The sequence below is a fragment of the Macaca nemestrina genome, chromosome 17 (genome assembly GCF_043159975.1).
Source record: "Macaca nemestrina isolate mMacNem1 chromosome 17, mMacNem.hap1, whole genome shotgun sequence".
Lineage (NCBI taxonomy): Eukaryota > Metazoa > Chordata > Mammalia > Primates > Cercopithecidae > Macaca > Macaca nemestrina.
The window spans coordinates 66,929,153-67,000,600 of NC_092141.1; the positions used below are offsets into that span (position 1 = coordinate 66,929,153).

Below are 71,448 nucleotides of genomic sequence, written 5' to 3' on the forward strand. Positions count from 1 at the left end.
AGGGAAATCTTACACCCGTGCTTGGATCCGGCGTTCCCGGGCTTTCATTTCCAATTTGCATACCCCGCCCTTTCACGGAGGGCGCGGCCTCCGCGGTTGACTCCGCCCCCGGGGCGGGGCCGCCTCTGCCTCGGGGAGCCGGGGCTCCGCTGGGGGCGACTTCCTGGTTTGTACCCAGCCAGCGCGAAGACAGAACCGAAGGAGACTGGGGGCGAAGGCGAGAGGGGTCTGTGGAAGAGACCGCTCGGCGGAGAGCGGTCCACCTTTTCCTGGAGAAAGACGAGGTCCCAGGGCAGGAGCCCGGGCGGCGCCGGGCCTTTACTTCGTCACCAGCGGGCGGGGAGACCGGCCTCGTACCCGCCGGACGAGGGGCCCATTCCGAGTCAGGGAAGCCGAAGGCCTGGAGGCGCTTCCGGGAGCAGGGGCTGGAGTTCCTCTGCCGGGCGGGAGGCTGACACCAGACACCCGGCAGAGGGAGGCGGCGCGTGGATGGCGAGGGCCCGGCAAGGATTCTCCCCAGCCCCTGTGCCTGCGTCTCCTGTGGCTTCTGTGCACGGACCGTGTCCTGTGCTGTGCAGGGAAAGCTGCCTCTCTGCCCGGGACGTGGATTCCTTTCACCTCCTCCTCGCCTGGCTACTCCTGACGCAGGTTGTCAGGACTCCGCTTGGGTGTCACCCGTCCAGGAAGCCTCCCTTAATTAAGGGCCCTGGGCACTCACCCCATACGTGACTAGCAGCCCTCCTATGTATTTCGTCGCACCCCCGTTGTTTATATCAACTATTCCACTCACCACCCTTCTGGGCAATCCTTTATCTCCCCCTCTGAAATCCCATCACTGAGGGCTGGGACCCCTCCCCAGTACTTATCCCCGTTTGCCGGCGCTAGTCTGGTGCCTGGCGTGTGGAAGGCGCTCAGTAAACGTTTGTGGAGCGAAGAAACGACGCAAACGTGATGAGCACGACAGCCCGAAACAGAGAAGACGCAGTTAGGAGGTTACTGGCCCCGCGCGGGGGTAAAGGGGGAAGGTCGGGCTCGGGGTGGCAGGACACCAGAGGGCAGGGGTGACTGCCGGGGTGCTCTTGCGGGAGGATGGGCGTCAAGGCCCCCGGCAAGGTTGCGATAAAGTTTCTCTCCGAGGCACAGACTGCCGCCTGCGGGGTCAGCATTTACCTCTCCCTTCCTCCTTCCTAACCCAACTTCGGCGGAGAGCTGAGGGCTGAGGGCTTTAGGCGCATTATCTCGAATGTTGGTCAATTCTAATGGTTCTGTGTTGTAAGTTTAAAATACACATGGGATTTAGAAAACAATATAAAATGATTAAAACTCTCAAAAATAAATTTTATGTTGTTTACTATTGTTTTCCTTTTTGACAGCGACTCACCCGTTTGCCCAGGTTAGAGTGTAGTTGAGGGATTCCAGTTCACTGAAACCTTCCACTCCTGAGCTCAAGCAATTCTCCTCCCTCAGCCTCCCACCATGCCTGGCTAATTTTATCTTTATATGTGACATATATGTGTATATATTGTATGTATACATATATATACGTATATCATATATATATATATATATATATATATATTTGGTTTTTTCAAATGGATTGTTGCTCTGTCGCCCTGGCTGGAGTGCAATGGCGCAGTTTTGGCTCACTGCCATCTCTGCCTACCGGTTTCAAGTTATTCTCCTCCCTCAGCCTTCTTGGTAGCTAGGATAACAGGCGCCCACCACCACGCCCTGATAATGTTTTTGCATTCTTAATAGAGATGGGCTTTCACCATGTTGGTCAGGCTGGTCTCGAACTCCTGACCCTAGGTGATCCACTCGCCTCAGCCTCCCAAAGTGTTGGGATTATGGACCTGAGCCACTGTGCCCGGCCTTTTTGGTTTGTTTTCGTTTTGTTTTTTTGAGACAGTTTTGCTGTTGCTGCCCAGACTGGAGCGCAATGGAGCCATCTCAGCTCACCGCATCCTCCACCTTCTGGGTTTCCGTGATTCTCCTGCCTCAGCCTTCCCAGTAGCTGGGATTATAGGCATGGGCCACTATGCCCGGCTGATTTTGTATTTCTATGAGATATGGGGTTTCTATATGTTGGTCAGGCTGGTCTCAAACTCCCGACCTCAGGTGATCTGCCCGCCTCAGCCTCCCAAAGTGTTGAGATTACATGCGTGGGCCACTGCACCTGGCCTATTTTTTTTTTCTTTTTTTTTTTTAGATATAGCCATGCTCTGTGGCCCAGGGTGGAGTTCAGTGATGAGATCTCGGCTCATTGCAAATTCTGCCTCCCGGGTTCAAATGATTCTGGTGCCACAGCCTCTTTAATAGCTGGGGACGCAGGAACAGGTCACCACACCCATCCAATTCTTGTATTTTTAGTACAGATTGGGTTTCACCTTGTTGGCCAGGCTGGTCCGGAACTGCTGACCTCAAGTGATCCATCCACCTCGGCCTCCCAAAGTGCTGAGATGACAATCATGAGCCACTGTACCCATACTAAGATTTTTTTGCTTTTTGTTTTTTGAGACAGAGTCTCGCTCTGTCGCCCAGGCTGCAGTGCAGTGGCGCGATCTTGGCTCACTGCAAGCTCCGCCTCCTGGGCCCACGCCATTCTCCTGCCTCAGCCTCCCGAGTAGCTGGGACAACAGGCGCCCGCCACCACGCCCAGCTAATTTTTTTTTTATTTTTAGTAGAGACGGTGTTTCACTGTGTTAGCCAGGATGGTCTCGATCTCCTGACCTTGTGATCCGCCCGCCTCGGCCTCCCAAAGTGCTGGGATTACAGGCGTGAGCCTTTTTTTTTTTTTTTTTTGAGACGGAATTTCACTCTTGTTGCCCAGTCTGAAGTACGATGGGGCGATCTGGGCTCATTTCAACCTCCGCCTCCCAGTTTCAAGCGATTCTCTTGCCACAACCTCTCGAGTAGCTAGGATTATAGGTGCGGGTCACCAGACCCAGTTAATTCATGTATTTTTAGTACTGGTTGGCTTTCATCTTGTTGGTTAGGCTGGTCTTGAACTCCTGACCTCAAGTGATCCACCTGCCTCGGCCTGCCAACATGCTGGGATTACAGTCCTGAACCACTGTTCCCGAACTAAGTGTTTTATTTATTTATTTTTTTGTGAGACAGAGTCTTGCTGTGTCACGTAGGCTGGCATGTAGTGGTGTGATCTCGGCTCACTGCAACCTCTGCCTCCCGGGTTCACACAATTCTGCTGCCTCAGCCTCCCGAGTAGCTGGGATTACAGGCACGTGCCACCATGCATGGCTAATTTTTTCTATTTATAGTAGAGATGTGGTTTCACCATGTTGGCCAGGCTGGTCTCTAACTCCTGACCTCCTGCCTGGGCCTCCCAAAGTGCTGGGCTTACGGTCATGAGCCACTGCGCCTGACCCGTTTTTTAATTCTTATGGAGACACGGTCTTCCTATGTTGCCTAGTTTTGCCTGGAACTCTTGGCCTCAAGTGATACTCCTGCCCCGGCCTTCCAAAGCTGTTCGTTACCTGTCGAAGTGATATTTTGTATATGCTGAGTTGAATGAAATTAGACTTAATTTCCTTGTTTGTTCTTATTTTATTTCAAAAATACGGCTACTGCAACATTTAAAGTTACATGTGAGGTTCATATTTCTAGGGAACAGCACTGTGTAGAGTGACACTCAGAGAGGCTAAGCAACTTGCCTAAAAGGAAGCAAGGTCAGCATTTGAACCCAAGCCACCTGTTAACCATATGCAGTCTCATGGTTTGCAATCGTAGCGTGGGCATAAGGATCACACCTCTCTGATTTGGGTAGTTGGGAAGCTTCTTGTGGAAATGCCAGGCCTAGAGGAAGGAAAGCCTTATGTGTGCACTAGGGAAAATCACTTCTCATCTGTCAAATAGAGGTAATATCCTTTCTATAGTGCTGCAAAGGAGAGTCTCTGCTTTGCCCCTGTTATTAAAAGCTAAAGATGCCATATCCGAAAGCTGTTTCGTAGGAGTCTAGGGACACATAGCCACATAGTGGGTTTTTTTTTTCTTTTTTCCTTTTTTTTTTTTTTTTTTTTTGAGACAGAGTCTTGCTCTGTCTCCCAGGCTGGAGTACAATGGCGCAATCTGGGCTCACTGTAACCTCCACCTCATGGGTTCAAGCAATTCCCCTGCCTCAGCCTCCCAAGTAGCTGGGATTACAGGCACTTGTCACCACGCCCGGCTAATTTTTGTATTTTTAATAGAGACGGGGTTTCGCCATGTTGGCCAGGCTGGTCTTGAACTCCTGACCTCAAGTGATCCACCGCCTCAGCCTCCCAAAGTGCTGTGATTACAGGCTTCAGCCACCACACCGGCTCCCACAGCTGCTTTTTTTTTTTTTTTTTTTTTTTTTTTTTTGAGACAGAGTCTCGCTCTGTCACCCAGGCTGGAGTGCAGTGGCCGGATCTCAGCTCACTACAAGCTCTGCCTCCCAGGTTTACGCCATTCTCCTGCCTCAGCCTCCCAAATAGCTGGGACTACAGGCGCCCGCCACCTCGCCCGGCTAGTTTTTTGTATTTTTAGTAGAGACGGGGTTTCACCGTGTTAGCCAGGCTGGTCTCGATCTCCTGACCTCGTGATCCGCCCGTCTCGGCCTCCCAAAGTGCTGGGATTACAGGCTTGAGCCACCGTGCCCGGCCTCCACAGCTGCTTTTTGTAGTTTCCTGTGGATATCAGGGGCAGACTGGGTTATACAATATCCTCCCAAAAGGGTTTGTCCTTTCTTTGAGGCAGGATCAGTGATATACTTCCTAATTCCTTCAACTAAATGCCCTCGAAATAAAGCTGGATTCTCATCTTTATCCTGAGAATCTTCCTTAACCTGTTCATAGTTAATAGGCTTTTTCATCCATTTCTTCATCCCTTCCAACAAACAAGTGACCATATGATCTCTCCTCCCCAAGTCCTCACTGCCCCTTTGATAGTTCCACTCTGCATCTTGATCTAGAACTGCTATACTTCCTGCCTGATATATCATATGGTTCGGGTCGCGAGCCAATACCTCATCTGCATGGGTCCTAGCTGTCCCCAAAATGCATTGTTTCTCTTCCACTGTACAACACAGAGACAACAAAACATGCGGATCCTACCAAGTTAAACTATAGGTCAGAGTTGATTTCTCAAACCTATCTATAAATTGTCCTGGATCTTCAGAGAAATTACCAACCTTCTCTACATATAGAGGCAAATCAGACGTAGAAAAGGGAACATGTACTCTCACAGTGCCCTCTTCCCAGTTTGCCACTTCTCTAAGTGGACAAAGATTTCCCCTTGGAGGTTGATAGGATGATAGGAGGCCCCACTATGAGTAGTACTCGCTGGGTTGAGTTCCGTGGGGAGTGGTAGGTATAGAGTGGGACTAGCTGGGTAAGGAGAAGGGACGAAGGGTTCTCAGAAACTTTCAGGTGGACTAGAGGGAGAAAGAACTGATACATCTGAACCTTCGGAACTGACAGAAGGAGGTTCTGCTCCACCCAAAAATGCCCGCTGAACCACGGCGGGGCTTGCATTAAAGGATCACCTAGTATGTCTAGATCTTTTTCTTCTTTTCCTCTCATCAAACATGATTCACATTATCCAAATAACATAAGTGAGCTGAGCCATGAATCTTAGATAAACCACAACATGGACTTCGACAAAAATGTCAAATAAGGCACAATAAATGAAGAGGATTTAGATAAGAACAACCAGAGCAAGCAATAGCAGCAGTATGGATTGGAAAAGCAAAGCGAAGCCGGTTTGCCCGAACCCAGGAAAGGGAAGTTTTTTTTGTTTTTGTTTTGAGACAGTCTCGCTCGTTGTTAAGGCTGCTGGAGTGCAGTGGTGCAATCTCGGCTCACTGCAAACTCCGCCTCCCAGGTTCAAGCGATTCTCCTGCCTCGGCCTCCCAAGAAGCCGGGATTACAGACGTGCACCACCACACCCGAGTAGTGTTTGTATTTTTAGTAGAGACGGGGTTTCACCGTGTTAGACAGGACGGTCTTGAACTCCTGACTTCAGGTGATTGGCCCACCTCAGCCTCCCAAAGTGCTGGGATTACAGGCGTGAGACCCCGCACTTGGCCATGAAGGAGCTTTTTTAGTGTGCAAAATGAAACAAAACAGCAAGGAGAAAAGTCCCCTGATTTCCATCGTAATGCTTCTCAATCACACTTAGCATAGCAGCAACAAAACAGAACCATATCTATCTAATCTTATTGCTCATAGTTGTTAAATACCAAATCTCAATCAGCAATTTTAGAGACGGATCCTCCAATGCTTGTTGTTCTCAGTGTTTCACAAGCAAACGGAGAGAAATCGGGAAGGACACAGGAGAAGAATAAGGTAAAATCCCTAAGACCAGTTAAATGAAGTCTCCTGCAAATGACAGTGAAACGGAGACAGCAACCAAGACAAGGAGGACGAGGCAGATTAATACCAAGAGCATAGCTTGCGGTGTGAAACCTATTTTTTAGCCGAGAGGGACTTCACTGAGGGGCCTCTAACCCCCTAAATCTTAGAAGGGACTCTAACCCTCCTAGGTTGGGCCTCTAACCCGAGGTCAAGCATCCTTGCCTTTTATTAAGAGGGGCCTCTAACCCACTCTCTTTTAGGAAAGACTCTAACTCCACTAAGTTGGGTCTCTAACCCAATCCCATTCTTTACCCGGGCACTCCACCCCTTACCCAAAGTCGTCCAATCAGTGCTGCAATCTACTTCCTTTGGGTTGGGTGAGTTTCTTCAGTATCCTCCCTTCCGTCGTTCGCCAGAAATATGTTATAGGGCCCCAACACTTACCCAAAGCACTACCGTCCCATCTGTGGTCGCCAGAAATATGTCACAGGAAAAGGGCCCCGATCCAGACCCCAAGAGAGGGTTCTTGGATCTCGCGCAAGAAATAATTCAGGGCAAGTCCGCGGTGCAAAATAAAAGCAAGTTTATTAAGAAAGTAAAGTGAAACAACAGCTACTCCAAAGACAGAGTAGGACGTTCCCGAAACTAAGAGACGGAACGTATCCACCCTAGGTACAATGCGTGTACACATGGGGAGAGGTGCTCTGCTACAAGGGTTTGTGATAAAGGATTAATTTTAATTATTATATTGTGCAAGAATCCCTATTACTATCTTTAAAGCAAAATTAGGAACGTCTTTGTTCTCCAGATATCCAGCTATCTGGACACTCGGGTCTCCTTAGTAAACATTAATTTGTTCCCTTAACCGTAAACATCTGACAGCTAGGAATATCCTTCAGAGAATGCACGCCCGTAAATCCCGGCCTCATTTTTCTAGCCCTCACTCAAAATGGGGTCGCTTCGGGTTCCAACGCCTCTGACAGTCATACTACATATGACTCAGCCACGTTGATGGAAAAAGTAGACTGGATAGTGACGTACCCGCAGAAAACGAGTGCAACATCTGTCATACAGATCTGACTGCAGTCAGATTCTGCACAGTTAAGTGGAGGCGGCAAACTTGAATGCAACCATCTTCCTACCGCATCCCACAAAGCCACGTAAATCGAAAAGCAGTCCGGCTCTGGATAGTGAAACACATGCGGCAAACTTGAATAGAAAAATGTTTAGACTGCCTTGGATGGAGACACGTAAATGAAAAAGCAGTCCCACTCGGGATAGTGAAGTACGGGCGCTGAACTTAAATGGAACAATCTGCATACTGTATGTGAGTAAACCAAGTAATAGCAAAGAGCAGTCAGATTACGGAGAATGATGGAGACCGATGTGAGTGCAGTAATCTTTAGCTCAATGATCGTCACGCCGCAACCAAGTGAAACCGAAAGCAACTAAGCTCTCCAAAGCACAGGCGGCCAATGTAAAAACAGAGGCGGCGTTGTGAGCCTTATGGCGTAAAGGGCGTGAAGCAGGTTCGGAGACTGTCGATGTGAGCCTTAATAGTGTAAATGGCGTAAAGCAGGCTCTGGGACTGTCGATGCGAGCCTTATGGCGTAAACGGCGTTGGGACTGTCCAGGCGAGCCTTAGGGCGTAAACGGCGTTGTGAGCTTTACGGCACAAACGGTGTAAAACAGGCTCGAAGACTGTTGATGTGAGCCTTACGGCGTAAATGGCGTAAAACAGGCTCGAAGACTGTCGACGTGAGCCTTACGGCGTTTATCGCGTAGAGGGCGTTGGGAGGATGATGGCCTTTATGGCGTAAAGGGCGTTGGGAGCCTTAGAGCGTAAATGGCGTAAAGCAGGCTCTGGGACTGTCGATGCGAGCCTATGGCCTACGCGGCGTTGTGAGCCTTACGGCACAAACGGCGTAAAACAGGCTCGAAGACAGTCGACGTGAGCCTTACGGCGTTTATGGCGCAGGAGGCGTTGGGGGGATGATGGCGTTTATGGCGTAAAGGGCGTTGGGAGCCTTAGAGCGTAAATGGCATAAAGCAGGCTCTGGGACCGTCGATGCGAGCCTATGGCGTACGCGGCGTTGTGAGCCTTACGGCACAAACGGCGTGAAACAGGCTCGAAGACTGTCCACGAGAGCCTTACGGCGTTTATGGCGCAGAAGGCGTTCGGGGGCGAGGAAGATGATGGCGTTTATGGGGTAAAGGGCGTTGGGAACCTTACAGCGTAAATGGCGTCAGAGCAGGCTCCGTAGAATTGAACCTATCGTCCACTGCACTCCTTCTCCACACATCCTCAGCTCAGGGTGACAGATATCACCCTCAATAACTCTCTCTCCTACGTTGAAACTGTGTATCTTTATCCAAATTTTAAAACTTGCCTGAGTAATATTGTTACTATTTCGGAGGACATTCACTTTCCTTTTTTGCTCCCATAACTCCCGAGAGAAACAGCCATTTAAAATTTGCACGCCCCGCCCCAGACGCGCCGTGCCCTGCCTGCCAACTGCTGAACAGAAAAGAGCCTGTAAATCACTGGGATCTTGGGAACGCTCCTTCGGCTTCATTGCCCTTCAGGAGGAAAAACCCAGAACGAAAAAGACACGAAGAACTCTATGGGGCTATTCTTTCCTCCCCCTCCCTCCTCCCCTCCCCTCTCCCTCCCTCCTTCTTCCCTTCGCCTCCCTCTCCCTCCTCCTCCCCCTCTCGTCCTCACCTAGCCGGCATCCGACATTTCTTTAAACTTTTATTCACACATACGTTGAGAGAATTGTTTGGTGAACACCCGTATGCCCATCACCTAAAGTCATCTTGCTGTACTTGCTTTATTATGTGTTACAGACACGTAATTGCATATTTTCTATAGCTGCACACATGGAGACAGGTACTCAGGTCTCGTCCCTCTAGCCCTTTCTCAACTGTCTGGTCCGGCAAGTTTTCGAAGAGGCCAGGGTGCAGCCCCCGGGGGAGCACATGCTCTGACTGGTTCCAGGGCTGGGCGGAGCCTTGGGAAAGGGGCCCCTGGAAGAGTTAAAGAAACAGGAAATACACACGAAAAGAGTTTTTGCTCTTGTTGGCCCAGGCTGGAGTGCAATGGAGCGATCTCGGCTCATCACAACTTCCGCCTGCCGGGTTCAAGTAATTCTCCTGCCTCAGTCTCCCGAGTAGCTGGGATTACAGGAGCGCGCCACCACGCCTGGCTAATTTTTGTTTTTGTTTTTGTTTTTGTTTGTTTGTTTTTAGTAGAGACAGGGTTTCAACATGTTGGCCAGGCTGGTCTCCAACTCCTGACCTCAGGTGATCTACCCACCTCGGCCTCCCAAAGTGCTGGGATTACAAGCCTGAGGCACGGCACCCAGTCCCATATTACTATCTTTAAAGCAAACTTGAATGCAACGATCTTCATACCGCATCCCACACAGCCACGTAAATCGAAAAGCAGTCCGACTCTGGATGGTGAAACACATGCGGTAAACTCGAATGGAAAGATGTTTATACTGCCTCGGATAGAGACACGTAAATGAAAAAAAAAAACCATCCCGCTTCGTAAAGTAGGGGCGCTAAACTTAAACATAACGATCCGAATATCGCATCTGAGTGTGCCAAGTAATAGCAGAGACCAGTCAGAACACGGATACTGATGTAGGTGCGGTAACCTTTAATCCAACGATCGTCACACCGCATGTGACTAAACCAAGTGAAATCTAAAGCAGCCACACTCTCCAAAGTACACGCTGCTGACTTATATACACACAAGTGTGCTAACAGGCCCCGACGATCCAATGCAAACGCGTGGAGGTAACGAAAGAACCTCCCATTCCACCTTGTCAGCAGACAGCGTTTAGAGATCTCCTTTGCTGATGTAATGCGAAATAACGGTAACTGACAGTGCAAGTCCCGCACTTAACCTCAGCCTAAATGACCAAGGCGCTGTAGGCATTAGCGTTCCTTCACAGCCCTCCTCCTCTTAGAGCCAAGTGTATTAATAGGTCCCGACAATCTCAGTGGAGATGACAAGAGGCTCCCATTCTATGAGTGGGGATAACAAGCTGACGACAAAACTCGGGTGCTCCCCCCACTGGCACCCAGCAGGCAGCACCAGCCCCCGCTCCCAGAGCCCTCCATCCTGCCCCTTCCCAAACCCCCATCAAAACACCAACCCAGTCTCCTCGCTCTCAAGTCGTTTTCCGACCTGCCTGGGAGCCACTCTGATCTCCCAGAACACCTCATTTTGTGAGTTATAAGCCTTTCACGCCTTCTCGGTCCCTGTGTGGTGTCACCAGTCTCAATTTCCAAAATAAATTTTCGGTCAGTAGTGGCGGTGGGGTCCATCTAGTTCTGCAGAGTGGGAACAGCACAGAAGCTGTCGGACTTGCTGTGCACATATTCCAATTTGGGTGGAAAAGCCTCCTCACTGGACTGGGTGGCCTCTTGTCAGTGACAAAACCAAGGGATTTGCTACTCTCTCATTTACACACACTGGTTACTGAGTGCCTCCTGTTGAACACTTTCACTTCCGGGGAAAATTCGTTGTTCCAGACCAAGCTCACTACTGTCTTCACTGGACATTTCTAAGAGGTGCTTTTGGTCCCAGGGAAATACCCCGGAAGCTGTGAAGTACAACAGCCTTAGGCCCTGTCCCAAAGATTCTAATTTAATGGCTGTAGGGTGGGGCTAGGACCTCAGGATGATTCACTCCACGGAGCTATCGAGCTATTGTCCTCAACTATAGCCAAGGGGTGATAAGCACTGTTAGACACAGAAGGAATTTACACTCCCCTTCAGGAAAGACCTTTGTAGTTACGACCTCCAAGCACGGGTGTGAGGTATGACCTCACACCCGTGCTTGGATCCGGCGTTCCCGGGCTTTCATTTCGAATTTACATGCCCCGCCCTTTCAGGGAGGGCGCGGCCTCCGCGGTTGACTCCGCCCCCGGGGGCCGCCTCTGCGTGGGGGAGCCGGGGCTCCGCTGGGGGCGACTTCCTGGTTTCTATCCAGCCGGCGCGAAGACAGAACCGAAGGAGACTGGGGGCGAAGGCGAGAGGGGTCTGTGGAAGAGACCGCTCGGCGGAGAGCCGTCCACGTTTTCCTGGAGAAAGACGAGGTCCCAGGGCAGGAGCCCGGGCGGCGCCGGGCCTTTACTTCGGCACCAGCGGGCGGGGAGACCGGCCTCGTACCCGCCGGACGTGGGGCCCATTCAGGGAGTCGGGGAAGCCGAAGGCCTGGAGGGGCTTCCGGGAGCAGGGGCTGGAGTTCCTCTGCCGGGCGGGAGGCTGACACCAGACACCCGGCAGAGGGAGGCGGCGCGTGGATGGCGAGGGCCCGGCAAGGATTCTCCCCAGCCCCTGTGCCTGCGTCTCCTGTGGCTTCTGTGCACGGACCGTGTCCTGTGCTGTGCAGGGAAAGCTGCCTCTCTGCCCGGGACGTGGATTCCTTTCACCTCCTCCTCGCCTGGCTACTCCTGACGCAGGTTGTCAGGACTCCGCTTGGGTGTCACCCGTCCAGGAAGCCTCCCTTAATTAAGGGCCCTGGGCACCCACCCCATACGTGACGAGCAGCCCTCCTTTGTATTTCGTCGCACCCCCGTTGTTTATATCAACTATTCCACTCACCACCCTTCTGGGCAATCCTTTATCTCCCCCTCTGAAATCCCATCACTGAGGGCTGGGACCCCTCCTCAGAACTTATCCCCGTTTCCCGGCGGCGATAGTCTGGTGCCTGGCGTGTGGAAGGCGCTCAGTAAACGTTTGTGGAGCGAAGAAACGACGCAAACGTGATGAGCACGACAGCCCGAAACAGAGAAGACGCAGTTAGGAGGTTACTGGCCCCGCGCGGGGGTAAAGGGGGAAGGTCGGGCTCGGGGTGGCAGGACACCAGAGGGCAGGGGTGACTGCCGGGGTGCTCTTGCGGGAGGATGGGCGTCAAGGCCCCCGGCAAGGTTGCGATAAAGTTTCTCTCCGAGGCACAGACTGCCGCCTGCGGGGTCAGCATTTACCTCTCCCTTCCTCCTTCCTAACCCAACTTCGGCGGAGAGCTGAGGGCTGAGGGCTTTAGGCGCATTACCTCCAACATTTATTTCACTCGACGGCCGAAGGCCGTAAGAGGTGGGCCTTATCATTAGCCACGGCCGGGGTTAGGGTGAGGCCACTCCTCCAGGGCGGAATTTCAGGGGGTGCCCCCCCCCGCCCCAAACCCTTCGGCAATCAACACAAACTATGGTTCAATGCAATGTATCTTACCTTGTGGGCGGGAAGCCACCCAGGGGCCGAGGCAAGAGACTGAAGGCACAAGCTGTTACAGTATAATAAAGAAAATAATCAGAATAAGAAAGGTTATACCAGAAATAGGATACAGATATGATTATATATGACTATTACTAATCATTAGTTTGCAGCATTACTCTTTGTTCTATTACTGTAAGAATCTCTGTTCTGTTGTTTTAACCTAGGGAAAACCGGGCCATAGAGAGTTAGCAGCTGGAGGGACACGGTGAGAGGTGACCAGAAGACAAGCGTGTGAGCCCTCGGTCACGCCCGGATAAGGGCCGCTCGAGGGCTCCTTGGTCTAGCGGTAACGCCAGTGCCTGGGAAGGCCCTCGTTACTTAACAGACCTTGGTCTAGCGGTAAAACGCCAGTGCCCGGGAGGGCACCCGTTACTTAGCACACCGGGAAAGGGAATCTCCCTTTCTCCAGGGGAGATGGAGAACACTCTGCTCCGGCACCTCTTGTGGGAGGCCTGACATTAGCCAGGCCCGCCCTCAGTCGTCCGGAGGCTGGACCGTCTCCCTGTGATGCTGTGCTTCATTCAGTGGTCACGCTCCTTGTTCACTTTCACGTTCCGCCTGTACACCTGGCTCCTCCTTTTAAGTTCTTAGAAGATAGCAGTAGCAGAATTAGTAAAAGTACTAAAGTCTTTGATCCTTCTGATAAGTGCGTAGAAGAAATGCTGACCTATGCCGTCCTCCCTCTCCGCCTCGGCTATCACAAAGGGAAAGACCCCCTGTCCAGTGGACACGTGACTCGCGTGACCTCTCAATCATTTGAGATGACTCACACCCCTTACCCTGCCCCCTTGCCTCGAATACAATAAATAGCAGCCCGTCCAGGCATTCGGGGCCACTACCGGTCTCCGCGCTTGGTGGCAGTGGTCCCCCGGGCCCAGCTGTCTTTCATCCTGTCTCTGTGTCTTGTGTCTTTATTTCTACGATCTCTCGTCTCCGCACACGAAGAGAAAACCCACAGGCCCCGTAGGGCTGGACCCTACATCTGGCACCCAACGAGGATTTCTCTCTCGCTGTGTGAAGGTGCACTTTGAGCGCGGAACTCAGCGGAGGACTACCGACGACAGATTCCTGAGGCTTGCGGTCAATAGGCTGGGCGGTAAGCTTGGGCACTCAGAGTATCCCGGGGACACCATGGGACAGGCCGGTACCAAGTACTCGGCTTATTTAAATGTTATAAAGACTCTGCTTAAAGACGGAGGTGTAAAAGTTTCTACTAATAAGTGAATTAAACCAGTTCGAGGTCGTAGATCTCCTTTCCCCTTGGTTTGCTACTGAGGGAACTTTAGAACTCAAACATTGGGATGAAATTGGCCGACAATTTAAAATTGCTCATAAAGGGGGACACGTTATTCCGCCCACTATTTGGCCAGTCTGGGCTTCGGTTCGCTCTGTCCTAGACTCCTTGCAGACTCGGGTGGACAACGTGGAGGCTGATCCCTCTTTCCTCTCCTCTGAGGAGGTTGAGGAAATTCTCAGTTCTCTTTCCCCTGAGGATACTGCACAGATTGAGGCCGTGATTCTACAGACGGACCTCCATTCTGACATTCCTTGGGCCCCGCCGCCCACACCAGAGCCTGCCGTGCCCCCATCATCACTTTACGATGAACTTTCAAATGATGTCCTCGCCCCCAACCAGCAGAATCCAACCGAAATATACTATCCACAGCCGTCGTCGTGGCCGGACCCTCCTATCTTTCCTCAGCCCTGCTACAGGGCCCCCCACCTTCCATCTACACAGCCCGGAAATGAGGCTATACAGCCTGAAAAAGAGGCTCTAAACTACGTTTCTATGCAGCCTGGTACGGAGGCTCTCAATTCTCAGCCCGCGAATGAGGCTCTCAACACTGTCTCTGTTCAGCCCTGCCGCAGGGCCCTCCACCTTCCGCCTGTTCAGCCCGCCAGTGAGGCTCTCAACACTGTCTCTGTTCAGCCCTGCCGCAGGCCTCTCCACCTTCCGCCCGTTCGGCCCGGTAACGAGGCCCTCAACCCTATCCCTACTCAACCCGGTTATCCATCTCTCACTTCTGCTTCTCCTTCGGAGTATCAGGCTCGCTTGAAGCCTGTCCTGCAGTTACCGCCGGCAGCCTGGACTTCAGGCCCCTGAAAGACCTGCTCAGCAGGTACTCGCGCCTCCACCTGGCTTACAGGTTCTCAATTCTTCCTCTATTCAAAACCCTCATTTCTTTTCTGCTTCTGGTCCGGTCACCACTGCGGTTGCCGCCACCACCATGGCCGCTCACGAGCAACAAATCACATACATTCCTTAAAATGATACTCCTCTTATGAGGGCCATCTCTCAGGCAAGGGAATACGGGGATCCCGAAGCCTGGCAATTTCCTGTAATTTTACAACCTCCGATGCCTGCCGCCCCCGTCCCTGAGGCACAGGATCAGCCACAGCCCGCTGATCCTGCCCAGCAGGTGGCTGAGCCCGCGGCTCCTCAGGCTCCTCAAGCTCCGCAGCCTGACAGTCAGGCTCCTCAGGCAAATCAGCAGGCTCCACAACTGCCTGCGGCGCAGCCAGTTCCAGGTATACCTGCAGTCCGGGCAGTAGTCCAACCAGATCCTCTTCATCCAGGCCAGGTCCAGCTACGCCCTGCTTCTTGGGAAAGTTTTTCTTCTAAATTCCTCAAAGATTTCAAAGAATCAGTGAAGCAATACGGCACCAACTCCCCTTTTGTCCGGTCCACATTAAAAGCCCTCGCAGAAGATAAACAGCAGTTTGGTGCCTTATGATTGGTAAATTCTAGCAAAATCGGTATTATCTAAATCCCAATATTTACAATTCGGGACTTGGTGGGTCGATGCTGTCCAGGATCGAGTTCAGCTTAATCAAGGCTCTAATCCTCCTGTTAATGTTGCAGCTGACCAGTTATTGGGAAGGGGGCAATGGCCTGCAACTACAAATCAAACTATACTAAATGATGAGGTCATTCCACAGCTTCGCAAATGCTGCCTGTATACTAGTAATAGCGCACTTATACCAGTCCCTAACGATGACAGGTTTCCCGCTCAACCAGAGGAAAAGGGTATGCAGTTTAATTTGTCAATTGGATATAAATTCCCGCCATTGTGCATAGCAATGTCACCTGGCTGCTTGGCTTGCTCTAATCAAAATTGGATGTGGACCGTACCATCCTCTAGTAATGATTCTTATGAAGTACATAATGCGTTCAGTAGTAATTCTTTTCAGATCATGGCTGTTGAACTTAATCCTCATGAGGAATGGAGAGTTCCCGTCACCACCAAAAATAATACAACAAAAGGACTGCCAGACTGTTCAAGAGAGCCTACCAAGGGAACTTGTTTAGGGAACTCAATCATATGGAATGACTGTAATGCTCCAAAAGCCGTACGTAGTGTTACGGAGCCTAGTTACAGGAGCTGTTATGGACTGGGCTCCAAGAGGGTATTATTGGCGGAACTACTCCGGCCAAAATACCCACTGCTCTGAGTTCAATTATTTGATACATCGCGTACGAGACGGATGGCAGTCCTGCAGGTTGAGGGAATGGGTGTCTCCTTACCCATTCAAATGGATGGACTCAGGAATCGTTCCTCCTAGACCAAAAACGATTCATCCTATTGTTACCCCAGAACATCCTCGATTACGGAAATTAGCTGCGGCCACGACCGGAATCAGACTATGGGACGCTACCTACCAAATCTCTCCCACCAATACCAAAACACCCATATTTAAAGTCACTGTAATGTCAGAACAGGTAATACCTATCAGGAGCCTATAAGGGATAACCCCCTTATATGCTGTTAGTTGGAATTATAAATGTCACTCCCAATAGACAAACTATAGAATGTGATGATTGCAAACTCTTCACATGTATTGATGCCCCTTTTGATCCCAGAACAAGTATTCTCCTGGTGAGGGCTAGGGAGGGGGTATGGATACCAGTTTCCTTACACCGTCCATGGGAGTCTTCTCCCTCTATTCACATAGTCAATGAAGTTCTTAGACGTACCCTTCAGACAACTAAGAGGTTCATCTTTACTCTTACTGCAGTCATCAGTCATTGCGGGATTAATTGCGGTTACTGCCACGGCAGCGGCCGCTGGACTTGCTATCCACAATTCTGTCCAGACCGCTCAATATGTGGAAGCATGGCAGAAAAACTCCACTAGACTCCGGAATTCTCAGGCTCAGGCTGATCAAAAATTGGCTAATCAAATTAACGATCTCCGCCAGAGTATGATATGGCTGGGAGATAGAGTTATGAATTTGGAACACCGTATGCAATTACAATGTGATTGGAATACTTCTGATTATTACATAAGGCCTTATGCTTATAATAAAGATCAGCATAGCTGGAAAAAGTCGTGAGACTTAAATTTAAAAGCCTGGGATGATAACCTAACGTTAGGTATCTCAAAACTTTTTTTTTTTTTTTTTTTTTGAGACGGAGTCTCGCTTTGTCGCCCAGGCTGGAGTGCAGTGGCCGGATCTCAGCTCACTGTAAGCTCCGCCTCCCGGGCTTACGCCATTCTCCTGCCTCAGCCTCCCTAGTAGCTGGGACTACAGGCGCCCACCACCTCGCCCGGCTAGTTTTTTGTATTTTTAGTAGAGACGGGGTTTCACCATATTAGCCAGGATGGTCTCGATCTCCTGACCTCGTGATCCGCCGGTCTCGGCCTCCCAAAGTGCTGGGATTACAGGCTTGGGCCACCGCGCCCGGCCTCTCAAAACTTAGAGAACAAATTTTTGAGGACTCGCAGGCTCACTTAACTACCATTCCTGGATCAGACATCTTTGAAGGAATAACCAAAGGGTTATCTGATCCAAATCCCTTTAAATGGATCAAACCCCTCAGAAGACCACTGTTGTCTTTGCCATTATTAACGTCGGTACGTTTATGTTGGCCGCTTTTAGTCTGCAGATGTCTCCGAGGGGTCCGAGGACAAGTCTGAAGTCAAGGACAAGCAATGATGGCAGTGACGATCCTGGTCAATAAAAAGGGGGGCGATGGGGGCGGTAAGACAGCCAGGTGCCGAGGCAAGAGGCTGAAGCCACAAGCTGTTCCAGTATAATAAAGAAAATAATTAGAATAAGAAAAGTGATACTAGAAATAGGATACAGATATGATTATATGTGAACAGTGTTAATCATTAGTTTGTAGTATGACTCTCTGTTCTGTGATTACAATAATCTCCGTTCTCTTATTATAACCTAGGAAAAACCAGGCCATACAGAGTTAGGAGCGGAAGGGACACAGTGAGAGGTGACCAGAAGACAAGAGTGTGAGCCCTCGGTCACGCCCAGATAAAAGCCGCTTGAGGGCTCCTTGGTGTAGCGGTAGCGCCAGTGCCTGGGAAGGCACCCGTTACTTAGCACGCCGGGAAAGGGAATCTCCGTTTCTCCAGGGGAGTTAGAGAACACTCTGCTCCACCACCTCTTGTGGGAGGGCCTGACATTAGCCAGGCGTGCCCGCAGTCGTCCGGAGGCTTAAACGTCTCCCTGTGATGCTGTGCTTCAGTGGTCACGCTCCGTGTTCACTTTCACGTTCCGCCTGTACACCTGGCTCCTCCTTTTGAGTTCTTAGAAGAGAGCAGTGGCAGAATTAGTAAAAGGACTAAAGTCTTTGATCTTTCTGATAAGTGCATAGAAGAAATGCTGACGTTTGCTGTCCTCCCTCTCCACCTCGGCTACCACAAAGGGAAAGGCCCCCCTGTCCCGTGGACACGTGACTCGCGTGACCTATCAATCAATCATCTGAGATGACTCACACTCCTTACCCTGCCCCCTTGCCTTGAATACAATAAATAGCAGCGCCGTCCAGGCATTGGGGGCCACTACGGTCTCCGCGCTTTGGTGGCAGTGGTCTCCCGGGCCCAGCTGTCTTTCTTCCTATCTCTTTGTCTTGCGTCTTTATTTCTACGATCTCTCGTCTCCGCACACGAAGAGAAAACCCACAGACCCGGTAGAGCTGGACCCCACATTATCTCGATTATAAGATAATCAAGATATTCACGTGGACTACTGAATCTTTCGGTGCCCCCTTACTATTTTGCTTTCTCCCACCGGCGAGTGTTTCCCTCATTTCACGCCATCCCAATCTCCGCCGCCCTGTCTTGTCATCCCCCATTCTACTGCCCAGCGCAGTGCACTATGGCAGCCGCTAGCCACAGGTATCTAGGGAGCCCTGGAAATGTGGTCAGTTCTAACGGAGCTGTGCCGTAAGTGTCAAATACACATGGGATTTTGAAGACAGGATGAGTACAACTCTCACAATTTTTTTTTTCCTTTTTTTTTTCTTTTTTCTGACGGAGGTTCCGCTCTTGTTACCCAGGCTGGAGTCCAATGGCGCGATCTGGGCTCACCGCACCCTCCGCCTCCCGGGTTCAGGCGATTCTCCTGCCTCAGCCTCCCGAGTAGCTGGGACTACAGGCATGCGCCACCACGCCCGGCTAAGTTTGTACTTTTAGTACAGACGGGCTTTCTCCATGTTGGTCAGGCTGGTCTCCAACTCCCTACCTCTGGTGATCTGCCCAGCTGCCGCCTCCCAAAGTGTTGGGATTACAGGCGTGAGCCACCGCGCCCGGGTTTTTTGTTGCTGTTTGTTTGTTTTTGTTTTGTTTTGTTTTGTTTTGTTTTGTCTTGTGTTTTCTTGAGACAAAGTCTTGCTCTGTCACTCAGCCTGGAGTGCAGTGGCACGATCTCAGCTCAGTGCAGCCTCTACCTCCCGGGTTCCAGCGATTCTCCTGCGTCAGCCTCCCGGGTAACTGGGATTACAGGTGTAGGCCACCACGCCTGGCTGATTTTTGTATTTTTTCCGGGGCTTTCGCCACGTTGGCCAGGCTGGTCTCGAGCTCCTGACCTCAGGCGATCCGCCCGCCTGGGCCTCCCAAAGCGCTGGGATCACAGATGTAAGCCACCGCACCGGGCTCTTTAATTCTGTCTTTATTTTCTGAGATAAGAGTCTCGCTCGAATGCTCAGGTTGGACTGGAATGGCGTGATCTAGGCTCGCTGAAACTTCCGCCGCCCGGGTTCAAGCGATTCTCCTGTCTCAGCCTCCCGAGTAGCTGGGATTATGGACGCACAGCACCACGCCCGGCTAATTTTTGTGGTCTTTGTGTCTTCTGTCTTCTGCTCTTCAGTACTGCATAGAGCCGCAGAAGACTAGTGAGTCGAACAAACGGCCCCTCTTGCAGCAGTTGTTGATCACAGGGCTGCCCCTGCTACTCATCCTGTGTCTCTCCTCCAAATCCCCCCTCCTCCTCAGCTATCACCTCTGCCGATGCTGGTGGTTTCCCTGGGTACCGTGAACCAAACTCTCATCCCTGAGGGGCCGAGGCTCGCCGTGGCCACGCCCTTCTCAAGTCAGGGTTCCCGCACATTCACAGTTACAGGTGGCCCTGGGAGCAACACCTGGCACCCAAACAGATCACCAGAGTCCACACGTAGTCCACCTGCCCTCCCTGCATGAGATCAGCTCTTCCTCCTCCCGATGATAGATCAGGGTCAATGATCCCTGCCAAGATGGCCACTGCTCCAGCCTGCTGCTCCAACCTGTCCAGCCGCAGCTGTAGCCTGAAGGCTTCAAGTTCAATGGGACCCTCTCCCGCTTTCTACAAACTGGTTCCTTTATTTTTATGTTTATTGATTTGGGATGGGGTCTGGCTCTGTCACCCAGGCTGGAGTGCAGCGGTGCAGTCACTGCTCAGTGCAGCACCCACCTCCCAGCCTCCATCCATCCTCCTGCCTCAGCCTCTGGAATAGCTGGGGTGCAGATACGCCCCAGCCCGAACAGGGTTTCACTAGGTTGCCTGGGCTCTTTCTTTTTGTGTGTTTGTTTGTTTGTTTGTTTCGAGACGGGGCTCCGGCTCTGCAGCCGGGGCTGCAGTGCAATGGTGTGATCTCACCTCACCTCGCTGCGGCCTTCCGGGCTCCGGCGATCCTCCCAGTGTGCCCGGCCTGAAGACCGCCTTCAGAGAAAGAAGCAGGGGGAGTTTTGCGGAGGACAGACAAGATTTCTGGAGTTTGGAAAGGGTGAGAGATTGGGCCAGCAAAAGGAACATTCCGATCTTTATGTTGGGATGCAATTTATAGATACAGGGATGAGACCCAAAAGAGCCGGCAGAGATTTGTCATCACGGTTGCAAGGCAACTGCCGGTGGCTGATCCCGTAAACGATGTGCATACCTAGAACGGAGCCTACAGATGCATCAAGCATGAACGGCGGAGCCACGATGCTTGGACTCGAGTTCTGCTCCTGTGCGTTCCCCGATACATGGCTTATATTACCTGCACCGCAGTTTTTCCTGGGCAAACACGGAAGCGTGTCGCCGGTGCGTTGGCACCTGCCTTCAAGTGCCAGCTACTCAGCGGGCCGAAGAGGAAGAAGTTCCTACTAGAAGGACACATGGACACGTATGTTGATTTACAGTAGCAAAGACTTGGAACCAACTCGAATGCCCATCAACGATAGGCTGGATAAGGAAAACGTGGCACGTATACACCATGGAATTACTAGGCAGCCATAAAAAAGGATGAGTTCATGTCCTTCATTCTCAGCAGACCGACACAGGAACCGAAACCCAAACACCGCACGTTCTCACTCCTAAGTGGGAGTTGAACGGTGAGAACACATGGACACAGGAAGGGGAACATCACACACCGGGCCCTGGCGGGGCGTGGGGTGCAAGGGGAGAGAGAGCATTCGAACAAATACCCAACGCATGCAGGGCTTCAAACCTAGATGACTGGTTGATAGGTGCAGCAGAGCACCGTGGCACACGTACACCTATGTTCCAAACGTGCACGTCCTGCACATGTACCCCAGAACTTGTGGGGGGGCGGAGGGGGGATACCAAAAAGGAGGGGGGGAGACAGAGAGAGAGAGAGAGACAGAGAGACACAGAGAGAGAGAGAGAGAGAGAGAGAGAGAGAGAGAGAGAGAGAGAGAGAGAGAGAGGAAGGAAGGGAGTGAGTTCAATTCCGGGTGGATCCCATTCCCTTAAAAGGTCACCACCACTCGACTGCCAAGCTGAGATCTAACGACCTCCAAGGGAGTAGTCAGTCGGCTGCGGGGGGGTCGTAGCCTTCCCAAAGCGCTGCAGTCACAGCGTAAATGGAAGCGTGCCGCAAGGCCTACCGTCTGCCGCCCGCAGGTCAGAAACCCCACGGTACTCCAACGAGCAGTTGAGCCGAGCCGGCAAGACGGCGTATCGCAGACGCTTGGCGTGCAAGCCGCCCCGCCCATGCTCTCTTTCTCTCTCTCGCCCCTTCTACTTTTAGCAAACTCGTTGTATCCCCGGAGGGGGTGCACCGTTCCTGGAGGTACTGCAATACCAGGTCGATGCGTGGAGTGGACGGAGCAAGCTCCTATTCCATCTCCCTGCTCCAAAAATCCATTTAATATATTGTCCTCGGATAGAGGACGTATCAGATATTAAACTGATAAGAACAGATACTACACTTGATCTTAGCCAAAAGGCCGAGAAGCGATGCCGTCGCCTTCGCGCCCGCCGTCACCGTCCCACTCTCATCCACATTCAAGTCGCGGTGAGAGCCCCACCCGCGCTCCTTGCCCCATCCCCTCTGTCTCGTCCACCCCACTATGGACGCCGTTACACACTCGGGCTCATTTCTTATTCTCCACCTTTGAAAAGGGAAATCTTACACCCGTGCTTGGATCCGGCGTTCCCGGGCTTTCATTTCCAATTTGCATACCCCGCCCTTTCACGGAGGGCGCGGCCTCCGCGGTTGACTCCGCCCCCGGGGCGGGGCCGCCTCTGCCTCGGGGAGCCGGGGCTCCGCTGGGGGCGACTTCCTGGTTTGTACCCAGCCAGCGCGAAGACAGAACCGAAGGAGACTGGGGGCGAAGGCGAGAGGGGTCTGTGGAAGAGACCGCTCGGCGGAGAGCGGTCCACCTTTTCCTGGAGAAAGACGAGGTCCCAGGGCAGGAGCCCGGGCGGCGCCGGGCCTTTACTTCGTCACCAGCGGGCGGGGAGACCGGCCTCGTACCCGCCGGACGAGGGGCCCATTCCGAGTCAGGGAAGCCGAAGGCCTGGAGGCGCTTCCGGGAGCAGGGGCTGGAGTTCCTCTGCCGGGCGGGAGGCTGACACCAGACACCCGGCAGAGGGAGGCGGCGCGTGGATGGCGAGGGCCCGGCAAGGATTCTCCCCAGCCCCTGTGCCTGCGTCTCCTGTGGCTTCTGTGCACGGACCGTGTCCTGTGCTGTGCAGGGAAAGCTGCCTCTCTGCCCGGGACGTGGATTCCTTTCACCTCCTCCTCGCCTGGCTACTCCTGACGCAGGTTGTCAGGACTCCGCTTGGGTGTCACCCGTCCAGGAAGCCTCCCTTAATTAAGGGCCCTGGGCACCCACCCCATACGTGACGAGCAGCCCTCCTTTGTATTTCGTCGCACCCCCGTTGTTTATATCAACTATTCCACTCACCACCCTTCTGGGCAATCCTTTATCTCCCCCTCTGAAATCCCATCACTGAGGGCTGGGACCCCTCCTCAGTACTTATCCCCGTTTCCCGGCGGCGATAGTCTGGTGCCTGGCGTGTGGAAGGCGCTCAGTAAACGTTTGTGGAGCGAAGAAACGACGCAAACGTGATGAGCACGACAGCCCGAAACAGAGAAGACGCAGTTAGGAGGTTACTGGCCCCGCGCGGGGGTAAAGGGGGAAGGTCGGGCTCGGGGTGGCAGGACACCAGAGGGCAGGGGTGACTGCCGGGGTGCTCTTGCGGGAGGATGGGCGTCAAGGCCCCCGGCAAGGTTGCGATAAAGTTTCTCTCCGAGGCACAGACTGCCGCCTGCGGGGTCAGCATTTACCTCTCCCTTCCTCCTTCCTAACCCAACTTCGGCGGAGAGCTGAGGGCTGAGGGCTTTAGGCGCATTATCTCGAATGTTGGTCAATTCTAATGGTTCTGTGTTGTAAGTTTAAAATACACATGGGATTTAGAAAACAATATAAAATGATTAAAACTCTCAAAAATAAATTTTATGTTGTTTACTATTGTTTTCCTTTTTGACAGCGACTCACCCGTTTGCCCAGGTTAGAGTGTAGTTGAGGGATTCCAGTTCACTGAAACCTTCCACTCCTGAGCTCAAGCAATTCTCCTCCCTCAGCCTCCCACCATGCCTGGCTAATTTTATCTTTATATGTGACATATATGTATATATATTGTATGTATACATATATATACGTATATCATATATATATATATACACATATATATATATATATATTTGGTTTTTTCAAATGGATTGTTGCTCTGTCGCCCTGGCTGGAGTGCAATGGCGCAGTTTTGGCTCACTGCCATCTCTGCCTACCGGTTTCAAGTTATTCTCCTCCCTCAGCCTTCTTGGTAGCTAGGATAACAGGCGCCCACCATCACGCCCTGATAATGTTTTTGTATTCTTAATAGAGATGGGCTTTCACTATGTTGGTCAGGCTGGTCTCGAACTCCTGACCCTAGGTGATCCACTTGCCTCAGCCTCCCAAAGTGTTGGGATTATGGACCTGAGCCACTGTGCCCGGCCTTTTTTGTTTTTGTTTTGTTTGTTTTTTTGAGACCGTTTTGCTGCTGTTGCCCAGACTGGAGCGCAATGGAGCCATCTCAGCTCACCGCATCCTCCACCTTCTGGGTTTCCGTGATTCTCCTGCCTCAGCCTTCCCAGTAGCTGGGATTATAGGCATGGGCCACTATGCCCGGCTGATTTTGTATTTCTATGAGATATGGGGTTTCTATATGTTGGTCAGGCTGGTCTCAAACTCCCGACCTCAGGTGATCTGCCCGCCTCAGCCTCCCAAAGTGTTGAGATTACATGCGTGGGCCACTGCACCTGGCCTATTTTTCTTTTTTTTTAGATATAGCCATGCTCTGTGGCCCAGGGTGGAGTTCAGTGATGAGATCTCGGCTCATTGCAAATTCTGCCTCCCGGGTTCAAATGATTCTGGTGCCACGCCTCTTTAATAGCTGGGAACGCAGGAACAGGTCACCACACCCATCCAATTCTTGTATTTTTAGTACAGATTGGGTTTCACCTTGTTGGCCAGGCTGGTCCGGAACTGCTGACCTCAAGTGATCCATCCACCTCGGCCTCCCAAAGTGCTGAGATTACAACCATGCGCCACTGTACCCATACTAAGATTTTTTTTTTTTTTTTTTTTTTTGAGACGGAGTCTCGCTGTGTCGCCCAGGCTGCAGTGCAGTGGTGTGATGTTGGTTCACTGCAAGCTCCGCCTCCTGGGCCCACGCCATTCTCCTGCCTCAGCCTCCCGAGTAGCTGGGACCACAGGAGCCCGCAACCACGCCCAGCTAATTTTTTGTATTTTTAGTAGAGACGGTGTTTCACCGTGTTAGCCAGGATGGTCTTGATCTCCTGACCATGTGATCCGCCCGCCTCGGCCTCCCAAAGTGCTGGGATTACAGGCGTGAGCCTTTTTTTTTTTTTTTCTGACATGGAATTTCACTCTTGTTGCCCAGTCTGAAGTACGATGGGGCGATCTGGGCTCATTTCAACCTCCGCCTCCCAGTTTCAAGCGATTCTCTTGCCACAACCTCTCGAGTAGCTAGGATTATAAGTGCGGGTCACCAGACCCAGTTAATTCATGTATTTTTAGTACAGGTTGGCTTTCATCTTGTTGGTTAGGCTGGTCTTGAACTCCTGACCTCAAGTGATCCACCTGCCTCGGCCTGCCAACATGCTAGGATTACGGTCCTGAGCCACTGTTCCTGAACTAAGTTTTTTATTTATTTATGTTTTTGTGAGACAGAGTCTTGCTGTGTCACATAGGCTGGCATTAGTGGTGTGATCTTGGCTCACTGCAACCTCTGCCTCCCGGGTTCAAATAATTCTGCTGCCTCAGCCTCCCGAGTAGCTGGGATTACAGGCACGTGCCACCATGCATGGCTAGTTTTTTGTATTTATAGTAGAGATGTGGTTTCACCATGTTGGCCAGGCTGGTCTCTAACTCCTGACCTCTTGCCTGGGCCTCCCAAAGTGCTGGGATTACGGTCATGAGCCACTGCGCCTGACCCGTTTTTTAATTCTTATGGAGACACGGTCTTCCTATGTTGCCTAGTTTTGCCTGGAACTCTTGGCCTCAAGTGATACTCCTGCCCCATCCTTCCAAAGTAGTTAGTTACGTGTTGAAGTGATATTTTGTATATGCTGAGTTAAATGAAATTAATTTCCTTGTTTGTTCTTATTTTATTTCAAAAATACGGCTACTGCAACATTTAAAGTTACATGTGACTACGTATTTCTAGGGAACAGCACTGTTGTAGAGTGACATTCAGAGAGGCTAAGCAACTTGCCTAAAAGGAAGCAAGGTCAGCATTTGAACCCACGCCACCTGTTAACCATATGCAGTCTCATGGTTTGCAATTGTAGCATGGGGATAAGGATGACAACTCTCTGATTTGGGTAGTTGGGAAGCTTCTTGTGGAAATGCCAGGCCTAGAGGAAGGAAAGCCTTATGTGTGCACTAGGGAAAATCACTTCTCATTTGTCAAATAGAGATAGTATGCTTTCTACAGCGCTGCAAAGAAGAGTCTTCCCCTACCCACCCTGGGCATTGCTGCTTCCTATCCTGCTTTCCTAACTTTGTGTCCATACCATTTTTCATCATCTGTCATATATACACATATACATAGATATCTAGCTATATTCACAAATATACATAATTGGTTGAGATTTTGTTTGATGCTCTATCAGATCACCAGCACCTAGGACGACACTTGGCATGTACATGACATTTAATAAGCATTTGCTGAATGAAATAAATGAGGGTCCAACGAGACAATGTGTATAATGTGCTTAGCCTGCGCCCGACGTGGCCCTTGATGCCTCCCCACTCCCATCATCTCTGCTCAGTTCTGTGTTTATCAGACCATATTCTGCCCACTAGTAAGGTTTCCCTGAGAAGAGGATGCTCTGGATGGTAGGCAAGAGGGTACTGGCCATTGGAAAGGAATTTTTCTCACTGCAAACTAAGACTCTGCTTTCTGGTTCACACGTCAGCTCTGAGAGTTAATGTGATTATCCCAAGCTGACTCCAATCGATGTGGACAGACCAAAGTGCTTGGAAAGGTGAGGTGGCGCCAGGACATGGCTGTGCGGCAGTCAGGACTCCTCTGGGTACCTGTGACATCACCATGGTGCTTCACCATCGTGCAAGGGGTTTGGGAATTTCTGACTGCTACAGGACAGTGGCTCTAAGGACACCACTAGAGCTATCAAGCTGTGCGCATGTCCCCAGGCTCGCCAGCACAGCATCGTATCACAGTTACGGAAATCACCAATCTCTTAATGGAAAAGTTGTATCTCAGTGGTTTATATTTTTCTGTTTGCCAAAGAACCACTTTTTCTTTTCTGGGAACCGTGCTTGACCTTTGATCATTGTTTTCTTCTGTAAGCTTGGTCTTTTATGTAATTATTTCTCTGAGCTCTTTATATATCAGCAAGATAAGTACTTCTCCTGGGGTTTGGGTTGCACATCTTCTCTTTTAGTTTGTTGCTTGTTTGGTGTTTTTATGTATGTGTGAGCATGGTATTTTTGTTTTTTTCCATGGAAGGTTGTTTTTTGTCTTCACATCATCAAATTAAATACTTGGCAGGGCGCAAAACAGGATGAGTTCATGTCCTTTGTAGGGACATAGATGAAGCTGGAAATCATTCTGAGCAAACTATTGCAAGGACAGAAAACCAAACACCGCATGTTCTCACTCATTGGCGGGAATTGAACAATGAAAACATTTGGACACACAGCGGGGAACATCACACACTGGGGCCTGTAGTGGGATGGGAGGAGAGGGGAGGGATACCATTAGGAGATATACCTAATGTAAATGACGAGTTAACGGGTGCAGCATACCAACATGGCACATGTATTCATATGTAACAAACCTGCACGATGTGCACATGTACCCTAGAACTTAAAGTATAATAAAAAAAGATATATTAATTATATATAACCCTATATATAACGCCTATAACCCTAGCATTTTAAGAGACCAAGGCAAGAGGATTACTTGAGCTCAGGAGTTTCAGACCAGCCTGGGCAGAGAGTGAGCTTCCTTCTCTAAACAACTTAAAGAATTTTCTGGACATGGTGGTCTGCACCTGTGGTTCCAGGTACTCAGGAGACTGAGGCAGGAGGATCTCTTGAGCTTAGGAGATTGAGGCTATAGCGAGCTGTGTTTGTGCCACTGCACTCCAGCCTGGGTAGAGTGAAACTCCATCTAAAAATAAAAATAAAAATAAAAAAGACATGAACACACAGCACTAAACCCCAAATTGGGCTCTTTTGAACTCATGGATTGCGTGTCCATGAAGCCTACCATGAATAGCCAGTTCTGTCTCCTCCCAGCAACTTGAGATGCCACCTTTACTACATAGTACAATTTATCTGTGAATTTGTGTATATTTATACTCTTCCCTACAAAGAAAAGTGACCAAGCCAGGCTCACTGGTGTACACCTGTGGTCCTGTCAGAGAATCGCTTGAGTCCAGGGAGATCAGCCTGGGCAACATGGCCCTACGGTATATCAATTGAAAAGAAAAAAAAATACCCTCCAAATATTGCCTGACCTTTGTTTGTTTCTTTTTTTAAAACACAGGGTCTCACTCTGTCACTCAGGCTGGAGTACAGGGGCCCTGTCATAGCTCACTGCAGCCTGGAACTCAGGGACTCCATAGTTTAAAAATTTTCCCGATATTCAGATGCAAGTGTGACTGAACTTTATCAGTGTTTCCCCAGAGGATGGTTACACTGTTGTCTCAGTACCATTTACGGAATAATTTGCCTTTTCCCACCTACTTGAGATGCCAACTTTACCATTTCATTTATTTTTTATTTTATTTTACTTTATTTTGGAGACGCAGTCTCACTCTGTTGCCCAGGCTGGAGTGCAGTGGCATGACCTTTGCTTGAACTCCTGAGCTCCGGCAGTCCACCCGCCTTGGCCTCCCAGAGTGCTGGGGTTATGGGTGTGCCACCATGCCTGGCCAATCCATGGTAAACTTCAATGCAGCAATCTTCATATCGCACCTGATTGAACTAAGTGAATGGAACAGTAGTCAGATGTTGGATAGTGATGTACACAGGGCGAACCTAAATGTAGTGATCTTCATATGGCATCGGAGTAAACCAAGTGATTGAAAAAGTAGTGAGACTCTGGATAGTGATGTACATACACAAGGTCAACTTGAGTGCAGCGGCCTTCATACCACATCTGACTAAGCCAAGTGAATGGAAAAGTCATCAGACTCTGTATAGTGACCTAAACACAGTAAACTTGAATGCAGCCAACTTCATACCGCATCTGACTCGTAGGGTCCAGCCCTACAGGGCCTGTGAGTTTTCTCTTCGTGTGTGGAGACAAGAGATCATAGAAAAATAAGACACAAGACAGAGAGAGTAAGAAAGACAGCTGGGCCCAGGGGGCCACTACCACCAATGTACAGAGTCTAGTAGTGGCTCAGAATGCCTGGAAGCATTGCTATTTATTGAATATAAGGCAAGGGGGCAGGGTAAGGAGAGTGAATCATTCCAAGTGATTGATAAGGTCAAGCAAGTCATGTGTCCACTAGACAGGGGGCCTTTCCCTTTGTGGTAGTTGAAGCAGAGGGGGAGGACAGCATATGTCAGCGTTTTTTTAAAGCACTTATCAGAGAGATCAAAGATTTTAATACTTTCACTAATTCTGCTACTGCTATCTTCTAGGAACTTAAAAGAGGCACCAGGTGTACAGGCGGAACATGAAAGTGAACAAGGAGCGTGACGACTGAAGCACAGCGCCACAGGGAGACATTTAAGCCTCCAGATGACTATGGGCACGCCTGGCTGATATCAGGCCTCCCACAAGAGCTGGTGGAGCAGAGTGTTCTCTAAGTCCCCCAAGGAAAGGGAAACTCCCTTTCCCGGTCTGCTAAGTAGCGGGTGCCTTCCCAGGTGCTGGCGCTACCGCTAGACCAAGGTCTGCTAAGTAACAGGTGCCTTCCCAGGAACTGGTGCTACCACTAGACCAAGGAGTCCTCAAGCGGCCTTTATCCGGGTGTGACGGAGGGCTCACACTCCTGTCTTCTGGTCATCTCTCACAATGTCCCTTCAGCTCTTGACTCTGTATGGCCTGGTTTTTCCTCTATTATAATAATAAAGATTAATACTAAAAACTAATAATTGATAATATCCATATATAATCATCTCTATATCCTATGTCTAACATAACTTTCTTTTACCCTATTTTCTTTATTATATTGGAACAGCTTGTGCCTTCAGTGCTTGCCTCGGCACCTGGGTGGCTTTCTGTAGGGTCCAGCCCTATAAGGCCTGTGAGTTTTTCTCTTCATGTGCGGAGACAACAGATTGTAGAAATAAAGAAACAAGACAGAGAGAAGAAAAGACAGCTGGGCCCGGGGAACCACTACCACCAAGATGCGGAGACTGGTAGTGGCCTCGAATGCCTGGCTGCACTGTTATTTATTGTATATACAAGGCAAGGCGGCAGGGTAAGTAGTGTGAGTCATCTCCAATGATAGGTAAGGTCACGCGAGTCACATGTCCACGGGACAGGGGGCCCTTCCCTATTTGGTAACCAAGGTGGAGAGAGAGAGAGGGGACAGCTTACGTCATTATTTCTTCTATGTATTTCTTGGAAAGATCAAAGACTTTAGTATTTTCACTAATTCTGCTACTGCTATCTAGAATGCGGGGCCAGGTGCGCAGAGCAGAACATGAAAGTACACCAGGAGTGTGACCGCTGAAGCATAGCATCACAGGGAGACGTTTAGGCCTTCAGATGGCTGTGGGCGGGCCTGACTCATGTCAGGCCTTGCACAAGAGGTAGTGGAGCAGAGTCTTCTCTCCCCAGGGGAAAGGGAGATTCCCTTTCCCGGTCCACTAAGTAATGGGTGCCTTCCCAGGCACTGGCGTTACCGCTAGACCAAGGAGCCATCTAGTAACCCTGTCTATGCATGACAGAGGGCTCACACTCTTGACTTCTGGTCACTTCTCACCGTGTCCCTTCAGCTCCTGTCTCTGTATGGCTGGTTTTTCCTAGGTTATAATTGTAGAACAGAGATGATTATAATATTGGAATAAAGAGTAATGCTACAAACTAATGATTAATATTAATATATAATCATATCTATATTTCTAGTATAACTATTCTTATTCTATATATTTTATTTATTATACTGGAACAGCTCATGCCTTCGGTCTCTTGCCTCGGCACCTGGGTGGCTTACCACCCACATCTTCCCCCTTTTTATTGACTAGGATCGTCACTGCCATCATTGCTTGTCGTTGATTTTGGACTTGTCCTCGGACTCTTTGGAGACATCTGCAGACTAAAAGTAGACAACGTAAACATACAGTATTAATAATGCCAATGACAACAATGATCCTCTGAGGGGTTTGATCCATTTAAAGGGATTAAGATCAGATAATCCTTTAGTTACTCCTTCAAAAATGTCCGAGCCAGGAACAGTAGTTAAATGAGCCTGTAAGGCCTCACAAATTTGTTCTTTAAGTTTTGAAATATCTAACATTAAGTTATCATCCCAGGCTTTTAAATGTTTTGAGACTTTTTCCCAGCTATGTTGATCTTTATTATAAGCATAAGCCGTTATGCAATAATCGGAAGTATTCCAATCGCACTGTAATTGCATACGGTGTTCCAGATTCATAACTCTCTCTCCCAGTCAGATTACACTCTGGCGGAAATAATTAACTTAATTAGCCAATTTTTGATCAACTTGAGTCTGAGAATTTCAGAGTTTGGTGGGGTTTTTTTTTTGCCATGCTTCCACATATTGAGCGGTTTGAACAGAGTTGTGGATAGCAACTCCAGCAGTTGCCGCTATTACAGCAACCGCAATTAGTCCTGGAATGACTGCAGTAAGAGTGAAAATGAATCTCTTGGTTCTTTTGAGGATATCCTTAAGAACTTCATTGACTATGTATATAGAGGGGGAAGACTCCCATGTATGATGTAAATAGACTGGTATCCATACTACCTCCTTAGCCCTTACCAAGAGAATACTTGTTCTGGGATTAAAAACAGCATCAATACACGTGGACAGCTTACAATCATCACATTACATACTTTGTGCATTGGGAGTGATAACTGTATTTCCAACTAACAGCATATAAGGGGGTTTGACACAGCTCCTGATAGGTATCACCTGTTCTGACATCAAGGTGATCTTGAATATGGGTGTCTCGGTATCAGTAGGAGAGAATTGATAGGTAGCATTCCATATCCTTATTCCTGTCATGGCTGCAGCTAATTTCCATAATTCAGGATGTTCTAGGGTAACAACTGGATGAATCATTTTTGGTCTAGGAGGAATGATTCCTGTGTCCATCCATTTAAATCGATAAGGAGGCACCCGTTCCTTCAACCTGTAGGACTGCCATCAGTCCTCCACATAATCTAATAATTAAACTCCGAGCATTTGGTATTTTGGCCAGAGCAATTCCTCCAATAATACCCTCTTGGATCCCAGTCAATAACAACACCCGTAGCTAGATTTTGGAACACTATGGCCTTTAGAGCATTATAATAATTCCATAAAATTGAATTTACTAGAAAATGTCCCTTTGTAGGTTCATTTGAGCAGTCTGGCAGTCCTTTTGTTTTACTGCTTTTAGTAGTGACAGGAACCCTCCATTCCTCATGTGGATTAAGTTTAACATTCATGAGTTGGAAAGAATTGCTACTGAACACATATGCACTTGATAAAAATCATTACTAGAGGACGGTATGGTCCACATCCAGTTCTTATAATAAGCTAAGCAGCCAGGCAAATTCCAATGCACAGTGGTGGATATTTGTAGCCAATTGACAAATTAAAGTGCATACCTTCTTCTTCTGGTTGGGCTGGAAACCTGTCATCATCGGGGACCGGTGTGAATGCACTATTATTAGTGTAAACTTCCACTGAGGAGTCTATCCAGGAGACAGACTGAATTAAAGAGGGAAAAGGAACATATGCCCAGTAGGTATAATTTTGAGTTGCCCCAACCTCTGGTATACTCACCACTGCACTGACCACCATAAAGGCAGCCAGAATTATATTACCCGTCATTTTTGGAATTCCTTCTTCTTGTAGTAATTTCTCTGTTTGATGTGATAAGACTTTTATCTGGCCCCATGTTGGTAGAGTAGAATGACTGGTGTTGTAGGTCACACGGCGATATTTTGTTGTAATGTCGAAGTCATGGAGTTTATGTGTCAGGTGACAAACCTTGCTCTTTGCTTTCTGACAGTTCTTTGCCTTTTGTTTCTGAGAGTTCTACCATCCTTGGAGTTATAATGCAATCTCAGTTGCTGGGAGGGAACCCACACGGGTTGTTGTCCTTCTCCTGGAGAAACACAAGCGAAACCCCTACCCCATGTTACCACAGTACCTAATTCCCATTTGTCAGTTTTTGCATCCTTCCACCATACCCGCTTTCCTTTTTGTGGATCAAATTTATTTCCAGTGAAATGTTGTTCTGCTGCTGTAAAAGGTTGACTTCTTGCTAGGTTTAAGAAATTTAGTGGAGAAAGCCAAATTTAACTGAGTATGAGGGGTAGCAGCATCCCTTTTCGGTTTAGTGTCCTGTTTTCAAAGTTGGTCTTTAAGCATTTTATTAGCTCGTTCTACCAATGTCTATCCTTGAGAGTTATACAGAATGCCAGTTGTGTGAGTAATTTCCCATTTCTGAGTGAACTTTTTAAAAGCATTGCTAACGTAACCAGGACCATTTTCAGTTTTTAGTTTCTCAGGACAGCCTATAACCAAGAAACGTGAAAGCATGTGCTGTTTAACATGAGCCGTACTTTCCCCTGTTTGACATGTGGCCCAGATAAAATGAGAAAAAGTGTCAATAGTTACATGTATAAGACAGAGTTTGCTGAAAGCTGGATAATGAGTCACAACCATCTGCTATAGAGCACTCTGTGAAAGTCCTCTAGGATTAACTCCTGAGGAAAGTGGCTGTAAAATTAACACTTGACAAGCAAGACAGTGACATACAACGGTTTTAGCTTGTTTCCATGTGAGGGAGGACTTTTTTCAGAGTCCTGCAGCATTGACATGAATTAAAGCATGAAAATTTTCTGCGTCTGTAAAAAACGGGAGCAACTAATGTATCAGCACTCGCATTTGCTGCTGAGAGGGGTCTGGGAGGGGCGTGTGAGCCGTAATGTGAGTAATGTAGAAGGGAGAAGACCTTGCTCTGAGTATGGACTGAAACCTGTGGAAAAGAAAAAGTAGGTTATCATCAGGCAGAAATATGTTTAAGGCAGTTTCAATGTTGCAAGCAACATGTACTACATACACCGAATCAGAAACAATGTTAACTGGTTCAGGGAAATATTCAAGAACAGCCATGATGATGATCATCTCAGCTCATTGTGCTGAAGCAGCTCCTGAGTTAAGGACACGTTCTTTTGGTCCTGTATATGCTGCTCAGCCATTACAGGAAGCATCAGTAAAAACGGTGACAGCTTCAGCTAATGGGGTATCCATAGTAATGTTAGGTAAGACCTAAGAAGTTTAAAGAACTGAAACAGTTTTACATTAGGATAATGATTGTCAAATACACCCGGGAAACATGCCAAATGTACTTGCCAAGAAATGCAGATTGCAAAAGCCTGTTGGACTTGTAATCGGGTGAGGGGAACAATGATTTTAGGAGATGAGAATGAGCTTGACCAATTAGGATGGAAATTTGATCTAGATAAATGATAAGCGTCTATAAAGAGCTGTGTGGAAGAAAGCATTATTCAGTTAAATTATGTCCCTGGATAATGAGTCTTGTTGCTGAATGAATGTTTAGTAGGAAAGATTAGTATTTCAAAAGGTAAATGTGGATTCGCCCTGGTTACCTGAGATTGTTGAATGCATTTTTCTGTAAGTTGTAATTCAGAATCTGCCTCAGGGGTCAAAGGCATTTTGTTGCATAAATCAGGAATGCCCCATAATGTTGCAGAGATTAGACACAGCATAGGTAGGAATGCTCAAGGAGGGGTGAATCCAATTAATATCTCCAAGCAATTTTTGGAAATCATTTAGAGTTTTTAGAGAGTCTCATCTGAGTTGAACCTTTTGGGGCTTAATAATCTTGTCTTCTAGCTGCATTCCTAAATATTGATAAGGAGAAGAAGTTTGGATTTTTTCTGGGGCAATAACCAAACCAGCTGTTACGACTGCTTGTTGTACTGCAGAGAAACAAGATATTAATACAGAACGTGAAGGTACTCCACAAATAATATCATCCATGTAATGAATGATATAATATTGGGGAAACTGATCTCTTACTGGTTTTCATATGCTCCCCACATAATATTGACAAATAGTAGGGCTATTAACCATTCCTTGAGGTAGGACTTTCCAATGGTAATGCGCTGTGGGAGTGATGTTGTTAAGGGTTCGAACTGTGAAAGTAAATTTTTCAAAGTCCTGAGGGGCCAGAGGAATGTTGAAGAAGCGGTCTTTAAGATCAACGATGATAAGTGGCCAGTACTTGGGAATCATAGTGGAGAAAGGCAAGCTGGGTTGTAATGTCCCCACAGGCTGAAGGACAGCATTTACTGCTCTAAGATCAGTAAGCATTCTCCACTCACCAGATTTCTTTTGGATAACAAAGACAAGTGAATTCCAGGGAGAAAAAGATTGTTCGATGTGTCCCAATTTTAACTGTTCAAGAATCAAAATATGGAGTGCCTCCAGCTTATTTTTAGGGAGCGCCCACTGATCTACCCAAAACAGTTTCTGAGTTTTCCAAGTCAAGGGGATGGGATCTGGAGGTTTGACAGTGACTCCTTCTAAAAAGAATAACCAAGTCCCATAGAATCTGATTTATGGGTAGGTATAATAGGCTCGGTGATGCCTTCTGCTGATTTTCCTAAGCCCATACATTTTGGTCATAATGTCTTTACTCTGCTGGCTATAATTGCCTTGTGGAAAAGAAATCTTTGCCCCTCATTGTTGTAAAAGATCTCTTCCCCACAGGTTAACAGGAACGAGTGTAATGAGGGGGCAGATAGTACCAATCTGTCCTTCTGGGCCCATACAGTATAAAATTATAGAACTTTCATAGACTTCTGAAGCCTGACCAACACCAACTAATGCTGTGGACGTGTGTTCCTTTGGCCAGTGTCAGGGCCACTGATGTAAAGTGATAATGGAGACATCAACGCCCATATAAATCATTCCCTCAAACTTCCTTCCTTGAATATGCACGGAGCACACAGGACGAGTGTCAGAAATTTTGCTGACTCAATAAGCTGCTTTGCCCTGATAGTCTGTGCTACCACAACCTCCGGTTCTTGTACAAGAACTGGATCCTAAAGGAATGTAAGGGAGTATAAGAAGTTGAGCAACGTGGTCTCCAGCTGCCACATACCAAGGGACTGCAGAGCTAATGACAATATGAATTTCACCTGAATAGTCAGAATCAATTACATCAGTATATACTTGAACACCTCTTAAATTTAGGCTTGAGCGACTAAATAGCAAACCAACACTGCCAGTCTGCAAGGGGTCAAAAACACCTGTGGGAACAGCAATAGGTGGCTCTCCAGGTAACAGAGAAATATCTCTTGTGCAACAAAGATCTACTGCTGCTGAGCCTGTGGTGGCGGGGGACAAGCACTGTACTGAGATTTGTGTTGGGGCAGAGCCATTAAATCCTGTGGCACAAATTGCTGAAGTGGGAATTGGGGTGTAGGTTGAATAGATTGGGCCGGAAAGGCACTCATCTGGCAGGAAGCTAGCTGGAAGTTGAGGAATGCCCCATTGTTTGGAAGGGCCTGGGGCCGGCCCTTCTTCCCAGTTCCCTGGTTGTTCAGTGACTGTAAGGGACTGCCATCAATATCAAATTTTCAGTGGCATTGAACCACCCAGTGATTTCCTTTTCGGCATCGTGGGCATACAGTAGAAGGTGGGGCTTGTTGTTGAAAAAATTTTGGTTGTCCATGTTGAAAAGGATGGCGGCCTGTACGACAAGGACAATCTCTTTTAGAATGTCCCGGTTGGCCGCATGGAAAGCATTTGCCAGGAAATTGTCCAGGCATTCGAATAGAGACCATGGCTTGTGCCATGACCATTGCTGCATGCAGAGTTTCCCCCACGCCTTCACAGGCTTTAATGTATGAGGTGAGTACATCACCCCCTAGTTGAATTTTGCCTTTAATGGGGCAAATAGCCGCCTGACAGTCTGGATTTACTTGTTCGTAAGCCAAAGTTCTACAACAAGGCTGTGGCTATCAGGGATAGCATGTTTTGCTGCGTCTTGAAGATGGGCAATCAAGTCTGGATAGGGTTCATGTTGTCCCTATCTGACAGCCATAAAAGATGGGCATACTTTGCCATCATCTTGAATTTTGTCCCAAACGTCCAGGTAACATTTTTGTAATTGTTCAATAACCTCATCATTTAGTATAGTTTGGTTTTGAATTGCAGCCCACTGGCCCATTGCCAGTAATTGGTTGGCCATAACATTAACAGGAGGATTAGAGTCCTAAGACGAATGCATTCCTGGACAGACAGCATCAACCCACCAAGTCCTGAACTGTAAATATTAGGATTTAGATAAGACTGACTTTGCTAAAATTTTCCATAGGGCACCAATGTGTTTATTTTCTGCTAGAGCTTTTAATTTAGAATGGACAAAAGGGGAGTTGGTGCCATACTGCTTCACTGGTGCTTTGAAATATTTAAAAGAAAAACTTGGCCGGGCGCGGTGGCTCACGCCTGTAATCCCAGCGCTTTGGGAGGCAGAGGTGGGTGGATCATAAGGTCAGGAGATCGAGACCATCCTGGCTAACACAGTGAAACCCTGTCTCTACTAAAAATACAAAAAAAATTAGCCGGGCATGGTGGCAGGCGCCTGTAGTCCCAGCTACTTGGGAGGCTGAGGCAGAAGAATGGTGTGAACCCAGGAGGTGGACGTTGCAGTGAGCTGAGATCGTGCCACTGCACTCCAGCCTGGGTGACAGAGCGAGACTCCGTCTCAAAAAAAAAAAAAAAAAAAAAAAAAGGAGAGAGAGAAAAAAGAAAAACTTTCCCAAGTAGCAGGGCATAGCTGAACCTGGCCTGAATGTATAGGGTCAGGTTGAACTACTGCCTGAACTGCTGGAATACCAGGAACTGTGCCCCAGTGGCAAGCAGTTGTGGAGCCTGATTGTTTTCCTGAGCAGCCTGATTGTCAAGACCAGGGACTTGGCCGGGCGCGGTGGCTCAAGCCTGTAATCCCAGCACTTTGGGAGGCCGAGACGGGCGGATCACGAGGTCAGGAGTTCGAGACCATCTTGGCTAACACGGTGAAACCCCGTCTCTACTAAAAAATACAAAAAACTAGCCGGGCGAGGTGGTGGGCACCTGTAGTCCCAGCTACTCAGGAGGCTGAGGCAGGAGAATGGCGTAAAAACCCGGGAGGCAGAGCTTGCAGTGAGCTGAGATCCGGCCACTGCACTCCACCCTGGGTGACACAGCGAGACTCCGTCTCAAAAAAAAAAAAAAAAAAAAAAGACCAGGGACTTGATTCTCAGGCTGTTGATCTTGAAGGACCATGGGATCAACCGCCTGCTGAGCAGGATCAGCAGGCTGTGGCTGATTTTGTGCCACTGGGATGGTGGGTATTGGAGGCTGTAAAATTACAGGAAATTGCCAGGCTTTGGGATCCCCATATTCTCCTGCCTGAGCTATAGCCCTCATAAGAGAAGTGTCATTTTCAGGGATGTATATAGCTTGTTGCTTATGAGCGGCAATGGTGGTACTGGCAACCGCAGTAGCGTCCGGACCGGAAGCAGAAAAAAGTTGGAATTTTGAATGCAGGAAGAGTTTAGAACCTGTAGGCCAGGATGAGACAAGATTACCTGCTGGGCAGGTCTTTCACTGGCCTGAAATCCAGGCTGCCACAGTAACTGTGGACCAGGCTTCAAGGGAGCCTGAGGTTTCAAGGGAGCCTGATTTGTTGGAAAAGACACAGGCTTCAAGGGTGTGTGATTTGCCGAAAGAGACTCAGGCTTCAAGGAGCCTGATTTGCCAAAAGGGACCCAGGCTTCAAGGGAGCCTGATTTCTGAAAGAGACCCAGGCTTCAAGGCAGTCTGATTTGCCAAGAGAGGTCCAGGCTTCGAGGGAGCCTGACTTGTCAAAACAGAACCAGAAGTGAGAGGTGGAAAAATCGGTTGAATATGGATAGGGTTGAGGGCCTCATAACTGGGCTGAACAGGTGGAAAGTTGAGAGGCCCACAGCAGGGCTGAACAGAGAGAGGGTTGAGGGCCTCATTACCAGGCTGAAAATGAAGAGCCTCTTCACCGGACTGTGTAGAAATTGGAGCCTTTGTACCAGGCTGCATGAAAACATAGTTATAGCCTCTTTTTCAGGCTGCATCATCTCATTTTCTATCTGCATAGCTGGAGAGTTGAGAGTTTAAGAAAGGTAGGAAGGTCCGGCTGCAATGGCTGTTGATAATATCTGTCAGCTGGATTTTGCTGGTTGGGGGAAATAAGCTCATGCAGATCAGTTAAAAGTTCGTCATAAAGTGATAACTGGGGCATGGTAGGCTCTGGTATAGGTGGTGGCACCAAAGGAATATCAGAGTGAGGTCCGTCTGTAGAATCACGGCCTCAATCCGCAGTATCCTCAGGGGAAAGAGAACTAAAAACTTCCTCAACCTCCTCAGAGGAGAGGAAAGAGGGATCAGCTTCCATGTTGTGCTCCTGAGTCTGTAAGGAGTCTAGGACAGAGCGAACCGAAGCCCAGATTGACCAAATTGTGGGCGGAATAATAAGTTCCCCTTTATGAGCAATTTTGAATTGTCTGCCAATCTCATCCCAATCTTTAAGTTCTAAAGTTCCCTCAGTAGGAAACCAAGGGCAAAGAAGATCTACAACCTCAAACAGTTCAATTAACTTATCAGTAGATATTTTTTACACCTCCTTCTTTAAGGAGAGTTTTTATAAAGTTTAAATAAGCCGAGTACTTGGTACTGGCCTGTCCCGTGGTGTCCCCAGGATACTCTGAGTGCCCAAGCTTACCACCAAGCTTATTGACTACAATCCTCAGGAATCTGTCATCAGTAGTCCTCCGCTGAGTTCCGCGCTCAAGGTGCACCTTCACACAGTGAGAGAGAAATCCTTGTTGGGAGCCAGGTGTAAGGTCCAGCCCTACAGGGCCTGTGGGTTTTCTCTTAGTGTGTGGAGATGAGAGATCATAGAAAAATAAGACACGAGACAAAGAGAGTAAGAAAGCCAGCTGGACCCAGGGGGCCACTACCACCAAAACGCGGAGACCAATAGTGGCCCAGAATGTCTGGATGCATTGCTATGTATTGTATTCAAGGCAAGGAGGCAGGGTAAGGAGAGTGAGTCATCCCAAGTAATTGACAAGGTCAAGCAAGTCACGTGTCCATGTGACGGGGGCCTTTCCCTTTGTGGTAGCCAAAGCAGAGGGGGAGGACAGCATACATCAGCGTTTTTTCTATGCACTTATCAGAAAGATCAAAGACTTTAATACTTGCACTAATTCTGCTACTGCTATCTTCTAGGAACTTAAAAGAGGCACCAGGTGTTGAGGCGGAACATGAAAGTGAACAAGGAGCGTGACCACTGAAGCACAGCACCACAGGGAGACATTTAAGCCTCCAGATGACTGCGGGCAGGCCTGGCTAATGTCAGGCCTTCCACAAGAGCTGGTGGAGCAGAGTGTTCTCTAACTCCCCCAAGGAAAGGGAAACTCCCTTTCCTGGTCTGCTAAGTAATGGGTGACTTCCCAGGCACTGGCGCTACCGCTAGACCAAGGAGCCCTCAAGTGGCCCTTATCTGGGTGTGACCGAGGGCTCACACTCTTGTCTTCTGGTCACCTCTCACAATGTCCCTTCAGCTCCTGATTCTGTATGGCCTGGTTTTTCCTCAGTTATAATAACAAAGATTAATACTAAAAACTAATAATAATATCCATATACATACTCTATATCATATGTCTAATATAACTTTCTTTTATCTTATTTTCTTTATTATATTGGAACAGCTTGTGCCTTCAGTCTCTTTCCTCGGCACCTGGGTGGCTTTTCGCCCACACTGACTGAGCCAAGTGAATGGAAAGTAAGTCAGACTCTGGTGATACACACGTGGTAAACGTGAACGCAGTGATCTGCATACCATATCTACTGAGCCAGGTGAATCAAAAAGTAGACTCAGCAGAGTGGTGTTCACGCGGTAACTCAAAGTCAGTCATCTTCATACTACATCTAACTGAGCCAAGTGAATCGAAAATTAGACTCTGGAGAGTGAAGTACATGCCATAAACTTAAATGACAGGCTCTTCATTGCCCTCTGACTGAGCCAGGTGAACTGAAATGTAGTTAGACTCTAGATAGTGACATACACGTGACGAACATGAATGCAGCGATATTCATACCACATCTGACTGAGCCAAGTGAATTGAAAAGTGGTCAGACTCCTAATAGTGACATACACACCATGACATTGAAGGCACGATCTTCATACTGCATGTGAGTGAGCCAAGTGAATCGAAAAGAAGTCAGACTCTGGATAGTAACATACACATAGAAAACTTGAATGCAGCAATCATGTTACAGGAAAGGTGCCCCAATCGAGACCCCAAAAGAGGGTTCTTGAATCTCACACAAGAAAGAATTCAGGGTGAGTTCGCAGTGGAAAGTAAAAGCAAGTTTTTTAAGAAGGCAAAGTGGTGAAAAAACAGCTACTCCAGTCGGGCGCAGTGGCTCACACCTGTAATCCCAGCACTTTGGGAGGCTGAGGCAGGCGGATCACAAGGTCAGGAGATCAAGACCATCGTGGCTAACACAGTGAAACCCCGTCTCTACTAAAAATACAAAAAATTAGCCGGGCGTGGTGGCGGGCGCCTGTAGTCCCAGTTACTCGGGAGGCTGAGGCAGGAGAATGGCGTGAACCCGGGAGGTAGAGGTTGCAGTGAGCCAAGATCGTGCCACTGCGCACTCCAGCCTGGGTGACAGAGCAAGACTCCGTCTCAAAAAAAAAACAACAAAAAAACAAAAAAACAAAACAAAAAAAAACACCTACTCCATAGACAGAGCAGGACGTTCCCAAAAGAGGAGGAACACATCTACCCTAGATACAATGCTTGTATATATGGGGATATGTGCTCTGCTACAAGGGTTTGTGATAAAAGATTAATGTTCTTAATTACTGTATTTTGCAAGAACCGATATTATCATCTTTGAAGCAAAATTAGGAATGCCTTTGTTCTCCAGATATCGAGATATCTGGACATTGCCATGTCTGGGTCTGTTTAGTAAACATTATTAATTCGTTCCCTTAACCATAAACATCTAGAGGCTAGGAATGCCTGACTTTCTCAGAATCCAGCCCAGAAAGTCCCAGCCTTATTTTCCTAGCCCTCACTCAAAATGGAGTCTCTTTGGTTCAAACACCTCTGACATATCTCCCCACTCCCTTTACAAGAGGACCCTTAATCCTAAGCTTTGCAGAGGGACGAAGATCTGTCTTGTGTAGCTTCTTCAGGTTGAATTGGGATAATGATATTGCTGCCTATTAGGGTTTCTTGCATTCGGGGTAGAGAAAAGCTCAGAGAGTGTTGGTATGGTGAAGGTCGTTCATAACTCTTGAGTTCTGATGAAAGGTGGTATCTGGAAAATTAGTAAGTGTCCAATTTAAGAAAGCATTGAGTGAGCTTGTCTTGCATTCCTACACAAAGAGCTCAACCACAATATTTTCCACAGCAGCAAAGCAAAATAAGTAAAATTATGCCAAGTAAACTAAACAGGAAGTCTTCCCAAGAACTGGGCAGTTGTTGAAACCAAGCCAATATAGGGTCAACTGACAGCACACCAATGGGAGAGATATGAGTGTCTAAAGCTTTCATAGACTGGGTAATAGTATGTGAATAGTCAAAAACATAAACGCAACATTTGATTTTGATCAAAGCACATGTTTCCCCTTGGGCTGCTGTTAAAATGTTCACATACCCAACAGTTTGTCTGATTACGTAGAGAGGCTAAAGTCTATGCCCACTCAATAAATAAGTTACTCTCTGCATGATTCCAACTTCTACCCAAAAGTAGAATCCCAATCCGTATCTTTATGTTACCCATCCCTTTCATTTCTTCTGAACAGGAGTCAGAGGTCACTGCTTGGCTTACAGGAATAAACGGGATCAGTCTCTTGTGTTCCACCAGATTGTGGGACTTCATAAGAGAGAGGTTTCATTCGAGATAAGTGGACCCAGCTGTTTATTCCCAGAAGTTTAACTATAGCTGGCGTACTGAGGAGAACTTGGTAGGGTCCCTTCCATTTTGGGGAAAGTTGATCTGCTGGGAATACTTCCTTCCAAGTTTCTAATAGGACTCAATCTCCTGGCTGGGTTGTAACAAGTCTCTTTCTTAGTGGGGGAAGGGAGTCTTTGGTTTCCATATTTAAGGAGTGCATTTTGCACTTGTTCTAAGTTGATCACATAATTCTGTAGCTTGAAAGTATCTATGTCTATTAGGAGGTCTGTAGTTAAGAAAGGCCTTCCATACATAATTTTAAAAGTGGTGAGCAGTATATTTCCCTTAGGGGCCACTCAAACCCATAATAAGGCTACAGGTAATAACGACAGACAGGTTTCTGATGTCTCCTGGCATAGTTTAGCAAGAGTCCTTTTTAGAGCTTGATTACCTCTTTCTACTTTCCCTGAAGACTGTGGCCTCCATGTCAAGTGAAGGCGGTACTGAATTCCTAGGGCTGAAGATACATTTTGGGTAACTGTCACTGTGAAAGATGGCCAATGATCGCTCTGTAAACTCAGGCAGCCCAAATCTAAGACGTATTTCCTTTAACAGGAGTTTAGAAACTTCAATTGCCTTTTCAGACCAGGTAGGAAAAGCCTGAACCAACCAGTAAAGGTATCAATGAATAATAATAAATATTTAAACTTTTTACGTAGGGGCATCTGGGTATAGTCTATTTGTCAGTCTTCAACAGTGTACACTCCCCTATGCTGAACAGGCCTTATTAGAGGAGGTAGTAAAGATTGGTTATTTGGGTTATTCCAGGCACATAGGTCACAGGCCTGAGTTACCTGCTTTACCGTTTTAAGTAAGTCTTTTCCTACAAAAAGCGTGGGCATTAATTGAAACAGGGAATCTCCTTCCAGATGAGTAGAGTCGTGCAAACACTTAGCTATTTTCCACTGATTAGCACCTGGTAGTAACAGCTTGTTGTCATTGATGAGCCAGCCAGAACGATCTTGAATTAAACCCTGACCTTTAGCCCATTCTTGTTCCTCTTCAGTATACCTAGGTTCTGTCATTATCATGGCTCAGAGCACTAACATGCCAACAGGTCCAACTGGCTCCTTTAATGCTGCTGCCTTAGCAGCTGCATCTGCAAAGGAGTTTCCCTTAGCCACACCAGAGTCTCCTTTTTGATGTCCTCTACAATGGATTACAGTTACTTCCTTGGGCAGCAAAACAGCATCCAATAGATTCCAAATTTATAAGTGATGTTTTATAGGGGAACCCTTAGCAGTTAGAAGGCCCCGTTCCTTCCAGATAGCAGCATGAGCATGAAGTGCCAGAAAGGCATACTTAGAACCAGTATAAATGTTAATTCTTAAGTCCTTTCCCAATTGCAGGGCTCTATTAAGAGCTGTTAATTCAGGCTGGGCACGATGGCTCAGGCCTGTAATCCCAGCACTTTGGGTGGCTGAGGTGGGCGGATCACTTGAGGTTGGGAGTTCAAGACCAGCCTGACCAACATGGAGAAACCCCATCTCTAATAAAAAATACAAAATTAGCCAGATGTGGTGGTGCATGCCTGTAATCCCAGCTGCTTGTGAGGCTGAGGCAGGAGAATTGCTTGAACCTGGGAGGTGGAGGTTGTGGTGAGCCAAGATTGTGCCACTGCACTCCAGCCTGGGCGACAAGAGCAAAACTCTGTCTCAAAAAAAAAAAAAAAAGCTGTTAATTCTCCCTTTTGAGGTGATGTAGAAGCTGGTAAGGCCTGAGAGTCAATTAACTTGTGTTGACTGGCCGGGCGCGGTGGCTCACGCCTGTAATCCCAGCACTTTGGGAGGCCGAGGCGGGCGGATCACAAGGTCAGGAGATCGAGACCACGGTGAAACCCCGTCTCTACTAAAAATACAAAAAAAAAATTAGCCGGGCGCGGTGGCGGGCGCCTGTAGTCCCAGCTACTCAGGAGGCTGAGGCAGGAGAATGGCGTAAACCCAGGAGGCGGAGCTTGCAGTGAGCAGAGATCGCGCCACTGCACTCCAGCCTGGGCGACAGAGCGAGACTCCGTCTCAAAAAAAAAAAAAAAAAAAAAAAAAAAAAACTTGTATTGACTGACAACAGCACACCCAGCTTTTCTGTTTCTCTGGTGCACAAAGTTATTTCCATCTGTAAACCATTCTCCTTTGGGATTATCCAGAGGCTCATTTTTTAAATGTGGACGGCTGGAGTAAACTTGCTCCATAACTTGTATCCAAGAACGATCTGGGGTGCCTGTGGGTTCTGGCAAGTAGGTAGCTGGATTAAAATCTGGCATACTTTTATCAGTGTTATATCAGGAGCATCTAGCAGCAAAGCCTGGTATTTATTCACAGGAAAGGAGAGGAAGCAATTTCTGTCTGCCTTGTGATTTCCAAAATATACTACTGTTTGCAGCTGAGTTCATAAATCCCTTCCCAACAAGGGTGGGGCATTCAGGAGAAAACCAAAGTCCCTGAAGAGAAGCTTAAAGGATAGGTAAAATGGCGTCTATGGGCTTGTCTATCTATCCCCTTGACCATACAGTTTTGGGGTGACAAAGCCCCATTATAATGGGTCAAAACAGAGTATGCATTCTAGAAGGAAGTTAATATATTCTTACCTGCCACGTCAAGGGTTATCTGAGGCTTTTCAGAAGATATGGCTAGTTGTCCGACGAGGGGTAGTAGAAGGTCTCAGGCCCTGTCACTCTTGGGCTTGCCTGGTTGTTTTGGCAATCTGGTTTGGGTGCAGATGGCTGCTGTAAGGTACATGGATGTGCTTTGGTCAAGGAATAGCCCGAGGCAGATTTCCAGGCCTGCCTGACTCAGTGAGACTGGTGCACAAGCGCTCACCTCCACTTGTTATATAACCTGTTTGTGTAAGCTCACACTTGGCTCTACACCAGTAAGAGGTGTAACTGCCCTGCTGACACTGTGCACGGGGGCTCAATGTGGCTCAACATGGCTCTTGTGCAGGCACAGGTACCCAGAAAGAGAGTGAAGCTACTGACCCCTGTAAGGGAGAATGACTGGCTGGCGGATGGACAGAGGGGAGCCAGGACATGACTTGGCTTGTGCCCAAAGAGAAAGGTTAAGCTACTAATCTTAGAGCTGGCCGGCCTTGCAGGCCAGTTGTGCAGCTGTGCATAGGAGCCAGATGCTGAGAGGAGCCAAAGAGTCAGAGCAGACAGCCGAGATAAAGGCGAACAATATAAAAGAGCTAGTGAGAGAACTGCTGATGAGAGAGCTGCTGAATAAAACTACATTTCACCTGCCTACACTCCCCCAAGTGTTCTTTCACCTATTCATCTATCCACCCATTCCTCTCAGACCTCAGCAAGGGGTGCACCCTAACTCTGGGCATGACATTTGTTGTAGTCATGGCCCTGGACCTAACAACTCCCTTTGGAGGAAGACTGGGCAATCCCTCTTCCAATGACCAGTTTCCTTAGTGTGCACACTGATTCATGCCCAAAGCACGCTGACTTGGACAACCAGCTTTGGGCTTCCCTTTTCAGCTTCCCTTGTTCAGTCCAAGAGCCAGGAGAGCAACTCTATGTGGGAGGTGAGCTTAAGGCTGTAGCCAAGAGCTACACCTTGTGGGAGGTCCTTCTTGCTCCTCTTTCTGCCTCCTCTGCTTTGCCCCTGTTATTAAAAACTAAGGATGCCATATCCAAAAGCTGTTTCATAGGAGTCTAGGGACACATAGCCACATGGTGGGTTTTTTTTTTTTTTTTTTTTTGCCTTTTTTTTTGAGACAGAGTCTCGCTCTGTCTCCCACGCTGGAGTACAATGGCGCAATCTGGGCTCACTGTAACCTCCACCTCATGGGTTCAAGCAATTCTCCTGCCTCAGCCTTCCAAGTAGCTGGGATTACAGGCACTTGTCACCACGCTCGGCTAATTTTTGTATTTTTAGTAGAGATGGGGTTTCGCCATGTTGACCAGGCTGGTCTTGAACTCCTGACCTCAAGTGATCCACCGCCTCAGCCTCCCAAAGTGCTGTGATTAGGGGCTTGAGCCACCACACTGGCTCCCATAGCTGCTTTTTGTAGTTTCCTGTGGATATCAGGGGCAGACTGGGTTATAAAATGTCCTCCCAAAAGGGTCTGTCCTTCCTTTGAGGCAGGATCAGTGATATTATACTTCCTGATTGCTTCAACTAAATGCCCTTGAAATAAAACTGGATTCTCATCTTTATCCTGAGAATCTTCCTTAACCTGTTCATAGTTAATAGGCTTTTTCATACATTTCTTCATCCCTTCCAACAAACAAGTGACCATATGATCTCTCCTCCCCAAGTCCTCACTGTCCCTTTGATAGTTCCACTCTGCATCTTGATCTAGAACTGCTATACTTCCTGCCTGATATATCGTATGGTTCGGGTTGCGAGCCAATACCTCATCTGCATGGGTCCTAGTTGTCCCCAAAATGCATTGTTTCTCTTCCACTGTAAAACACAGAGACAACAAAACATGCGGATCCTGCCAAGTTAAACTATAGGTCAGAGTTGACCTATAGTTCTCAAACTTATCTATAAATTGTCCTGGATCTTCAGAGAAATTACCAACCTTCTCTCTATATAGAGGCAAATCAGACGTAGAAAAGGGAACATGTACTCTCACAGTGCCCTCTTCCCAGTTTGCCACTTCTCTAAGTGGACACAGATGTCCCCTTGGAGGTTGATAGGAGGCCCCACTATGAGTAGTACTCGCTGGGTTGAGTTCCGTGGGGAGTGGTGGGTATAGAGTGGGACTAGCTGGGTAAGGAGAAGGGGCGAAGGGTTCTCAGGAACTTTCAGGTGGACTAAAGGGAGAAAGAACTGACACACCTGAACCTTTAGAACTGACAGAAGGAGGTTCTGCTCGACCCAAAAATGCCCGCTGAACCACGGCGGGGCTTGCATTAAAGGATCACCTAGTATGTCTAGATCTTTTTCTTCTTTTCCTCTCATCAAACATGATTCACATTATCCAAATAACATAAGTGAGCTGAGCCATGAATCTTAGATAAACCACAACATGGACTTCAACAAAAATGTCAAATAAGGCAAAATAAATGAAGAGGATTTAGATAAGAACAACCAGAGCAAGCAATAGCAGCAGTATGGATTGGAAAAGCAAAGCGAAGCCGGTTTGCCCGAATCCAAGAAAGGAAAGTTTTTTTGTTTTTGTTTTGAGACAGTCTCGCTCTGTTGCTAAGACTGCTGGAGTGCAGTAATGCAATCTCCGCTCACAGCAAACTCCGCCTCCCAGGTTCAAGCGATTCTCCTGCCTCGGCCTCCCAAGAAGCTGGGATTACAGACATGCACCACCACACCCAAGTAATGTTTGTATTTTTAGTAGAAATGGGGTTTCACCGTGTTAGACAGGATGGTCTTGAGCTCCTGACTTCAGGTGATTGGCTCACCTCAGCCTCCCAAAGTGCGGGGACTGCAGGCGTGAGACACCGCACTTGGCCATAAAGGAGCTTTTTTAGTGTGCAAAATGAAACAAAACAGCAAGGAGAAAAGTCCCCTGATTTCCATCGTAATGCTTCTCAATCACACTTAGCATAGCAGCAACAGAACCATATCTATCTAATCTTATTGCTCATAGTTGTTAAATACCAAATCTCAATCAGCAATTTTAGAGACGGATCCTCCAATGCTTGCTGTTCTCAGTGTTTCACAAGCAAACGGAGGGAAATTGGGAAGGACACAGGAGAATAAAGTAAAATCCCTAAGACCAGTTAAATGAAGTCTCCTGAAAATGACAGTGAAACGGAGACAGCAACCAAGACAAGGAGGACAAGGCAGATTAATACCAAGAGCATAGCTTGCGGTGTGAAACCTATTTTTTAGCCGAGAGGGACTTCACTGAGGGGCCTCTAACCCCCTAAATCTTAGAAGGGACTCTAACCCTCCTAGGTTGGGCCTCTAACCCGAGGTCAAGCATCCTTGCCTTTTATTAAGAGGGGCCTCTAACCCACTCTCTTTTAGGAAAGACTCCAACTCCACTAAGTTGGGTCTCTAACCCAATCCCATTCTTTACCCGGGCACTCCACCACTTACCCAAAGTCGTCCAATCAGTGCTGCAGTCTACTTCCTTTGGGTTGGGTGAGTTTCTTCAGTATCCTCCCTTCCGTCGTTCGCCAGAAATATGTTATAGGGCCCCAACACTTACCCAAAGCACTACAGTCCCATCTGTGGTCGCCAGAAATATGTCACAGGAAAAGGGCCCCGATCCAGACCCCAAGAGAGGGTTCTTGGATCTCGCGCAAGAAATAATTCAGGGCAAGTCCGCGGTGCAAAATAAAAGCAAGTTTATTAAGAAAGTAAAGTGAAAGAACAGCTACTCCAAAGACAGAGTAGGACGTTCCCGAAACTAAGAGAAGGAACGTATCCACCCTAGGTACAATGCTTGTATACATGGGGAGAGGTGCTCTGCTACAAGGGTTTGTGATAAAGGATTAATTTTAATTATTATATTTTGCAAGAATCCCTATTACTGGCCGGGCGCGGTGGCTCAAGCCTGTAATCCCAGCACTTTGGGAGGCCGAGACGGGCGGATCATGAGGTCAGGAGATCGAGACCACCCTGGCTAACACAGTGAAACCCCGTCTCTACTAAAAATACAAAAACTTAGCCGGGCGAGGTGGCAGGCGCCTGTAGTCCCAGCTACTCGGGAGGCTGAGGCAGGAGAATGGCGTAAACCCGGGAGGCAGAGCTTGCAGTGAGCTGAGATCCGGCCACTGCACTCCAGCCTGGGTGACAGAGCGAGACTCCGTCTCAAAAAAAAAAAAAAAAAAAAAAAAAAGAATCCCTATTACTATCTTTAAAGCAAAATTAGGAACGTCTTTGTTCTCCAGATATCCAGCTATCTGGACACTTGGGTCTCTTTAGTAAACATTAATTTATTCCCTTAACCGTAAACATCTGACAGCTAGGAATATCCTTCAGAGAATGCACGCCCCTAAATCCCGGCCTCATTTTTCTAGCCCTCACTCAAAATAGGGTGGCTTCGGGTTCCAATGTCTCTGACACTCATACTACATATGACTCAGCCACGTTAATGGAAAAAATAGACTGGATAGCGACGTACCCGCAGAAAACGAGTGTAACATCTGTCATACAGATCTGACTACAGTCAGACCCTGCACAGTTAAGTAGAGGCGGCAAACTTGAATGCAACGATCTTCATACCGCATCCCACAGAGCCACGTAAATCCAAAAGCAGTCCGACTCTGGATAAACACATGCGGTAAACTTGAATAGAAAAATGTTTATACTGCCTTGGATGGAGACACGTAAATGAAAAAGCAGTCCCACTTGGGATAGTGAAGTACGGGCGCTGAACTTAAACAGAACAATCCGCATATTGTATGTGAGTAAACCAAGTAATAACAAAGAGCAGTCAGATTACGGAGACTGATGGAGACCGATGTGAGTGCAGTAATCTTTAACTCAATGATCGTCACGCCGCAACCAAGTGAAACCGAAAGCAACTAAGCTCTCCCAAGCACGCGCGGCCAGCTTAAAAACAACGGTGCTAATCGTCAATGATCCGACGTAAACGTGCAAACGTAAAGCACCGGCGGCCAATGTAAAAACAGCGGCGCTAATAGACGCCAATGATCCGACGTAAACGTGCAAACGTAAAGCACGGGCGGCCAATGTAAAAACGACGGCACTAACAGACGCCAATGATCCGACGTAATCGTGCAAACGTAAAGCACGGGCGGCCAATGTAAAAATAGCGGCGCGGGCCCAAAAGAACCGATGTAAACGCTTAAAAGTAAGGAACACACGGTGAACTTAAATAAATACTAGGGTGCTAACAGGCCGTGACGACCGGACTTACGCGGCGAGGTAACGTCTTCTGAGATGCTGCAACGTAAACGCTACGACACCGTCGCTTTTGTGAAGATCACACGTTGAAAACCTCCCGCTGCTGATGGTCACAAGAAAATACGCTGATAATCTTCCTTTTGTAACGGGCGGACAGCGTAGGAAATGAAAAAACAGAAAAACACTCATATAAAGAAACCATAAACGAACATTAAAACACACCCTAATCACCGAATAAAGGTTTAAAAAAACTGTAAGACTCAACTAAACCTCAAAATAGGACACCTATCGTCCACTGCACCCCTTCTCCACACATCCTCAGCTCAGGGTGACAGATATCACCCTCAATAACTCTCTCTCCTACGTTGAAACTGTGTATCTTTATCCAAATTTTAAAACTTGCCTAAGTAATATTGTTACTGTTTCGGAGGATATTCATTTTCCTTTTTTGCTCCCATAAGTCCCGAGAGAAACAGCCATTTAAAATTTGCATGCCCCGCCCCAGACGCGCCGTGCCCTGCCTGCCAACCGCTGAACAGAAAAGAGCCTGTAAATCACTGGAATCTTGGGAAAGCTCCTTCGGCTTCATTGCCCTTCAGGAGGAAAAACCCAGAACGAAAAAGACACGAAGAACTCTATGAGGCTATTCTTTCCTCCCCCTCCCTCCTCCCCTCCCCTCTCCCTCCCGCCTTCTTCCCTTCACCTCCCTCTCCCTCCTCCTCCCCCTCTCGTCCTCACCTAGCCGGCATCCGACATTTCTTTAAACTTTTATTCACACATACGTTGAGAGAATTGTTTGGTGAACACCCGTATGCCCATCACCTAAAGTCATCTTGCTGTACTTGCTTTATTATGTGTTACAGACACGTAATTACATATTTTCTATAGCTGCGCACATGGAGACAGGTACTCAGGTCTCCTCCCTCTAGCCCTTTCTCAACTGTCTGGTCCGGCAAGTTTTCGAGGAGGCCAGGGTGCAGGCCCAGGGGGAGCACATGCTCTGACTGGTTCCAGGGCTGGGCGGAGCCTTGGGAAAGGGGCCCCTGGAAGAGTTAAAGAAACAGGAAATAAACACTAAGAGTTTTCGCTCTTGTTGCCGAGGCTGGAGTGCAATGGAGCGATCTCGGCTCACCACAACTTCGCCTGCCGGGTTCAAGTAATTCTCCTGCCTCAGTCTCCCGAGTAGCTGGGATTACAGGAGCGCGCCACCACGCCTGGCTAATTTTTGTTTTTTTGTTTGTTTGTTTGTTTTTAGTAGAGACAGGGTTTCAACATGTTAGCCAGGCTGGTCTCCAACTCCTGACCTCAGGTGATCTACCCACCTCGGCCTCCCAAAGTGCTGGGATTACAAGCCTGAGGCACGGCACCCAGTCCCATATTACTATCTTTAAAGCAAACTTGAATGCAACGATCTTCATACCGCATCCCACAAAGCCACGTAAATCGAAAAGCAGTCCGACTCTGGATAGTGAAACACACGCGGTAAACTTGAACTGAAAGATGTTTATACTGCCTCGGATAGACACGTAAATGAAAAAAACCGTCCCGCTTGGTAAAGTAGGGGCGCTAAACTTAAACATAACGATCCGAATATCGCATCCGAGTGTGCCAAGTAATAGCAGAGACCAGTCAGAACACGGATACTGATGTAGGTGCGGTAACCTTTAATCCAATGATCGTCACACCGCATGTGACTAAACCAAGTGAAATCTAAAGCAGCTACACTCTCCAAAGTACACGCTGCTGACTTACATACACACAAGTGTGCTAACAGGCCCCGACGATCCAATGCAAACGCGTGGAGGTAATGAAAGAACCTCCCATTCCACCTTGTCAGCAGACAGCGTTTAGAGATCTCCTTTGCTGATGTAATGCGAAATAACGGTAACTGACAGTGCAAGTCCCGCACTTAACCTCAGCCTAAATGACCAAGGCGCTGTAGGCATTAGCGTTCCTTCACAGCCCTCCTCCTCTTAGAGCCAAGTGTATTAATAGGTTCCGACAATCTGAGTGGACATGACAAGAGGCTCCCATTCTATGAGTGGAGATAACAAGCTCATGACAAAACTCGGGTGCTCCCCCCATTGGCACCCAGCAGGCAGCACCAGCCCCCGCTCCCAGAGCCCTCCATCCTGCCCCTTCCCAAACCCCCATCAAAACACCAACCCAGTCTCCTCGCTCTCAAGTCATTTTCCGACCTGCCTGGGAGCCCCTCTGATTCCCAGAGCACCTCATTTTGTTAGTTATAAACCTTTCACACCTTCTCGGTCCCTGTGTGGTATCATCAGCCTGAATTTCCAAAATAAATTTTCGGTCAGTATTGGGGGTGGGGTCCATCTAGTTCTGCAGAGTGGGAACAGCACAGAAGCTGTCGGACTTGCTGTGCACATATTCCAATTTGGGTGGAAAAGCCTCCCCACTGGACTGGGTGGCCTCTTGTCAGTGACAAAACCAAGGGATTTGCTACTCTCTCGTTTACACACACTGGTTACTGAGTGTCTCCTGTTGAACACTTTCACTTCCGGGGAAAATTCGTTGTTCCAGACCAAGCTCACTACTGTCTTCACTGGACATTTCTAAGAGGTGCTTTTGGTCCCAGGGAAATACCCCGGAAGCTGTGAAGTACAACAGCCTTAGGCCCTGTCCCAAAGATTCTAATTTAATGGCTGTAGGGTGGGGCTAGGATCTCAGGATGATTCACTCCACGGAGCTATCGAGCTATTGTCCTCAACTATAGCCAAGCGGTGATAAGCACTGTTAGACACAGAAGGAATTTATACTCCCCTTCAGGAAAGACCTTTGTAGGTATGACCTCCTTTGGCTGTCATTGTTCAGAATGGTTGCAGGTCTGGCAAGAGCAAGTCTTAGGGTTAAGACTAAACCCAGTTTATAGGATTTAAGTCCTCTAGATGGGAGATGGGACAACTGGGGATGCTCACTTGTTCACATGTACATCTGCCTTGTGTATTTCCACCAGAAACTGTTCCTCATTATACTGTCTGTCTGGGCCGATCCCTCCTGTCATAAGTTGAGACAAGTAAATTACAAAGTCCTAATCATCTAATTTTGGTGGAGTCTTTAGGTTTTTCCAAATATAAGATTACATCACCTTCAAACAAGGATAATTTGACTTCTTCCTGTCCTTTTTTTTTTTTTTTTTTTTTTTTGAGACAAAGTCTGTCTGTCACCCAGTCTGGAATGCAATGGCACGATCTCCGCTTACTGCAACCTCCGTCTTCCTGGTTTAAGCGATTCTCACGTCTCAGCCTACCGAGTAGCTGGAACTACAGGTGTCTGCCACCATGCCCAGCTAATTTTTTTATTTTTGTAAAGGCGAAATTTCACCATGTTGCCTAGGTTGGTCTTGAACCATTGGACTCAAGCAATTATCCTGCCTCTACCCCCCAAAGTGCCAGGATTACAGGTGTGAGCCACTGCGTCCAGCCAGAATGATTTCAATCTCTGGTAAATGCACCTGATAGAATTCTGCATTTCCAATTTCTTTTTTTCCTTTCCTTTCCTTTCCTTTTCTCCTTCCCTCCCTCCCTCCCTCCCTTCCTTCCTTCCTTCCTTCTGACAGAGTTTCTCTCGTTGCCCAGGCTGGAGTGCAATGGCATGATCTCAGCTCACCACAGCCTCCTCTTCCCAGGTTCAAGCAATTCTCCTGCCTCAGCCTCCCGAGTAGCTGGGATTACAGGCATGTGCCATCATGCTAGGCTAATTTTGTATTTTTTGTAGAGACGGTTTCTCCATGTTGGTCAGACTGGTCTCGAACTCCTAACCTCAGGTGATCTGCCTGCCTCGGCCTTCCAAAGTGCTGGGATTACAGGTGTGAGCCACCACGCCTGGCCATTTTCTCCAGTTTCTTTAAATTTCCTCAAAATTGCTATTTTGAATTCTCTGTCTGAAATGCCACGTCTCAGTTTCTCTGGAATTGGTCCCTGGTGCCTCACCAAACATGGTTTGGTGAGATCGTGTTTTCTTGGATGATCTTGAGGCTTGTGGATGTTTGTTTTATGTGCACATGGAAGAATTAGGCATTTATTGTATTTTTCACAGTCTTGTTTCTGTGTGTTCTTCTTGGGAAGGCTTTCTGGGTATTCCAGGATATGTGTGCCCCAAGCCCAATCATGCCGTGATTCTTACAGTAGAGGTACTACCCTGGTGGTCTTGGATGAGATCCGGAAGAATTCTCTGGATTACCAGGCAGAGACTCTTGTTCTTTTCCCTTACTTTCTCCCAAATAAATGGAGTCTCTCTCTGTGCTGAGATGCCTAAGCAACCCTGTGCTGGTTCAGACCCAAACCCAGCACAGCACCGGGTCTCACTCAAAGGCCTGCTATATTCACTACCCGGCTACCACCTATATTCCCTCAAGGTCGTAGAGCTCTAAGATCAGGTGGCCAAGCCAGCCAGGATTATGTCCCTCCCTTTAGGGCAGTGAGCTCCCCCAAGCCCTGCATGGGTGCTGGGATGCTGTCTAGGAGCCAAGGTTTGGAGTCAAGACCTTAGAAATGTAACTGATGTTTTATTCTACTGCAGTTAAGCTCCTATGCAAACCACGAGAAAAAAGTTCTCCCCACTCCTGGCTAACTGCGAGATGCCTCGGACGAGGCCTCCTAGTCAAACAACCCTTCTTATTCGCAGGGACCAGGCGCGGATTCCTGAGTAAGAGGCTTCAGCTCCCTGACGGGATGAATTAAAAAGTGTAAAGGTTGGGCGCAGTGGCTCAGGCCTGTAACCCTAGCATTTTGGGAGGCCAAGGCGGGCGGATCACTTGAGTTCAGGAGACAAACCTGGCCAACATGGTGAAACTGTCTGTCCTAAAAATACAAAAATTAGCCAGGCGTGGTAGCGCAAGCCTGTAGTCCCAGCTACTAGGGCGGCTGAGGCGGGAGGATCGCTTGAACCCAGGAGGCGGAGGTTGCAGTGGGCCGAGATGAGGCCACTTCAGCCTGGGCAACATAGTGAGACTCGGTATCAAAAAAAAAAAAAAAAAAAAGAAAAAGAAAAAGAAAAAATAAAGAGCAGTTGGGAGGCAATAATATGAAAACCGAGAAAAAAGTAACTGCACTTTTTTCAAGGGGTAAGTCAAGGGGTAAGACTAAATAAACCAAATCGCATCCGGCGTTGGCTTATGACTGATTATCCTGCTTGCTTCGTGTTTTATCTGTCGAGTCCAGAAATCAGCAGTCCACCTCTTGGCACATCAGGTTGGCAACAAGCGGTTCTTACTTTATCAAAACTCGGAACGTAAAAATATACTTCCAAGTGCTTGCTCATTTACCCTCAATCCAATTGAAAACAAAAGAGCTTCAGCCATCACACCACACCCACGTAAAAAAAGAAAAATCTCGAAAAACAACCAAACCAACATAAACTCACCTATATTTTATGGAAAGCGGTGCACCGTTCTTGAAAATATTGCAACAGCAGGTCGATTCGTAGAACGGACGGAGCAAGCTCCTATGCCACTTCTCCGCTCCAAAAACCCACTTAACATGTTGTTCTGGGATAGAGAACGTATAACAAATATCCAACTGACAAGAACACATTGATCTTAGTCAAAAAGCCCAAAAGCAATACTGCCTACTTTCTTTGGCCACAGCAGTCCTTCTCCCACTCATCCTGAGCTCACGGTAAGAAAAATCAGCCTCAAATAAAGAAGCACTCTCTTCCCTAGGTTCACATGATGTTCCTTGTTATAATTTGTGACACTGCATAAGTAATACTGTTACAACTTTGGGGGGATATTCACTTTCTCTTTTTGTTCCCAAAGCTCCCCAGCGAAACAGCCATTTTAAATTTGCATGCCCCGCCCCTCAAGCGCTGAGCGCCCTCCTCCCTGTAGGCTGGCCAGCCATGGAACAGGAGAGTGCTTGTGAATCACCAGAATCGCTGAGAAGCTCCTTCAGCTTCATTGCCCTTCAAGAGGAAAAGCCCACAACGAAATGGACTTGAAGAGTTGTATGAGGCTTTTCTTTCCAACATCTTTTTTTCTCTCTGTCTCCTCTCTTTTTCAGTCCTGACCTAGCTAGCATCCAACATTTCTTTAAACGTTTTTTCACACATACGTTGAAAGAATTGTTCGGTGAACACCCGTTACCACCATCTAACATAATCTCGGTGGACTTGCTTTATTTATTTATTTAAGAGGAATTCTCGCACTGTTGCCGGGGCTGGAGTGCAGTGGCGCCATCTCGGCTCACTGCAGCCTCGGCTTCCCGGGTTCACCTGATTCTCTTGCTTCAGCCTGCCAAGTAGGTGGGATTACAGGCGCACACCGGCACATCAGGCTAAATTTTTGTATTTTTAGTAGAGACGAGGTTTCACTATGTTGGCCAGACTGGTCTCTGTAAAGGTAAACTTTACAGAGGCTGGAGCCGAACGGGGAACAAAGACACAAGGCAAACAGCAGTGAGAATACCCTTTTATTAGGGCTTGCGGGCGAGGTTCCTTGGTCCAAAGGTGTGGGCCGAGGAAGTCGCGCTGAGGGAGGAGGGTAGGGGCTTCTGATAGCCTGAGAGGTAGGGAAGCTGGTTGTGCAAACAGGGCCTGGGGCGTCTTGAAACTACTAGGACAGGAGTTGAGTAAGGGTCATGAGGAAGGGGTCTTTGGAAACTGTCAACCGGAACTGCTATTTAGGAACTTGTGGAATGCAGGTGAGCTGCAGGTCATGGGGGAATGTGACTGCCCAGCTGGAACCTCTGATGTATGTAAGTCTGAGGGTGTGTTCAAAGAGGGAAGGAAGTCTGGAAACAAAGGGCCGGCTGGAACAAAGAGCCTCCTACGCCCAGTGGCGCCGCCATGTCGGGTCCGGGTTCCTGCCTAACAGTCTCCAACTCCTGACCTCCTGATCCGCCCGCCTAGGCCTCCCAAAGTGCTGGGATTACAGGCCTGAGCCACTTTACCCGGCCTGGGCTTACTTTATTAAATGTGTTATAGACATGTAATTACATATTTTGTATAGTTGACCACACCGAGACGGGCACTTACCTCTCTGTCCCTCTAGCCATTTCTCAACCGTCTGGACCCACGAGTTTTCGTTGAGGCCAGGGCGCAGCCCCGTGGGAGGGAACGCTCGCTCCCACAGGTTCGAGGGCTGGGCGGAGCCTTGGGAAACGGGCCCTGGTAATCTCTGCTCCCTGAGTGGCGCTGCGAAGCTGCTTCTGCCCGGGAAGGAGGCGAGGGGCGTGGAACCGCCGAGGAAACCACCAGTTTCGACGCCCTGGGGTGGGCCCGGAGGACCGAGTCGCTGGGGCGGCGCGGGGCAGGGGCTGGGAGGTGACCCCAGAGGGCGTCGAATCGGGCGGGGCCTCGTGTGCTTCCCACCCGTGGAGGGGGCGAGCCCAGGGAGGGCGATATAGCATGGTGAGAGCGACCACTATTTCCCTGTGAACGCGAGAGCTCAGACAAGCCACAGGGGGCCAGGGCCGAGAAACCGGAAGACGGGCGAGGAGACCATAGCATCCTCCCAGGAAAGAGAGCCTGAGGGCTTGGGCCAGGATGGGGGCAGTGCGGGGGCTGAGAAGTGGCCAGATTCTGGGTGTACTTTAAAAGCCGAGCTGATGGCCTTTGCGGACAGTTGGGATGAGGGGTGAGAGAAAGGAGTGGAGGGTGACTCCAAGGGTTTGGCCAGAGCTACTGCCTTATTCAGAGTTGGCGGAGGACTAGGTTTGTCGGTTCGGGGTTGGAGGGTTGAGGGGATGGACTGCGGGAGGGAGCGGGATGTCCTGTTTGGAGATCAGTTTTGGAGAGGACGAGCGAGAGGCGGCAAGCCAGACGGCCAAGCGGAGGTGTCAGCCAGGCCGCTGGATGTGCCATTCTGGACTCCGAGCTGGGACTCTTTGGGGACCATGAGTATGGAGGAGCTCCCCGGAAGGAGGAAGAGTGTGTAGCCAGCAGGCAGCAGAGGGCCAAGGAATGAGCCTTGGGCGCTCCAAAGTCCAGGGAGAACAGGCAGAAGGAAAACCAGGAGAGCAAGGTGTTCTGGAAACCAAGCCCAAAAGGTTTGTCCGGAACCAGGGAACGCTCAACTGCGTGGGAAGCAGTCCATGAGTAAAGGAAGTTGGGGCTTGAGAAGCGGCCTTTGGATTTAGGAACCTTGACAAAAGCCGGGAGCAAGAGACTTACTGGAGCGGGTTCAAAAGAGAACAAGAAACAGCCTTCTTGTTTATCAATTTGCTCACTTGTCTGTCTCTCCCACTAGTAAGCAGGAAACAACACTGTTCTGTCCGTGCTAAATTGCTAAATGACCTAGCTTAGTAACAAGCTCTTGGTAGACACATACTTACTCTTTAAAAAAAAAAAAAAAAAAGTTTTGACTCATTGAACAGTGTCTACGAAAAAAAAAAAAAAGAGAACAAGACCCCAAATGAGGCTCATTCTACAGAATACCGTCCTGGGCTCCTCCGTGAACGTCAATGTCGGCCGGGAGGGGTGGCTCACGCCTGTAATCCCATCACTCAGCACTTTGGGAGGCCGAGGCGGGTAGATTGCTTGAGTCCAGGAGTTCGAGAGCAGTCTGGGCAACATGGCTAACCCCCGACTTCATAAGGAAAACAAACAAACAAAATATTATTTAAAAAAAAAAAAGTCCAGGCACGGTGGCTCACGCCTGTAATCCCAGCACTTTGGGAGGTTGAAGCTGGCGGATCACCTGACGTCGGGAGTTCAAGACCAGCCTGACCAAAATGGAGAAACCCTGTCTCTACTAAAAAATACAAATATTAGCTGGGCGTGGTGGCGTATGCCTGTAACCCCAGCTACCCAGGAGGCTGAGGCAGGAGAATCCCTTGAACCCCGGAGGCGGAGGTTGTGGTGAGCCGAGGTCACACCATTGCACTCCAGCCTGGGAGACAAAAGCAAAACTCCGTCTCAAAAAAAAAAAAAAAAAAAAAAAGTCTGCCAGGCGCAGTGGCTCACGCCTGTAATTTCAGCACTTTGTTCAAGCCGAGGCGGGCAGATCATTTGAGGTCAGGAGTTCAAGACCAGCCTGACCAACATGGTGAAACCCTGTCTCTACTAAAAATACAAAAATTAGTCTGGTGTGGTGGCAGGCACCTGTAATCCCAGCTACTTGGGAGGCTGAGGCAGGAGAATTGCTTGAACCCGGGAGGTGGAGGTTGTAGTGAGCCAAGATAGCACCACTGCACTCCAGCCTGGGGAACAGGGTGAGACTCTGTCTCAAAAAAAAAAAAAGGCTGACAACACATAAGACTGAAGGAGACTTAAAGAGACCTGACAACCAAAAGTGACAAGTGATCCTGGGCCAGAAAAATCTAAAGGACTTTATTGGGACAACTGGTGAAATCTGAACTCCGACTGTAGATTCCAGTATGGAATTCATGTGAAACATCTAGAAAGTCTGTCTTCTCAGGAAATACACTGAAGTATTGGTGGACTTGGGGGTGAAGGGACATCCTGTGTGCAAATTACTTACCAATGGTTCGGGAAAAAAATGTATATAGGTGTCTTCCTATAAGTGTGTGTGTTGTGTAAGAGAGTGAGACAGAGAAAGAGAGAGAGAAAATTATAAAGTAAATGTGGCCATCAAGGGGACGAAGAGGGAGGGAGGGAGGGAGAGGTGACAGAGAGAGAGAGAGAAGAAAGAGCACGAACTTGTGAGTTAAGAAGTGTGTCACTGAACCTCAGACTTCTTGTTTTGCCAACTGTGTACCTTGCGGGGATGGGGAAGAGGGTAGAGAAGTTCTCCATGTAAGTCTTCTAACTTTTCTGCAAATCTGAAGTTATTCAAAGATTAAAATAATTGAGGCTGGGCACAGCAGCTCATGCCTGTAATCCCAGCACTTTGGGAGGCCGAGGCGGGCAGATCACCTGAGGTCAGGAGTTTGAGACCACCCTGGCCAACATGGTGAAACCCCGTCTCTACTAAAAATACAAAAATTAGCCAGGTGTGGTGGTGCATGGCTGTAATCCCAGCTACTAGGGAGGCTGAGGCAGGAGAGTCGCTTGAACCTGGGAGGCAGAGGTGGCAGTGAGCCGAGATGGCATCACTGCACTCCAGCCTGGACGACAGAGGCAGACTCTGTCTCAAAAAAATTAAAAAATAGGCCAGGCGTGGTGGCTCACGCCTCTAATCCCAGCACTTTGAGAGACAGAGGTGGGCAGATCACTTGAGGTCATGAGTTTGAGACCAGCCTGGCTGCCATGGTGAAACCCCATCTCAATTACAAATACAAAAATTAGCCCAGCGAGGTGGTACCTGTAATCCCAGCTACTCAGGTGGTTGAGGCGGTAGAATTGCTTTAATGCAAAAGGTAGAGGTTCCAGTGAGCCGAGATTATGTCACTGCACCCCAGCCTGGGTGACACAGCGAGACTCCGTCTCAAATAAATAAAATAAAATAAGGGGGGCAGAGAGAAAAAGAGAAAGAGAGAGAATGACGGACAAATATAGACAAGTGTTTGGAGGAGTTTTCCTGTTAAAAGAAGGGAAATGAGATGGTAGCTATAGAGTGAAGTGAGGTCAAGGTAGGGTTTATTTTATTTATTTTTAGGGTTTATTTTAAAGTGGAAACAATAACAGCACTTTTTACATGCTGGGGCTGGGGATGGGTGGGGGGCGGGGGCTGGAAGAGAATACAACCCAGAGAATATGAAGGATGCAGGAGAGAGAGAGGGAGAGTTGCCAGAGGTAAGGAGGGATGGATGGGTTCCTGTGCCCAAGTGGCAGGTGGGCCTTTGCTAGGAGCATGGATGGCTCATCCACAGCACCAGAGGGAAAGGTAGAGGTGGTGGCTACACATGGAGGGTGGATGTGTCCTGGGAACTTGTGGAAGTTTCCTCTGATTGTTTCTATTCCCCTGTAGAAAGCAAGGTAGTCAGCTGAGATTCTTTGGAGGTTGAAGAAGAAAGTGAGAATCAGCTGTCTGGAAAATGTAAGATCTACACATTAGGGAAACAGGATGATTTCACTTCTCAACACTAAGAGGCTCACCTGAGTCAGTGATTGCAAAGTTAACCTCCACTATACCACCAGGGTCCCTTGGACCCAAAGTTTAAGCTGACTAATCCATTCTTCTCCCCACCCCAAGCCCCCATTCATTTTCGTTTCTTTTTGGAGCAATTCTAGATGTGCATACTGCTATTTCATGACTTTTGTTCTTTTACAGATCTTCCAATGAAATAAGTAAGTTTATTTCTTTTTCTCCCCGCCCCCCCACCCTTTTTTTTTTTTTTTTTTTTTTTTTGAGATGGAGTGTCACTCTGTTGCTCAGGCTGAAGTGCAGTGGCGCCATCTTGACTCACTGCAGCCTCCGCCTCTCGGGTTCAAGTGATTCTCCCACCTCAGCCTCCCAACTAGCTGGGATTACAGGCATGCACCGCCATGCCTGGCTAATTTCTGTGGTTTTGAGGTGGGAAATTAAAGAAAAATAAAATTAAAAGGAAACAGAAATAAGTTTCCGTGTATTAGGCTGACTTGTCCCAGAGGCAGCAACAGGCACAGCCCAGACCCAGGAAAAGTCTTGATAATATTATCTAATGTGCTCTGGAGACTCTCCCAGCACTCCCTCAACATAAGGAGAAGAAAAACAAATTTTCCTTTGTTTTATGGAACGAGTTTATAGATTCCTGTTCTCTGTAACTGTAGGGTCCAGACCTACTGGGCCTTGCGGGTTGTTTTCTTCGTGTGCAGAGACAAGAGTTGGTAGAAAAATAAGACATGAGACTAAGAGATAGTAGGAAAGACAGCTGGGCCCAGGGGGCCACTACCACCAATGCACGGAGTCTGGTAGTGGCCCCGAATGCCTGGACGCACTGCTATTTATTGAATATAAGGCAAGGGGGCAGAGTAAGGATAGTGAGTCATTCCAAGTGATTGATAAGGTCAAGCAAGTTATGTGTCCACTAGACAGGGGGCCTTTCCCTTTGTGGTAGTTGAAGCAGAGGGGGAGGACAGCATATGTCAGCGTTTTGTTTTTTTTTTTTTTTTTTTTTTTTTTTTTTTTTTTTTTGAGACGGAGTCTTGCTCTGTCGCCCAGGCTGGAGTGCAGTGGCCAGATCTCAGCTCACTGCAAGCTCCGCCTCCCGGGTTCCCGCCATTCTCCTGCCTCAGCCTCCCGAGTAGCTGGGACCACAGGCGTCGCCACCTCGCCCGGCTAATTTTTTGTGTTTTTAGTAGAGACGGGGTTTCGCCGTGTTAGCCAGGATGGTCTCGATCTCCTGACCTTGTGATCCGCCCGTCTCGGCCTCCCAAAGTGCTGGGATTACAGGCTTGAGCCACCGCGCCCGGCCATGTCAGCGTTTTTTTAAAGCACTTATCAGAGAGATCAAAGATTTTAATACTTTCACTAATTCTGCTACTGCTATCTTCTAGGAACTTAAAAGAGGCACCAGGTGTACAGGCAGAACATGAAAGTGGACAAGGAGCGTGACAACTGAAGCACAGCACCACAGGGAGACATTTAAGCCTCCAGATAACTATGGGCACGCCTGGCTAATGTCAGGCCTCCCACAAGAGCTGGTGGAGCAGAGTGTTCTCTAACTCCCCCAAGGAAAGGGAAACTCCCTTTCCTGGTCTGCTAAGTAACAGGTGCCTTCCCAGGCACTGGCGCTACCGCTAGACCAAGGCGTCCTCAAGCAGCCCTTATCAGGGCGTGACAGAGGACTTTCACTCTTGTCTTCTGTTCACTTCTCACAATGTCCCTTCAGCTCCTGACTCTGTATTGGCTGTATCCTTGGTTATAATAATAATACAGAGATTAATACTAAAAACTAATGATTGATGATATCCATATATAATCATCTCTATATCCTATTTTTTTGTTGTTGTTGAAATGGAGTCTCACCCTGTCACCCAGGCTGGAGTGCAGTGGCGCAATCTCAGCTTGTTGCAAGCTCCACCTCCCGGATTCACGCCGTTCTCTTGCTTCAGCCTCCCGAGTGCTGGGACTACAGGCGCCTGCCACCATGCCCGGCTAATTTTTTGTTTTTGTATTTTTAGTAGAGATGGGGTTTCACCCTGTTAGCCAGGATGGTCTTGATCTCCTGACCTTGTGATCCACCTGCCTCAGCCTCCCAAAGTGCTGGGATTATCGGTGTGAGCCACCGTACCCGGCTCTATATCCTATTTCTAATATAACTTTTCTTATTCTAACTATTTTCTTTATTCTATTGGAACAGGTTGTGCCCTCAGTGTCTTGCCTCGGCACCTGGGTAGGTTTCCGCCTACATGTAACTAGTGACTGCAAGTATTCTATTTTATCTAAGAAGTACAATTAAGGTCATGAGAAGCCTGAGTAGGCCTGAACTACAGCTGCCTGGGCACCATAGCGAAGGTTATAGGATAAGTCCATGCCCAGACAAACCTAGATAACAAACATCTGGGTTGCTTGGCAACAGTCATGTGCAATCCTGTCTTTGTCCTGCCTCTGTATCCCTGCTTTTCACGCCACTGTAAGCTTGCTTCAAGCTAGCCCACCCCCTTTTGTGAAGTATGTATAAAAGTCAGGTGCTGTCTTTGTTCCAGACTCAGTCTTTTGGATGTTAAGTTCCCTGGGCCTGAGTGCACTCAATAAAGATTCTCCTGTTTCAACCCGAGGTCTCTCTTGTCCTCCCAAATCCTGCAACATTTCCAGTAGAGACAGGGTTTCATCATGTTGGCCAGGCTGGCCTCAAACTCCTAACATAAAGTGTTCTGCCTGCCTCTGCCTCCCAAAGTTCTAGGATTACAGGCGTGAGCCACCACGCTCGACCATTTTCTTCCCGTTTTAAACAGAATAAAACTTGTTCTGTCTTGCAGTGACTGTATAGATCTATTGGTAGGCCCTCTTTTAACCTGTCAGCACCATCTAGCCAAAGGCCACCAGGAACACAACTATCATGACATGAGTTAGCTTTGAGGGAGAACGTTTTGCGTGCCACGGGGAACTGTGGGGCGAATCAGTAAGAGGGTGTCAGGGATGGTTTATTATAGGATTTGGGCATGTGTTAGGTGATTTGAGGAGTCCTTCCTCTGGAATGCTCTCAGGAAGTGGGGGTAATTCTATGATTGAGCATCTTAACACATCTCACCAAGAAGGAGGGAAGAGTAGAGGAAGGCCAAAGCCGTAACTGGCTAAAGTAGCAGCAGTCGATGCTATTAGCCAGGACATGGGGTATAGCCTGGCTGTGAATCCCAGACCCACTTCTGGGGCTGCTTTTCTCTTTCCCAAAATCCAAGATACATTGTGGGATCTTAGCGGTCTTACTTCTTTTGCATCTTGAAATGACTTGCTGTTTCATCATCCTGGGAAATCTGTAGTTAATTCATTGATTCCCAAAAATGACTTAAGAGTCTTCAAGAGGCTGAGCGCAGTGGCTTACGCCTTAATCCCAGCACTTTGGGAGGCTGAAGCGGGTGGATCATGAGGTCAGGAGTTCAAGACCAGCCTGGCCAACATAGTGAAACTGTGTCTCTACTAAAAATACAAAAATTATCCAGGCATAGTGGTGCATGCCTGTAATCCCAGCTACTCAGGACGCTGAGGCAGGAGAATCGCTTGAACCTGAGAGGCAGAGGTTGCAGTGAGAGGATCGTGCCACTGCACTCCAGCCTGGGCGACAGATTGAGACTCTGTCTCAAAAAGAAAAAAAGAAGTGTAAGAATTAAAGAGTAAAGAAACACGAAAGGGTATGGGGGGTGGGGGAGTGGAGTAACATGTACCACAGAGTAACAGAGGGAGGGATGGTAGAAGGTGATTGGAGAGTGTGACCCTGGAAGTGGATGGTGGATGGCGTTATGGCATCAGCAATGACAAGATCTAGACTTAGACCAGGGAAGTGAGTGGCTGGGGTAGGTAAGGCCTAGGTCAAGGAACTGGGGAACTGGGTGTCAATTGGTGACAGAAGTTATATTGGAAAGTGAGTCAGGAGCTAAAACCTTCAAGGAATAAGTAAGTGTTGGCATGAGAGTGACTGGCCACCAGGACAGATGACAGCAATAAAGAGAGGTATGGGGCAGTATGGGTACAAGGCACAATGGAATGAGGGGTGGGGAGAACCAACAGAGAAAGGAAAGTAATCAGTGTCCTTAGGGGAGGATAGAGCAAAAGAAGAAAGGAGGCTGGGAATAGGGAGGACGGTAGGAAAATGAGCAAGGTTTCGGGAATCAGACATGGGATAAGAGATGAAGCTTCTTGTGCCTGACCTACACAGAGAAGAAATGCAGAACTTCGGGGTCATTCTACAGTGAGTGGTAGATACATGGAAGACAGCTGCAGCATTAGTTCTTTGCACTCACGACCTGGGGGATGTCACCTCTGTCCAAGTGTAATGCCCAATGGGTTCGCCTTGCCTGCCGCCTAAACAGAGCTGATTCATTAGAACAGGGGAATTGCTATAGAGAAAGAGTAATTTGGCTGGGCACAGTGGCTCACACCTGTAATCCCAGCACTTTGGGAGGCCGAGACGGGTGAATCACCTAAGGTCAGGAGTTTGAGACCAGCCTGGCCAACATGGTGAAATCCTGTCTCTACTAAAAATACCAAAAATTAGCCAGGTGTGGTGGCACACATCTAAAATCCCAGCTATTGGGGAGGCTGAGGCAGAAGAATCACTTGAACCTGAGAGGCGGAGGATGCAGTGAGCCAATATCCTGCTATTGCACTCCAGCCTAGGCAACGAAAGTGAAACTCCATCTCAAAAAAGATAAAAAAAAGAAAGAGTAGTTCACGCAGGGCTGGCTGTGTGGGAAACTGGAGTTTTATTATTACCCAAATCAGTCTACTCGAGCATTTGGGGAGCAGACTTTTTAAGGACAACTTGGTGGGTGGGGGGAAGCCAGTGAACCCAGGAGTGCTGATTGGTCAGGGATGAAATCATAGGGAATTGGAGCTGTCTCCTTGTGCTGATTAAGTTCCTGGGTGGGGGCCACAAGATCAGATGAGCCAGTTAATCGATCTGGGTGGTGCCAGCTGATCCATCAAGTGCGGGGTCTGTAAAATACCTCAAGCACTGATCTTAGGAGCGGTTTAGGGAGGGTCAGAATCTTGTAGCCTCCAGCGGCATGACTCCTAAACCATAATTTCTAAACTTTTTTTTTTTTTTTGAGACAGACTCTCACTCTGTCACCCAAGCTGGAGTGCAGTGGCGAGATCCTGGCTCACTGCAACCTCCATGCCGCCTCCCAGATTCAAGCAATCCTCCCACCTCAGCTTCCTGAGTAGCTAGGAGTATAGGCATGTGCCACCACACACGGCTAATTCTTGTATTCTTTAGTAGAGATGGGGTTTCACCACGTTGGCCAGGCTGGTCTTGAACTCCTGACCTCAGGTGATCTACCTGCCGTGGCCTCCCAAAGTGCTGGGATTACAAGGGTGAGCCTGGCCCATAATTTCTAATCTTGTGGCTAATGATAGTCCTCCAAAGGCAATCTAGTCCCCAGGCAAGAAGGAGGTCTGCCTTGGGAAAGGGCTGTTAACATCTTTGTTTTAAACTATAAAATAAAATATAAACCAAGCTTCTCCCAAAGTTAGTTCAGGCTATGCTCAGGAATGAACAAGGACAATTTGGAAGTTAAAAGAAAGATTGGGTTGGTTAAGTTAGATCTCTTTCACTGTCTCAGTCATAATTTTGCAAAAGCGGTTTCACAAGCAGTTGATACCAGGAGCCTCTGAAGACCACTATAGCAGTCCTCAGTGCCAGGCAAGTCCACTAAAATAGAGACACCAGGCTTCGCCAACAAGGGAAAACAAAAACAAAACCAAAACAACTTTATCGAACATTTCAATAGAATTTCAGGGACAGGCTGGGCATGGTGGCTCACAACTGTAATCCCAGCAGTTTGGGAGGCCCAAGTGGGTAGATCACTTTGAGGCCAGGAGATCCAGACCAACCTGGCCAATATGTTGAAACCCATCTCTACTATAAATACAAAAAATTAGCCAGACGAGGTGGTGCTCACCTGTGACCCCAGATACTCTGGAGGCTGAGGTACAAGAATCACTTGAACCTGGGAGGCAGAGGTTGCAGTGAGTTGAGATTGCATCACTGTACTCCAGCCTGGGTGAGAGACAGAGACTCGAATTTCCATGGACAGGCATTCATGTTCAGGAGAAGGAGGGGTCTGGGCACTGGAGTCCAAGGAAAGAGCCTCGGTAAAGGTACAGAAACGTTAAGCACGGGGCAATCAGAAAATGAGGGGTCCGGTTCGTACATCTACGACCCATCCAGCCACCTGGGAAGGTAGGATCTGGGTCTTGGCCTGTCCCAGAGAATGCAGGCTCCATGTGGGCTCCTTCCTAGTGTAATTGCCCCCATTACACCCACATCCATCCGCTCACAGACTGGTTCATGTGCCAGACTCAGCCAGCGGGTGGAGCTTCTCCCCAACACGCAGCACCCCAGCCTCGCTCTGACGGGCTGTTCCTTACATCATGGCAGTTTTTCACCAGGGAACCACTGTCTCCACAAGCCAAATGCTGTTGTAGGCCAATCTGAAATCCATGCACCTTTGTTATCAGGTAGGTCATCGTGGAGGACACACCCATGGAAGGCGGCCTTCCACCCCCATCCTATAAAAAGAAGGCCACTTCAGCAGATAGAATAAAGAGTCTGACAATGTCTTTTTTTTTTTTTTTTTTTAACTTTCTCATATGGGCCAACCAGTAACCATGATCACGACCACATTTGAGAATCAGGGCTCTTTGCAGCTGGGGCAATACTTCTTGGTCGGGAGCAACTTATCATGGAGGACCTGGTATTAGAAAACACATTGACAACATAGAATAATACAGGCAAGTACAATCAAGGCATTAAAAGTCCTCACATCAAGATGGACATGGCCTTCTCCCAGTGCATTCCACATACAGTATTTATTTGGCCAGCACTGCTGTGTATTTCTTTAAGAACGCATTTTCTCCTAATCATTCCATTTCAAACAGAGCCACCGCTTTAAATGCTTAGTCTCAAAAGAGGTGAGTCCCTTTCAGCATCTCATGGGGCACACTGTATCTCCTTTCTTTCTTTCTTTCTTTTTAAAAAAAATTTTTTTTTTTTTTGAGATAGAGTTTCACTCTTGTTGCCCAGGCTGGAGTGCAATGGGCGATCTCGGCTCACTGCAACCTCCGCCTCCCGAGTTCAAGCGATTCTCCTGCCTCAGCCTCCTGAATAGCTGGGATTACAGGCATGTGTCACCACGCCTGGCTAATTTTGTATTTTTAGTAGAGACGGGGGTTTCTCCATGTTGGTCAGGCTGGTCTCGAACCCCTCAGGTGATCCGCCCATTTCGGCCTCCCAAAGTGCTGGGATTACAGGCGTGAGCCACCGCGCTTGTCAAAGGACAGCAAAAAGAGATGCTGTCCTTGTCCACTTTAGGAAGTGGAGGAGGGCGGATCACCTGAGGACAGGAGTTCCAGGCCAGCCTGGCCAACACGGTGAAACACTGTCTCTAGTAAAAATACAAAAATTAGGTTGCAATGAGCTGATGGACCCACCCGGGGTCAAGACAGTGACCAAGTGAAATGGGCGTGGGTGTCACGAGGTGTCTGCGGAAGGAAGTTGGAGGAGAGTGGTCCGAGTTCTTTTAGGAAAGCCATTCCTGTCAAGAGTGGAGCTTAAGCAGTCTGGCTGGGTAGGAGGCAAAAGCAGAACCAATAAGCCCTGGCCATTCCCTACCCGCTTCCCGGGGCAGCAGAGAGAAGTCCAACTGTGAGATCACGCCCTGAGGGGGCTGCCGCCCTGGGGGTCACAGCCCTGCCCCGCTCCTTGCCCTATCGGTGGGGACTGGGGACAAACTACTTAACCTCTGGACTCTCAGCTTCCCCACCTGGGAGGTGGGAACACCAATGCCTACCTCTTGGGGTGGAGGGAGCAGAAACGGAGCCGAGGGGCGACAGTGGCTTAGTAGTCTGCAATGTGGGTCCGAGTATCCAACTAGCTTCCCCCAAAGGGGTCTTGGCTGTGATACGGAAGCACCTGAGCAACTGTGTTGCCTGCAGACAATACAATAGGAAGCATTTACTGTTTGGCCTAGGCTGTGTGCTAAGTGCTCTCCTCATTACAAACTCGCAACGGTTACCTACAGAAGGAAACCTTGAGACACAGGTTAAGCAGCTTAGGCAACATAAGGAGACCCAGATTCTACCAAAAAACAGATTTTTTTTTTTTTTTTTTGAAAAGGAGTCTCGCTCTGTCACCCAGGCTGGAGTGCTGGAATGCAATGGCATGATCTTGGCTCACTGCAACCTTCACCTCCCGGGTTCAGGGTACTCTCCTGCCTCAGCCTCCTGAGTAGCTGGGATTAGATCTTTTAGCAAGTTGGGTGCGATGACTCACGCCTGTAATCCCAGCACTTTGGGAGGCCAAGGCAGGTGGACCACCTGAGGTCGGGAGTTTGAGACCAGCCTGACACCAACATGGAGAAACCCCATCTCTACTAAAAATACAAAATTAGCCAGGCATGTGGCGCATGCCCATAATCCTAGCTACTAGGGAGCTGAGGCAGGAGAATCGCTTGAACACCCGTTCTCTGGTCTCATGGAAAAATGGTTTGGAAAATGGAAGGGACTCATGACCTCAATCTTTACCTCCCTTGCAATTATTACCAGTGTACTCATTCTTGTAGGTTGTGTCATACCTGTATTTGTGGATTTGTGCAAAGGCTTATAGAAACAGTTCTTAAAAAAACCCCTCTCCATTCTCCCCCACCCTACTCAGATAAACAACTACTTCTAGACAACCAAGAGAAGCAACAAAGCCAAATATGTTAGAGAAATTTGAAGAGGAAGAACTATAAAGTCAAGAGGGGGAAAACTGCCAGAAACAGTAAGTTCCTCTTCAAAGCTTCCTTGGTCTTTCTTGCTCTGTACATAGCCCTTCCTGCTTAATCTGGAGTGAGCACTTGTTTCTCTGCTTAATGGGTAACTAGCAAACCTCTTACTCTGTAAACAACCCTTCCAGCCTAGTTAGTAATGGGCAGCCTCTCCCTTCCTGGCTAATTGGCCTTATCCAATTTCAAGCATTAGCCAGTTGTCAGCTTAGACTGTGCTGTCTGACTCCAGCCAATGGGGAAAGGACACAGAAACAGGAACTGCGTTAGGGATAAAAACCCCTGCTCTACCCAGCTTGGTCTGCTCTTGGGATCAGTCAGATGCAAGCAGTATGCTTCTGCAGAAGTAAATGTGCCTTGCTGAGAAATTCTTTAAGTGGTGGTTTTTCTTTGTGGCACCAAATACTTGTTTCTAATATCTGGGAGGCAAAGGTTGTGGTGAGGCGAGATCTTACCTGGGTAACAAGAGCAAAACTCTGTCTCAAAAAAAAAAAAAAAAGAAAAGAAAAGAAAAAACAAAAAAAGGCCTGGTGCCATGGCTCACATCTGTAATCCCAGCACTTTGGGAGGCTGAGACAGGCAGATCACTTGAGCACAGAAGTTCGAGACCAGCCTGGGCAACATTGGTGAAACCCCATCTCTACAAAAAATACCAAAATTAGCTGGGCATGGTGGTGCAGGCCTGTCATACCAGCTACTTGTGAGGCTGAAGTGGGAAGATGGCTTGAGTCCAGTAGGTGGAGGTTACAGTGAGCTGAGATCATGCCATTGCATTCCAGCCTGGGTGACAAGGCCAGACTCTGTCTCAAAAAAGAAAAAGAAAAAGAAAAAAAAATTGGTGGAATCTCTTACACCAATAAGGTGGTGTACCTTTTTGCACGCTTAAGATCTTCTATTTTCTTTTCTGTGAGGTGACTGCTCAGATCCTTTCCCCATTGGCCTTTGAACTGTTGATCTTTTGCATTTGCATCCCTAACCTACTTGTCCTAGTCTATGATTT

At 48.3% G+C, this 71,448-nt stretch overlaps 1 long non-coding RNA gene and 2 other non-coding genes across 17 annotated transcripts; all 3 read right to left on the reverse strand.

Annotated features, from left to right (window-relative positions):
• Positions 1 to 9,046: 9,046 nt before the first annotated feature.
• On the reverse strand, positions 9,047 to 57,844 carry LOC105469551 (uncharacterized). Of its 15 annotated transcripts, XR_011615877.1 has the most exons (7): positions 50,692 to 50,960; positions 45,473 to 45,610; positions 30,809 to 32,965; positions 30,613 to 30,652; positions 27,627 to 27,836; positions 10,502 to 27,386; positions 9,047 to 10,370 (listed from the first exon to the last, which is right to left on the reverse strand). It is a non-coding gene; the product is annotated as an uncharacterized lncRNA (long non-coding RNA). The 15 variants fall into 15 exon arrangements; XR_011615875.1 differs by lacking the exon at positions 9,047 to 10,370 and having other exon boundaries at positions 21,882 to 27,386; positions 50,692 to 51,270; XR_011615876.1 differs by lacking the exons at positions 9,047 to 10,370; positions 27,627 to 27,836 and having other exon boundaries at positions 21,882 to 27,386; positions 50,692 to 51,266.
• On the reverse strand, positions 21,894 to 22,084 carry LOC139359715 (U2 spliceosomal RNA). The gene has a single exon (XR_011616082.1). It is a non-coding gene; the product is annotated as a U2 spliceosomal RNA (small nuclear RNA).
• LOC112424596 (U2 spliceosomal RNA) lies at positions 56,078 to 56,262 on the reverse strand. The gene has a single exon (XR_003015389.2). It is a non-coding gene; the product is annotated as a U2 spliceosomal RNA (small nuclear RNA).
• Positions 57,845 to 71,448: the final 13,604 nt, after the last annotated feature.